This window comes from Thalassophryne amazonica, chromosome 9, assembly GCF_902500255.1.
Source record: "Thalassophryne amazonica chromosome 9, fThaAma1.1, whole genome shotgun sequence".
NCBI classification, from domain to species: domain Eukaryota; kingdom Metazoa; phylum Chordata; class Actinopteri; order Batrachoidiformes; family Batrachoididae; genus Thalassophryne; species Thalassophryne amazonica.
In genome coordinates, this window is record NC_047111.1 from 103,541,390 (window position 1) to 103,607,856 (window position 66,467).

Sequence of the window (66,467 nt, forward strand, 5' to 3'; positions counted from 1 at the left end):
TATATATATATATAATGCCATTCTATTTACATATTTCTATGTTTTGCTATTATATATAATGTCATTATATTTTTATATTTATACATTTTGTATTTATATGTTGTTAACATATATATGGCAAAAAGGGCAGATCTATCCATACGAGTCCATATGGATATATATGGATCATATCTGAGTATGAGAACATGCGACATGTTTAGCCATATGTTCTCCCTGAATTGCTGGCTGTCTGAGTGGTGTCCAAAAAATGAGGTGGGCTTCATAGATAATTGGCAAAGCTTCTGGGGAAAACCTGGTCTTGTTATGAGAGACGGCATCCATCCCACTTTGGCCAATTTTATTAAATCCTCCAAACCGTGACTACCCAGGGTTGGGACCAGGAAGCAGAGTTGTAGTCTTACACACCTCTCTGCAGCTTGTCTCCCCCTGCCATCCCCTCATTACCCCATCCCCGTAGAGACGGTGCCTGCTCCCAGACCACCAATAACCAGTAAAAATCTATTTAAGCATAAAAATTCAAAAAGAAAAAAATAATATAGCACCTTCAACTGCACCACAGACTAAAACAGTTAAATGTGGTTTATTAAATATTAGGTCTCTCTCTTCTAAGTCCCTCTTAGTAAATGATATAATAATTGATCAACATATTGATGATGATGAAAATGATGATGATGAATGATGAATGATGATGATGATGAATGATGAATGATGATGAATGATGATGATGAATGATGAAAACTGTTTATTTCGAACAGAACTGATTTATTCTGCCTTACAGAAACCTGGTTACAGCAGGATGAATATGTTAGTTTAAATGAGTCACACTAACTGCCAGAACGTTCGTAGCATGGGTCGAGGAGGAGGATTAGCAGCAATCTTCCACTCCAGCGTATTAATTAATCAAAGACCCAGACAGAGCTTTAATTCATTTGAAAGCTTGACTCTTAGTCTTGTCCATCCAAATTGGAAGTCCCAAAAACCAATTTTATTTGTTGTTATCTATCGTCCACCTGGTCGTTACTGTGAGTTTCTCTGTGAATTTTCGGACCTTTTGTCTGACTTAGTGCTTAGCTCAGATAAGATAATTATAGTGGGCAATTTTAACATCCACACAGATGCTGAGAATGACAGCCTCAACACTGCATTTAATCTATTGTTAGACTCGATTGGCTTTGCTTAAAATGTAAATGAGTCCACCCACCACTTTAATCATACCTTAGATCTTGTTCTGACTTATGGTATGGAAATTGAAGACTTAACAGTATTCAGCTGGAGAGCTGCGTCAGTCACAGTCAGTCAGAGCTGCGTGTCGTCAGAGCGAGCTGCAAAAAGTTTGTACCTGAGTTTTCAGAGGTGGTGTTTGTAGTTGCCATCTGCCACGCCGGTGTTTGCCAACCCGGACAGTGGGAATACCACCTCAACCGGCAACTTAGCCCAGCGACTGGACAGCAACAACGTCCGAGGCCCAATGTGGTGAATTCACTGAGGCCGCGCGCTGCGTCATTAGAGCCGCGCGTCACGAGTGCCGCTTCCCCGAGGCCTCGTGCAGCCACCGCGGATCCATCAGCGCGGAAACACCGAGGCCGCGCGGCACCAGCGCAGTGCAGATCCATCCCGGTGACAAACAACGCAGGCTGTTAACATCGGCGATCGACAAGCTGCTCATAAGCCGACCATGGGACCTAAGAAGGTTCTGACAGCGGAGGAAGGTGACGATATTAAAAAATCTCTGGACTTTTTATCAGAGGAGATTTCTGTTGTGAAGCAGCAACAGAAATCAATCATGGATCTGGTGGAGGAGGTGAAGGCATTACGGCTCCAGAATGCCGAGAAAGACCGGCATCTGGTGCAGCTGGAAAATAGAGTGGCTGAATTGGAGCAGTACACCAGAATTAACGACGTCATCATCACAGGTCTTCATATCAAACCACGGTCCTACGCACGGGCGGTAACAGATGAGAGCGGAGGGGAGCCCAGTGAACAGGAGGTCAGCTCTGTGGAAAAACAGGTTGCTGATTTCCTCCTATCTAAAGGTATAGAAATGGATTTAAATAACATTGAAGCGTGCCACCCTCTGCCCCGGAGAAATGACGGTGATAAACGAACCGTCATCATGAGATTCATCAACAGAAAACACAAAACAGCACTGTTAAAACAAGGAAGAAAACTGAAAGGGACAAACGTATTCATCAATGAACATCTCAACAAACGGAATGCCGACATCGCCAGGAAAGCACGCTTCTTGAAGAAACAGGGAAAAATCCAGCACACATGGACTTCAAACTGTAAAATATTCATCAAACTGAACGGATCACCAGAACAAGCAAAAGTCATGGCAATAAGGAACATCGAGGAGCTGGACAAATATGAACAATAGTGTTTCTTAAAGCGAGGATCTGGACAGATATGACCAATAAGGTATGAGGACACAAACACATCACAACACCATGACACAGACCAGAGGAACCTATTCATCTACTACCTATTCATCTACATCTGGAGACAAGAAGGATATAACTCAAAGGATTGCTGATCATGGAAAAGTAGAACTGAGAACATTTAAATACACAGACCACAATGTACTGGACTTGGAGCACGATATAGACCCGGACAATAATTTCTTCTCAAATATCAATGACAGTTGTTGCTATTATACAGATGAACAGTTTAATCGGATCATTAAAATGGATAACAAATTATCAATAATGCATTTCAACAGCAGAAGTCTATATGCAAACTTTAACAACATTAAAGAATATTTAAGTCAGTTTAAAAAAATATTTAACATAATTGCTATATCAGAAACATGGATCAATGAAGATAAAGGAATGGATTTTGAACTGGATGGATATGAATTTAATTGTGTAAACAGAAAAAATAAGAGTGGAGGAGGAGTGGCTGTGTATGTGGATAAGAACATGGATTATAAAATAGTAGACAATATGACAACTGTGATTGATAACTTATTAGAATGTATAACTATTGAAATATGTGAAGAAAAAAGCAAAAATGTATTAGTCAGCTGTATATATAGAGCACCAGGATCTAGTATTGAAACATTCACTGACTGTATGGGAAAAATGTTCTCAAAAACTAATCAAAAAACTGTGTTCATTTGTGGTGACTTAAATATTGATCTGCTCAATCCAAATAAGCATAAAATAACAGATGAATTTATCAGTATAATGTACAGTATGAGTTTATATCCAAAAATCACCAGGCCAAGCAGAATTACATCCCATAGTGCCACCTTAATTGATAATATATTCAGCAATGATATTGAGAATAACACTGTGAGTGGATTATTAATCAATGACATTAGTGATCATCTACCAGTTTTCATCGTTTATAATAGAAACCATCGGCGGAATCAGCCAGAGGAGAAAATAAAATACAGGCGAGTGCGGACAGAGGAAAACATGAACACACTAAAGAAGGATTTACAGGAGCAAAACTGGGAAAAGTATACAGTGAAAGTGATGTTGATAGTGCATATGAAACTTTTTTACAAATATTTACATCATTATATGATAAAAATTGTCCAATTAAACAAGACTACAGAAAACAAAAAATCCAAGCTCGACCATGGATGACGAAAGGGTTACGAAATGCATGTAATAAGAAAAATACACTGTATAGAGAATTCATAAAACTAAAGACTAAAGAGGCAGAAAATAGATATAAGAAATACAAAAATAGATTAACTAATATTATACGGGTATGTAGGAAGGAATATTATAGTAACATATTATATAATAACAAAAACAATATTAAAGGAATATGGGATATATTAAATAGCATTATCAAAAATGGTAATAAAAAACAGAGTTACCCTCAGTATTTCATTGATAATAATGTCAAGAAGGAAAATAAGGATGAGGTAGTCAACGGTTTGAATAATTTTTTTGTAAATATTGGACCAAGCTTGGCAGAAAAAATTCCCGATTCCCAACCTGAGGATTGGGATAATAATCTCATAGAAAGAAATCCCTGTTCAATGTTCCTCACAGCAGTGGATGGAAATGAAATTATAGACATTGTGAATAATTGTAAATATAAAACATCTACCGATTTAAATGAAATTGATATGGTGGTGGTAAAACAGGTCATTGAATGGATTGTAGAACCATTAACATACATCTGTAACTTATCATTTCAAACCGGTAAATATCCCAATCAAATGAAAATAGCTAAGGTTGTGCCACTGTATAAGACTGGGGATAGACACCACTTCACAAATTATAGACCTGTTTCTTTGCTTCCACAATTTTCCAAATTATTAGAAAAGTTATTCAATAATAGATTAGACAAATTCATAAATAAACATAAATTACTTACTGATAGTCAATATGGATTCAGAGCACATAGTTCAACATCACTTGCATTAATAGAATCAGTTGAGGAGATTACAAACGCCATAGACCACAAATTACATTCAGTTGGAATATTTATAGACCTTAAAAAGGCTTTTGATACAATTAATCATGACATATTAATCAATAAACTTGAACAGTATGGGATTAGGGGGTTGGTGTTGCACTGGGTGAGAAGCTACTTAAGTAATAGAAAACAGTTTGTGAAGTTGGGGGAATATACATCATCATGCTTGGACAATGCTTGTGGCGTCCCACAGGGGTCAGTATTGGGTCCAAAACTGTTTCTAATTTATATAAATGATATTGTCAATGTTTCCAAAATATTAAAATTAGTATTATTTGCAGATGACACAAGCATTTTTTGTTCAGGGGGGGATTTGCAGGAGTTACTGAGGAGGATCAGTATAGAAATGGGAAAATTGAAAATATGGTTTGACAGAAATAAATTATCATAAAACTTAAGTAAAACAAAATACATGTTATTTGGCTATTGTAATACAGACATACAGGTTCAGTTACAAGTCGAGGGGGTAGATATTGAAAGGGTACATGAAAATAAGTTTCTGGGGGTGATAATAGATGATAAGATAAACTGGAAGACTCATATAAAACATATACAAAGTAAACTGTCAAGAAGCATTTCAGTTCTAAACAAAGCGAAACATATTCTGGACCACAACTCACTCCGCATTCTTTACTGCTCACTGGTTTTACCATATTTACAGTACTGTGCAGAGCTATGGGGTAATACTTATAAAGGTACAACACAATCACTATCAGTAATGCAGAAAAGAGCTATAAGAATTATTCATAATACTGGCTATAGAGATCATACAAATCCACTATTTTTACAATCCAAATTCTTAAAATTCACAGACTTGGTTCATTTTCAAACAGTACAAATTGTGTATAAAGCAATAAACAATTTACTTCCAGCAAATATTAAAAATATGTTTTTTAACAGATCAGGGGATTACAGTCTGAGGGGGAAATTTAATTTAAAGCATCAGTGGGCACGAACAACATTAAAAGGTTTCTGTATTTCTGTCTGTGGGGTGAGGATGTGGAACAGATTGGGAGTGGGGCTCAAGCAATGTCCAAGCATGAACCAGTTCAAACAGCGGTACAAAAATATGGTTTTTTCTGGGTATAGGGAGGAGGAAGGGTAATGAGGGTTAGGGTGTTTTTGTTTTTTGCTTCGGCTTGTAAATATATAGTATTTTGTATGTAAGTAGGTATGTGTAGGTGTATATTTATGTTTGTGTATATATATGTGTATATATGTATATGTGTATATATGTGTATGTATATGTGTATGTATGTTGATGTGTATATGTATGTGTATGTGTATATATATGTATATATATATATATTGATATCGGTTTAGGTGTGTAGGAATTTATGTGTATATGTGGCAAAGGGTATTACTGGTTGTGGGGAAGAAGGGGTAGGGATAAATAAGCTGATGCTTCACCCTACCCCTTTTCGGACATGTTGGGTACACAGTAGGAACATTTTTGTTGTTGTCTTTACTGATCTATCTTGTAATTGTTGTTGTATCAAATGTTCGAAATAAAGTTTTCATTCATTCATAAAGTTTTCATTCATTCATTCCCTGAAAACCCCCTTCTGTCTGATCATTTCTTAATAACATTTACATTTACTCTGATGGACTACCCAGCAGTGGGGAATAAGTTTCATTACAGTAGAAGTCTTTCAGAAAGCGCTGTAACGAGGTTTAAGGATATGATTCCTTCTTTGTTTTGTTCTTCAATGGCATATACCAACACAGTGCAGAGTAGCTACCTAAACTCTGTGAGTGAGATAGATTATCTCATCAATAGTTTTACATCCTCATTGAGGACAACTTTGGATGCTGTAGCTCCTCTGAAAAAGAGAGCCTTAAATCAGAAATGCCTGACTCCGTGGTATAACTCACAAACTCGCAGCTTAAAGCAGATAACCGGTAAGTTGGAGAGGAAATGGCGTCTCACTAATTTAGAAGATCTTCACTTAGCCTGGAAAAAGAGTCTGTTGCTCTATAAAAAAGCCCTCCATAAAGCTAGGACATCTTACTACTCATCACTTATTGAAGAAAATAAGAACAACCCCAGGTTTCTTTTCAGCACTGTAGCCAGGCTGACAAAGAGTCAGAGCTCTATTGAGCCGAGTATTCCTTTAACTTTAACTAGTAACGACTTCATGACTTTCTTTAGTGAGTCCCTTCGGCTGGTCCCTTGTTTGCACTTGGGGTTCGCCACAGCAAATCCAAGGTGGATCTGCATGTTCAACTGGCACAGGTTTTACGCCGGATGCCCTTCCTGATGCAACTCCACATTACATGGAGAAATGTGGCAGGAGTGGGATTTGAACCCGGAACCTTCTGCATTGAAACCAAACGCATTAACCACTTGGCTACCACCCCTGCAACTTCATGACTTTCTTTGCTAATAAAATTTTAACTATTAGAGAAAAAATTACTCATAACCATCCCAAAGACATATCGTTCTCTTTGGCTGCTTTCAGTGATGCCGGTATTTGGTTAGACTCTTTCTCTCAGATTGTTCTGTCTGAGTTATTTTCATTAGTTACTTCCTCCAAACCATCAACATGTCTATTAGACCCCATTCCTACCAGGCTGTTCAAGGAAGCCCTATCATTAATTAATGCTTCGATCTTAAATATGATCAATCTATCTTTATTAGTTGGCTATGTACCACAGGCTTTTAAGGTGGCAGTAATTAAACCATTACTTAAAAAGCCATCACTTGACCCAGCTATCTTAGGTAATTATAGGCCAATCTCCAACCTTCCTTTTCTCTCAAAAATTCTTGAAAGGGTAGTTGTAAAACAGCTAACTGATCATCTGCAGAGGACTGGTCTATTTGAAGAGTTTCAGTCAGGTTTTAGAATTCATCATAGTACAGAAACAGCATTAGTGAAGGTTACAAATGATCTTCTTCTGGCCTCAGACAGTAGACTCATCTCTGTGCTTGTCCTGTTAGACCTCAGTGCTGCTTTTGATACTGTTGACCATAAAATTTTATTACAGAGATTAGAGCATGCCATAGGTATTAAAGGCATTGCGCTGCGGTGGTTTGAATCATATTTATCTAATAGATTACAATTTGTTCATGTAAATGGGGAATCGTCTTCACAGACTAAGGTTAATTATGTAGTTCCACAAGGTTCTGTGCTAGGACCAATTTTATTCACTTTATACATGTATCCCTTAGGCAGTATTATTAGACAGCATTGCTTAAATTTTCATTGTTACGCAGATGATACCCAGCTTTATCTATCCATGAAGCCAGAGGACACACACCAATTAGCTAAACTGCAGGATTGTCTTACAGACATAAAGACATGGATGACCTCTAATTTCCTGCTTTTAAACTCAGATAAAACTGAAGTTATTGTACTTGGCCCCACAAATCTTAGAAACATGGTGTCTAACCAGATCCTTACTCTGGATGGCATTACCCTGACCTCTAGTAATACTGTGAGAAATCTTGGAGTCATTTTTGATCAGGATATGTCCTTCAATGCGCATATTAAGCAAATATGTAGGACCACTTTTTTTGCATTTGCGCAATATCTCTAAAATTAGAAAGGTCTTGTCTCAGAGTGATGCTGAAAAGCTAATTCATGCATTTATTTCCTCTAGGCTGGACTATTGTTGTTCATTATTATCAGGTTGTCCTAAAAGTTCCCTGAAAAGCCTTCAGTTAATTCAAAATGCTGAAGCTAAAGTACTGACAGGGACTAGAAGGAGAGAGCATATTTCACCCATATTGGCCTCTCTTCATTGGCTTCCTGTTAATTCTAGAATAGAATTTAAAATTCTTCTTCTTACTTATAAGGTTTTGAATAATCAGGTCCCATCTTATCTTAGGGACCTCATAGTACCATATCACCCCAATAGAGCGCTTCGCTCTCAGACTGCAGGCTTACTTGTAGTTCCTAGGGTTTTTAAGAGTAGAATGGGAGGCAGAGCCTTCAGCTTTCAGGCTGCTCTCCTGTGGAACCAGCTCCCAATTTGGATCAGGGACACAGACACCCTCTCTACTTTTAAGATTAGGCTTAAAACCTTCCTTTTTGCTAAAGCTTATAGTTAGGGCTGGATCAGGTGACCCTGAACCATCCCTTAGTTATGCTGCTATAGACTTAGAATGCTGGGGGGTGCCCATGATGCACTGAGTGTTTCTTTCTCTTTTTACTCTGTATGCACCACTCTGCATTTAATCATTAGTGATTGATCTCTGCTCCCCTCCACAGCATGTCTTTTTCCTGGTTCTCTCCCTCAGCCCCAACCAGTCCCAGCAGAAGACTGCCCCTCCCTGAGCCTGGTTCTGCTGGAGGTTTCTTCCTGTTAAAAGGGAGTTTTTCCTTCCCACTGTCGCCAAGTGCTTGCTCACAAGGGATCGTTTTGACCGTTGGGGTTTTTCCGTAATTATTGTATGGCTTTGCCTTACAATATAAAGCGTCTTGGGACAACTGTTTGTTGTGATTTGGCGCTATATAAAAAAAATTGATTTGATTTGATCTGAGTCCATAGCTTTACTGTGATTAAACTGTAATTACTTCCACCAAGGACATAATAAAATTATCTGCATTTATTGATTTATTTGTCTGTCTGTCTTTCTTTTAGCAGGATTATGTCAAAACAACTGTACAGATTTTGACAAAATTTTCACCACAGATAGATATTCGGCCCTAAAAGGCTCCACTGAATTTTGGAGGTGATCTGGATACGGATTGCCGGACATCATAAATCACAGACTGCTCTTGTTAATTATTGTATTAATTGTAAGATCCAAAAGGACTCGTTGAGTGGACTAAATTACTAAGTTATAATTATTATTTTTACTTTGATCTGTTATCTGAATCCAAATAAACCCACCAAAATGTTTGATAATGTCTTTATTACGGAACTACCGCATGGATCTGATGAATCATATCTTACCATTATTATATATTTATATATGGTATATAACACGAATACACAGAACATAAACTCTGTATGAAAACTTAAAAATGGACAGGTCTGTGTTGCATGGCCATGCACGTTTTGCCCGTCTTTCTGTTTAAGATATACTCATTAATATACTTAAGGCAAAGTCTTGGACCGAACATCGACATACGTTGATGTAAATATATTTTATCAATTGTATGTGATACACCATAGTTCAAAATTGCTTGGGTGTATGAAGATCTTGAGATGAAGGTATTTTAAATAGACTTACACATTTTGTTAATGATAAACTATTGTAGGGCTTTAATGGCACATACATGTGGGTTCATCAAAGGTATTCAAGAAAATATCATTTCTAAGGATGATCTCAAGAACAGAAATGTATTTTGTATCTATAGATTTATTGAATGATCAATGTAACTTACAACAACAGTAAATAATATGTTCATGTCGCTGACATTAATGAGCGAAGCCCCTCACCATCTCACCATGTCATTTTGGTCCTTCAGACTCAGTAAAATGGTTCTGGGGAGCATTAGCATAACTAAAAACCTTCAGCTTCTGGGGAGCTTTTCCCCCAAGACCCCCCAACCAAGGTCTTATTTTTCTTTATTTGCCTCTTTGCCACACAACTTTGTCCATGTGTGTATTCCAGACTACTTCCAACTGACATGCTGCACAACAAATACATGCTGTCATGTGTTACCTGCTAGCATTAGCGTATGCAGTCACACAAATGACAGTTTTCCACTTGATGCTACACATCAGGGTTAACACTGTCAACCTTGGTGAAAAAATATACTTAATGTTTATTTTATAAATAAATTGAAGTTTTATTATTATTTCAGTATTTCTTGGGATTAAATTGCCCCACATTTTAGTTTATAAAAGTATACCTTAAATGCACATTTGAGTACACAACTACTTTTGTTTTTACAGTGTAAGTGAGCTTATAGATACTACTGTACTATACGCCAGTGACTACACCATTATTGATCAGGAATTGATTTACCCCTCGACCATATATGTTACCTGAAGACACTTGCTTCTTGTAGTTACAAGTATACTTGTCACTATACGCCAAGTATGCATAGATTATTCTGTATGTTTGTCAGTATATACTGGATACACAGATTTTTTTTCTGCATACTTTTCAGTTTCCAACAAGTTTTAAAATTATTTTGGTATACTTGTCAGTATAAACATAAAATACTTATATTTATTATTATTATTTAGTATAATCTCTTAAGTATATATATATATATCTGAGAAGTACATAAGTAAGAGGTGCACTGCTAGAAAACATAAATAAATATTCTTTTGAATGATTTGTTACCTGTCCTCTCCACTTCACTGGCCTGGTTCCTCTGTTTGAGCCAGGAACTGTCAAACCAGGCTGACAGAATGCAGCCTCCTCATAAGGAAAAGTTCCTGTTCTACTAATTCTGCTAGAATATGAGGATGTTTGAATTAGATTTGGGGAAACTCATACCTATTTGCGAGTTAGTGAATTTTTAAAATGTTATTTACGAGGGCTGTCAATAAAGTTACGGTCCTTTTTATTTTTTTCAAAAACTATATGGATTTCATTCATATGTTTTTACGTCAGACATGCTTGAACCCTCGTGCGCATGCGTGAGTTTTTCCACGCCTGTCGGTGACGTCATTCGCCTGTGAGCACTCCTTGTGGGAGGAGTCGTCCAGCCCCTCGTCGGAATTCCTTTGTCTGAGAAGTTGCTGAGAGACTGGCGCGTTGTTTGATCAAAAGTTTTTCTAAACCTGTGAGACACATCGAAGTGGACACGGTTCGAAAAATTAAGCTGGTTTTCAGTGAAAATTTTAACGGCTGATGAGAGATTTTGAGGTGATACTGTCGCTTTAAGGACTTTTCACGGTGCGAGACGTCGCGCTGCGCTCTCAGGCGGCGTCATCAGCCTGTTCAAGCTGAAAACCTCCACATTTCAGGCTCTATTGATCCAGGACGTCGTGAGAGAACAGAGAAGTTTCAGAAGAAGTCGGTTTCAGCATTTTATCCGGATATTCCACTGTTAAAGGAGATTTTTTTTAATGAAAGACGTGCGGACGGGTCCGCGCGTCGGGACGCAGCCGCCGCGGCGCTCCGCCACAGGAAAAACACCTCTGTTGAAAGCCTTAAGGACAAGTTGGAACATGTCCTGCCTGTTAAACAATTTCTCATATACTCACTCCACTGAAAGCCATCAAAAGCCGCCTGGATTTTACAAATGGTTATCAACACAGAGGTGTTTTTCCTGTGCCGCCGCACCGCGTCGGCTGCGTCCCGACGCGCGGATCCGTCCGCACGTCTTTCATTAAAAAAATCTCCTTTAACAGTGGAATATCCGGATAAAATGCTGAAACCGACTTCTTCTGAAACTTCTCTGTTCTCTCACGACGTCCTGGATCAACAGAGCCTGAAATGTGGAGGTTTTCAGCTTGAACAGGCTGATGACGCCGCCTGAGAGCGCTGAGCGACGTCTCGCACCGTGAAAAGTCCTTAAAGCGACAGAATCACCTCAAAATCTCTCATCAGCTGTTAAAATTTTCACTGAAAACCAGCTTAATTTTTCGAACCATGTCCACTTCGATGTGTCTCACAGGTTTAGAAAAAATTTTGATCAAACAACGCGCCAGTCTCTCAGCAACTTCTCAGACAAAGGAATTCCGACAAGGGTCTGGACGACTCCTCCCACAAGGAGTGCTCACAGGCGAATGACGTCACCGACAGGCGTGGAAAAACTCACGCATGCGCACGAGGGTTCAAGCATGTCTGACGTAAAAACATATGAATGAAATCCATATAGTTTTTGAAAAAAATAAAAAGGACTGTTACTTTATTGACAGCCCTCGTATATACCTGGATGACAGTTTAAATAGAGGTGCTTTTACACTCAACAAAAATATAAACGCAACACTTTTGGTTTTGCTCCCATTTTCTATGAGATGAACTCAAAGATCTAAAACTTTTTCCACATACACAATATCACCATTTCCCTCAAATATTGTTCACAAACCAGTCTAAATCTGTAATAGTGAGCACTTCTCCTTTGCTGAGATAATCCATCCCACCTCACAGGTGTGCCATATCAAGATGCTGATTAGACACCATGATTAGTGCACAGGTGTGCCTTAGACTGCCCACAATAAAAGGCCACTCTGAAAGGTGCAGTTTTATCACACAGCACAATGCCACAGATGTCGCAAAATTTGAGGGAGTGTGCAATTGGCATGCTGACAGCAGGAATGTCAACCAGAGCTGTTGCTCGTGTATTGAATGTTCATTTCTCTACCATAAGCCGTCTCCAAAGGCGTTTCAGAGAATTTGGCAGTACATCCAACCAGCCTCACAACTGCAGACCACGTGTAACCACACCAGTCCAGGACCTCCACATCCAGCATGTTCACCTCCAAGATCGTCTGAGCCCAGCCACTCGGACAGCTGCTGAAACAATCGGTTTGCATAACCAAAGAATTTCTGCACAAACTGTCAGAAACCGTCTCAGGGAAGCTCATCTGCATGTTCGTCGTCCTCATCGGGGTCTCGACCTGACTCCAGTTCGTTGTCGCAACCGACTTGAGTGGGCAATTGCTCACATTTGGCACGTTGGAGAGGTGTTCTCTTCACGGATGAATCCCGGTTCACACTGTCCAGGGCAGATGGCAGACAGCGTGTGTGGCGTCGTGTGAGTGAGCGGTTTTCTGATGTCAATGTTGTGGATCGAGTGGCCCATGGTGGCGGTGGGGTTATGGTATGGGCAGGCGTCTGTTATGGACGAAGAACACAGGTGCATTTTATTGATGGCATTTTGAATGCACAGAGATACCGTGACGAGAACATCACCTCATGTTGCAGCAGGATAATGCACGGCCCCATATTGCAAGGATCTGTACACAATTCTTGGAAGCTGAAAATGTCCCGGTTCTTGCATGGCCGGCATACTCACCGGACATGTCACCCATTGAGCATGTATGGGATGCTCTGGACCGGCGTATACGACGGCGTGTACCAGTTCCTGCCAATATCCAGCAACTTCGCACAGCCATTGAAGAGGAGTGGACCAACATTCCACAGGCCACAATTGACAACCTGATCAACTCTATGCAAAGGAGATGTGTTGCACTGCATGAGGCAAATGGTGGTCACACCGGATACTGACTGGTATCCCCCCCAATAAAACAAAACTGCACCTTTCAGAGTGGCCTTTTATTGTGGACAGTCTAAGGCACACCTGTGCACTAATCATGGTGTCTAATCAGCATCTTGGTATGGCACACCTGTGAGGTGGGATGGATTATCTCAGCAAAGGAGAAGTGCTCACTATCACAGATTTAGACTGGTTTGTGAACAATATTTGAGGGAAATGGTGATATTGTGTATGTGGAAAAAGTTTTAGATCTTTGAGTTCATCTCATACAAAATGGGAGCAAAACCAAAAGTGTTGCGTTTATATTTTTGTTGAGTGTATTTGCTTATTTTGTTATTATTTTAAAGGGATTACTTCCCGTTTCACACTGCAGCCCAGATGGTGGCAGTAATGCACCTATATGTTGGTTGCCAACAATCACACAGAAGAAGACATGCAATGGAACCAAATGAAAAAGGGTATTTACGGGGCTGTTAGGGCAGCATAATTATTTATATAATGTGTGTGCGTATTTGTGTAACTGTTTAAAAGAATCTAACTCCAAGTCCGCCGGGTCCTGGTGCTGCCTGTCTTACCGTATGGTTGTAAGATGATGTCACTCAGTCAAGTGTTAATTACTGATTTGTCAACTGCAATTTCATTATGTCCAATAGGTATGAAATTTTATTCATTTACTATACCTGCCAATCAAGGGAAATGGGGGTAGGGGGGGTGCTGGACATGACACCACTGTCACAGGGACACATATAGACAGACAAACTGCCGACAAAAGTAGCTATGACAGACAAACCAGCAGTCAGTTTAGAGTTACCAATCCACCAATCCACCTAACCTGCATGTCTTTGGAAGTTGGAGTAAACCGGATCGATCCCACGCAAACACGGGGGAAACATGCACACTCCACACAGAAAGGCCACAGGTGGGATTCGACCCCATGACCTTCTTGCTGTGAGGCAACAGTGCTAACCACTAAGACACCGTGCTGCCTGGATGTGAAAGTAAAAAAAAAATATATATAAATAAGTCGTCCTAAAAAATACGTACTAATGACAGTAATAATTTTATTGGATTTAATTCTGATCACAATGAAAATACAGTTTACAGTAAAATACAAGTAAAACACAGTATAATCTAATTATTAAAGAGGGAAAAAAACGGTAGCAGGAAGTTAAAAAAAGCAAGTAACAGTAATTACAACTCTCAGAAAGCTTCATGAAATGTCAGCCGCCCAAAATGACTGCCGGTATCCATAGTTACCGGTGGCAATGCTTTTCAGCTCAAACATATGTACTTTCAGAACTGATTATAGCTCTGCTTCTGAGAAATGCACAATTCCTGTTATTTTTGGTATGTTTTCTTACATTTAGACTTTAGCCTGAGTTGAACCGTGATTTTGACAAAGTCAAAACATCGACTTATCAAAAGAACAAACAGCAACAATGAATACCCACAAACACATACACACACAATCAGCTGAATATCAAATATATCCACAGTGACAACCTGTAATTCTAAAAGAGGCTTTTTTAATCTTTGAATCACAGAAACTCTTGGTGTCCTCAGTCTTTGTGTGTACAGTAAAATCTACCGTAGCGTGTCCCAAACCCGCAAAGTTATGGCCCTGAATCAGTCCATAGGAGGCCTAGAAATGACTAAAAGGTGCAGTCTCCTTCAACTCATGGTACCCCTGGTGGTTTGGCTCTGTGAAGAGACAGAGAGGGCAGTTAGCATCCATCTCTTCTTTTTGTCAGGCATCGCTTTATAAAAGACTCTTTTAGAACTCTAGGCTGTTCAGGTTGAAAACGAAAATGCATAATTTATGAACAGAACAACAAGCAGTTTTGAGATTTTTTTTTTTTTTTTTTAAAGTGATGTGATCTGACTGCACCGCGCTGTAAAGCACCAAAACGATTTATTAAAATGTCATTTGGATTTGACCTTGTGCGCTAACCTAACAGGAGGTGTGGAACGGCACATGTGTGATGTTGTGTCACATTACAAGAATGTGACAATACGCGTTGTGAGGTTAAATAAACTGATATGAAGTTAACAAAATAAAAGTGGGCTGTAACTGCGATACTTTGCTGTGAGAATGATGCAATGCTGGCAGTGAAACTAGACAAATTTGCCCTGTAAAAACAACTATAACTGTAATACATCTCACCACTGCAATAGTCAAGTGTCTCCTGCATTACGGACCATAAACTGATGGAATCATATGTCAGTGATTCAACCAAGACTGAACCAATAAAAACCACAATGGATGAAGAGTTTGTGATTTTCATGCTTGTATGATCACAGAGTGGACTCTGCACAACCTTATGGCTTATCTTCCCCCAAACAAGCATGAAAGTCTGCAAAAAAAAAGTGAAACCTTTAGGATTTCTTCTATACACACAAGCTGTTTATTTCCCTTGAATTTTGTTAACATATTTGTTAAAATACTGCATTACAGCGCTATTCCACAGGGCACCATTCTACTATCAACCCCCACGATCCAAAAACAGGATGAAATAATTTAATCCTCCCTGTAGCTGCAGGCTTGCCTCCTCTACCTTTGCGCCCTCAGTCAGACATGATCAAGCTGTTCAACTTTGAACAAAAACCACAAAAAAAACAAACGTTCATCAGGCCTGCCTCTGCTTCGCATTTTTACCCCAGTGGAGCACAATCAAACAACTTTCAAGCCGTAGTCACTACGAATACCCCGTTTAAAGAATTTTGAACACGGTTGAAGCCATTAATATGACACATACCCCAAAGTTACCACGTACCATCAACAATTTTGACAACCGATTTTAAATCTGGCGCCGATGATGGCCGTAACCACTACGTATACCAGGTTTGTTCAAGATTGACAAAGATGGATCAAGAAGTTACTATGATGCTTCAAAACCCGGCCTTATTTGCTATTCAGGATTAAATAGGAAGGAACTGCGCTCTGTGGAATAACCCCATTACTGAGCACTTCATCTTTGCCAGTGTAACAAGGTGAAGTCCAGATTGAAAAGATGTTCCTATGAAATTTCTTCCAGTTCTTTATGTAATTTACTGCCTCTTGCAAAGAACTGAATCAGTATATTCCTCATTTTGAATTTATTGAAAGTCACATTGAAAATCAAGCCTGGATCTTCACAGATGGAGCCCATCTTCTGAAAAGACTACAAACATAGCGACACAATACTTTTATACAATGTGGGCGTTACAGTGGGTGTGGATTAGTCTATAAGTTACTGGCTCAAACAGACAGGGGGAGCACTCCCTGTATCTGAAACTTGAAATGTGTGATGGAAATGAAACTTAACTCTTATTTTTAAACTTTAAACCAGATTTCAAAGACTTCCAATCAGATAACAAAGGCAAATACTTGATCATAACATAAAATAAGGAATTAGCACAGATATTATTTAACATCCTACTCGCTTGGGTTTCCCAGTTGGCTCACCTGGTAGTGCATTGATATTGACATTTAAAGGTCTGGTGTTCAAACCCCACCAAATTAATCTGTCCGGTGTGGAATTACAATATGCTGATTAAGCAGCATGATTACTGCACAGATGTATCTTGGACTGGTTACAATGAAACTAGTGCATTGCCTGTGGGGATCCACGGGCTCTAGATTGAGTAGGGTTTATAAATAGGTAGCTGACATTTTTCAAGGGTGGTAACAAATTATGCAAAGTTTCTGTAATGATTTGGAAATGAGTGTGAGTCCAGAATGTAATTATCAACGTCCACTGTTCACTGCTGTTACGTAATATCTGCAATTTCTGCAAAAATATTAGTCCTGTCAATGTTCCATTTTGGCGGCTTTCATCCTTGACTCAAATTACATAAGCATACCAAACAGCAAATGTCAGCTCTCCCGTTTGTCCGTGTTTGAAGGTACACACACGCATGCATGTACACATACACATACACAGAGGCAACATGGCTTTTAATATATAGATTCCACTTTAATATGTGCAGTTGGACTTGAAGGAAGAAGATCTTGATTTGGTGAAGGTGTTGGTCTGCAGTGGTAACACTTTCAGTTTGTGGGCAACAGCTCTTGCAGACATTCCTGCAGTCAGCATGGGAAATATATGTCATGATTTTGGCCTGATCAGGGTGTTGAGCCCATTTTTCCCCCCTTTCTGTTGTTCTTTTTCTGCCCCAGCTTTGATTTATTTGTTGTTTATTTTCATCTTGGTTTATCCTGTTATGTTTTACGTTATCACTTTTCTTTGTTACTTTTTTATGTTAGCAAATCTCCAGTTCCACTCTAGTTCTGTTCAGCCGGTTTGTGTTTTCATTGTTTATCATTTAGCTTTTATCTGTTTATTTTGGCTGTTCTCATTTCTGTTGTACATTGGTCTCTCGCTATAACGCGGTTCACCTTTCGCGGCCTCGCAGTTTCGCAGATTTTTTTAGTCCAATTTTGCATGCTTTGTTTTTTTGTTTTTTTTTACAGCACATTGTCTTCTGCGTCCTCATCAAGCAGGCCAGTAGCGGCACCGCGAAGGGAGAGCACGAGTATTGTGTTCTGCATGTCTGTTTATAAGAATATTCTCGGCCAGAAGAAAAAAGAGCGCCAACAACTACCCATAACTGTGTTCTTCACTCGGAAAAAGACACCTGCACCGAGGTGTGACTCAGTGGAAAAAGACGCGACAGCGGAGAGGCGCCACAACAAAGAGGTGCGATCAGAGGAACTGTGAAATACTGGTCAGTCACTATTAATAATTTCTTATGTGTCCAACCTTGTAGGTTGATCGTTAAAATTAAATTCATTCGTTCTAAAAGCCATCATAATTATTTATAGGAAAACGTTTTTATTTTTATTTCTCAAACAAATGTTTGGGGCTGAAAACAGGTTGGTCTTATTTTTTTACTAAGGTTTGAACTTTGAGAGTGTTAACACATGAGAGAAAAGTGAGAAAATGTTAATGCCTGTTTGAGAAAAGTGTATAAAGTGTGTAGTGAGGGGTTTCACAGCCTTAAAATGTCTATAATTATTGTAAAAAATAACGCTGACTACTTCGTGGATTTCGCCTATTGCGAGTTATTTTTAGAACGTAACTCCTGCAATAAACGAGGGACCACTGTACTTTTATATCGGGTTTTGCTTTCTGTTTATTAGTCAGTTCCTGTTCAGTTTTGCTTTAGTATTGATTTCCTATTTAATGGACAGTTCTCATGTAGTTTCTTTTGTTCTTATGTTCACACCTGATTCTAGTTCTCAAGATAGTTATATTCTGTCCTTAGATTCTGTGTTAGCTCTGTTCTCAGTTTGCCCTCATGTCCATCTTATTATGTTCACTCCATGCTCTGCACCTGCCATTATGTCTTTGTCCCTCGCTTTGATTCAGTCTGTTTAGTATTTCCATTCACTCACACTCTTGGCACCTGTTCACGCATCTTTGTGTCTTACCTCACTCCACCTTGTGTTGTCCCTCCTCACCTTCTTGCACCATGCATTAGCTTTGTTCACTAGCCACACCCCCTTTCTAGATTGTTCCTCATGTGCACCTTGTTAACTCCTGTCCTATTTAAACACCTCCCAGCCACCATGTCCCTGCCAGTTTCGCCACATCCTAGCTATGTTTCCTGTCCTGTTTTGCCTTGCCATGTTTTTTGAAATCTGCGCTGTGTTTTTGACTACCCCTTCTGCCTCATCCCTGAATACTGCATTTGCTCGTGCCACGAACCCCTGCTTGATTGACTGCGTATTTGCCTAGCCCTATTTGTACCTTTGCTCCATTGCCTGACAACCTGTGTACTGAACTTGAGCCTGAATTAAAGATGACAATTTTTTTTACACCTAAGCCTGGTCTGGGAGTCTGCATGGAGGATCCTCCCTCTTTGGGTGCCTCGCACCTGCCCGGCTTGTCACTATATGACCTCTCAAAACTGCACATGTTAAAGTGGGCTTTTATTGTGACCAGTCCAAGGCACATATGTGCCCTAATCATGCTGTTTAATCAGCATTTTGCTCGGTGCCACAAATCAAATCAAATCAATTTTATTTATATAGCGCCAAATCACAACAAACAGTTGCCCCAAGGCGCTTTATATTGTAAGGCAAAGCCATACAATAATTACGGAAAAACCCCAATGGTCAAAACGACCCCCTGTGAGCAAGCACTTGGCGACAGTGGGAAAGAAAAACTCCCTTTTAACAGGAAGAAACCTCCAGCAGAACCAGGCTCAGGGAGGGGCAGTCTTCTGCTGGGACTGGTTGGGGCTGAGGGAGAGAACCAGGAAAAAGACATGCTGTGGAGGGGAGCAGAGATCAATCACTAATGATTAAATGCAGAGTGGTGCATACAGAGCAAAAAGAGAAAGAAACACTCAGTGCACCATGGGAACCCCCCAGCAGTCTAAGTCTATAGCAGCGTAACTAAGGGATGGTTCGGGGTCACCTGATCCAGCCCTAACTATAAGCTTTAGCAAAAAGGAAAGTTTTAAGCCTAATCTTAAAAGTAGAGGGTGTCTGTCTCCCTGATCTGAATTGGGAGCTGGTTCCACAGGAGAGGAGCCTGAAAGCTGAAGGCTCTGCCTCTCATTCTACTCTTACAAACCCTAGGAACTACAAGTAAGCCTGCAGTCTGAGAGCGAAGCGCTCTATTGGGGTCATATGGTACTATGAGGTCCCTAAGATAAGATGGGACCTGATTATTCAAAACCTTATAAGTAAGAAGAAGAATTTTAAATTCTATTCTAGAATTAACAGGAAGCCAATGAAGAGAGGCCAATATGGGTGAGATATGCTCTCTCCTTCTAGTCCCTGTCAGTACTCTAGCTGCAGCATTTTGAATTAACTGAAGGCTTTTCAGGGAACTTTTAGGACAACCTGATAATAATGAATTACAATAGTCCAGCCTAGAGGAAATAAATGCATGAATTAGTTTTTCAGCATCACTCTGAGACAAGACCTTTCTAATTTTAGAGATATTGCGCAAATGCAAAAAAGCAGTCCCACATATTTGTTTAATATGCACATTGAATGACATATCCTGATCAAAAATGACTCCAAGATTTCTCACAGTATTACTAGAGGTCAGGGTAATGCCATCCAGAGTAAGGATCTGGTTAGACACCATGTTTCTAAGATTTGTGGGGCCAAGTACAATAACTTCAGTTTTATCTGAGTTTAAAAGCAGGAAATTAGAGGTCATCCATGTCTTTATGTCTGTAAGACAATCCTGCAGTTTAGCTAATTGGTGTGTGTCCTCTGGCTTCATGGATAGATAAAGCTGGGTATCATCTGTGCAACAATGAAAATTTAAGCAATGCCGTCTAATAATACTGCCTAAGGGAAACATGTATAAAGTGAATAAAATTGGTCCTAGCACAGACCCTTGTGGAACTCCATAATTAACCTTAGTCTGTGAAGGAAGATTCCCCATTTACATGAACAAACTGTAATCTATTAGATAAATATGATTCAAACCACCGCAGCACAGTGCCTTTAATACCTATGGCATGCTCTAATCTCTGTAATAAATGTTTATGGTCAACAGTATCAAAAGCAGCACTGAGGTCTAACAGAACAAGCACAGAGATGAGTCCTCTGTCTGAGCCCAGAAGAAGATAATTTGTAAGCTTCACTAACGCTGTTTCTGTACTATGATGAATTCTAAAACCTGACTGAAACTCTTCAAATAGACCATTCCTCTGCAGATGATCAGTTAGCTGTTTTACAACTACCCTTTTAAGAATTTTTGAGAGAAAAGGAAGGTTGGAGATTGGCCTATAATTAGCTAAGATAGCTGGGTCAAGTGATGGCTTTTTAAGTAATGGTTTAATTACTGCCACCTTAAAAGCCTGTGGTACATAGCCATCTAATAAAGATAGATTGATCATATTTAAGATCGAAGCATTAAATAATGGTAGGGCTTCCTTGAGCAACCTGGTAGGAATGGGGTCTAATAGACATGTTGATGGTTTGGAGGAAGTAACTAATAACAATAACTCAGACAGAACAATCGGAGAGAAAGAGTCTAACCAAATACCGGCATCACTGAAAGCAGCCAAAGATAACGATACGTCTTTGGGATGGTTATGAGTCATTTTTTCTCTAATAGTTAATATTTTATTAGCAAAGAAAGTCATGAAGTCATTACTAGTTAAAGTTAAAGGAATACTCGGCTCAATAGGGCTCTGACTCTTTGTCAGCCTGGCTACAGTGCTGAAAAGAAACCTGGGGTTGTTCTTATTTTCTTCAATTAGTGATGAGTAGTAAGATGTCCTAGCTTTACAGAGGGCTTTTTTTATAGAGCAACAGACTCTTTTTCCAGGCTAAGTGAAGATCTTCTAAATTAGTGAGATGCCATTTCCTCTCCAACTTAGGGGTTATCTGCTTTAAGCTGCGAGTTTGTGAGTTATACCACAGAGTCAGGCACTTCTGATTTAAAGCTCTCTTTTTCAGAGGAGCTACAGCATCCAAAGTTGTCTTCAATGAGGATGTAAAACTATTGACGAGATACTCTATCTCACTTACAGAGTTTAGGTAGCTACTCTGCACTGTGTTGGTATACGGCATTAGAGAACATAAAGAAGGAATCATATCCTTAAACCTAGTTACAGCGCTTTCTGAAAGACTTCTAGTGTAATGAAACTTATTCCCCACTGCTGGGTAGTCCATCAGAGTAAATGTAAATGTTATTAAGAAATGATCAGACAGAAGGGAGTTTTCAGGGAATACTGTTAAGTCTTCAATTTCCATACCATAAGTCAGAACAAGATCTAAGATATGATTAAAGTGGTGGGTGGACTCATTTACATTTTGAGCAAAGCCAATTGAGTCAGGAGCAAATGATCCTGGCAAAGCCAAAGTGCTCACTAACACAGACTTGAACAAATCTGTGAACAAAATTCAAGAGAAATAAGACTTTTGTGAGCATGGAAAAAAATCTTAGAATTTTTACTTTAATGTGTGAATAATGGGAATGAAAATAAATGCATTTATATCTTTGTTGAGTGTAAAAGAAAAGGCCATGTTATTGTATGGCATCTTGGGTTGTGCACCAACTTTTCATTATCTAAATCTGCAATAATTAAAAAAAAAAAAACTGCATTGAGAACACAATATACCGCCACTAAGGCTACATATTCCCTACCACCAAAATACCCATTTTAACTTGTATTTTGCATCAAACCATGTTTCCTAAAGATATATGTGCTCATAAAATTTCATCGCAATCCCTTCATAGTTTTTGAGTTCAACATTGTTGCATCTCTAACACTCTTCTTGAGTCCAGTTCTAGAATACAGTATGTTCAGACTGACTCAAAATGTTATTGAAGCTCCTTATTATTATTAATAATAATATAATAATAATTTCTTAAATGTTCCTGAATGCTTTAATTTTTTTCTGGATCCAAAATATGTTCCAGATCAAATTCAAAACAAATTCCCTCATTTTCAAGGACATTATCCATCTGCTTACCAAATTTAATCAACATCCTTTCACAATAATTTGAGTTCCATATTACTATGTGTGGCAAATAGTATTCTGGAGATCAGTTTCCGAATATATTCCGGATCACCTCCAAATTTGAAGCACTTATTTCGTAAAACATTATCTATCTGCTCGCCAAGTTTGACTGAAATCTGTTCTTTATTTTTACAGTTATCTTACTGACAAACGCCAGTGAAAACATTACCTGCTTGGCAGAGGTAACAAAATCATCTTCTTACAATATGCTGCCACTTTCTGCTTGGACCAATGAGAGTGCAGTTGAAAAAATTAATTGTAAAACACCCACTGGGCCCAATAGCCACTAGAGAGCACTAGTCCCTGATGTTACATCACTTATCTTCCACTGAAACACGTAACGTCTGATGCCCACTGATTCTAGCAGCATGCAAAGTTATGCAAATAATCTTATCATGGATATTTTGGACACAAAATTAAATTTATCTCTGGTTTCCACATGTATATTCCAAAAATGTATTTAATTACATTCAAACTACGTCAGAAACAATAGTTGTGTATAGAATCAAATCTTGACCTTTGTCTTAGGACCACTCGCTGGGTATTGTTCTAGAGGTCACTTAATAATTTTCTGTACATCCCAAATGATGTAGACAAAAATAGCCGCGAACAGAATGCGTTTAAGTGTGTAGATAAAAGTTACGGTACCAAGATTCAAACTCTCCTCCACCAGAGGTCTCTGCTCACTGCAGTTGACCACTTTCCCCTGAGCCGCTCCAAGGATTGTCATGATATCCACCAGGTTGAGCTTCCCTTCCTCTTTGGCCTCCGCTAACTCCTCCGCCAGCTCCATCGCAGCCTCTTCACGTTCTTGAATCTCTTCTTGGGATAGCATAGCGCTCAACCCCTGCCCGGGAGTGCTGCTGCCCACCTGCGGTGGTGCCAGTGAGCACAACGCCCTCACCTTCCCGAAGGATTTCAGATGGGCTACGTTGGCACGTAAGAAGAGCAGGAGCACGTTAAGGTCATTCAAAGGGCAGGTTAGCTTGCGGCGGTTAATGACGTCCAATGCTGGAAGGACCTCGTAGACAGAGAGGAAGGTGGTGTCCCAGACAAAGAGCCGGATTAGGCTGAAGAGGACGATCGGACCCAACAGGACGTAGATAGCGCCGTTAGCTACACTTATCACCTGGAAGACCAGCTGGCCAATCATTTTACACTGAACCAGCTCAGGCACCCAGTTCTGGTCCCGGAGCATGCCTGTCCGCACGAAGCAGCTGAACTCATCCTGAAGGAAGGCGGACAGGTGGAAGTAGGCCAGGTACAGGCAGGCAGCCGTCATGAAGGTCAGCAGAAGGAAGCCGCGCAGGAAAAGCATGCTAACAAAGAAGTAGGAATTTTGTTTGCACTGCATGTATCTCTCCAGCAGGGGGTACTCAAAGTACCGCTTCTTCTTGGCTCTGCAAAAACAGACAGAAGAACATGAACGGGAATAGAGACACCCACAGCAACAGCAGTGCTATGGGTATCATCGCTCACAAGGACAAAACTACGGGTTAACGTTCCCAAACATCTTCCTCTTTAAAGATTCTAATTGCCTGCATCAAATATTTTCAATCACAATAACCTCTGTAACTGTAGCTTTAGTCACATGACATTTCCCATAAAAATGGGACTTTGCGAAGTATTTCACAATTGGACAGTTTAAAAGTGGGCGGGACTTGGTGAGCCTTGATAACACATTGGTTCGAACAGTGGATTAGCGCCTCGTGTTTGCAAACTGATGACGCAGAAAAACATGATGTCATGAAAAGCAATTTAATGTTGTAGTGTTTGATACGTCATGAAATATAGTAGATTTTCGTGATAGTATTGCAAAAATATTTTGTAATGGTATCATGAAATTTGGAGTGATATAAGGGTGGGGGTTATGGTTAAGGTTATTGTTCGGGTTAAAAATAGTCACAGAAACATGACTGCATTCCGAAAATGTAACATTTCGTGACAGTATCATGGAAAACAAAGTGAGACTGGGCTGCGTCTTTGCACCTCAAACCTCTGGTCTTGAAGCCTCCACCATTTTAGCAAATTGCGACATTTCTGACAACAGCTGTGGTGTTTTATACGGGGTGATCCAAAAAAACAGAACCCATAAAAACTGTAATAAATCCAGCAAATGTCTTGAAATTTGCTGGACTTCCCCCAAAGTTTCAGTTAACTTGGTCACTTTGCATAAAAGTCATGTTCTTTCCAAATTATGCTCCAAATGGTATAATTTATTGGGAAAATAAGCCTCCAGGCAAAATATCTTTTCCTTGGTCTTCTCCAACATGTCTTGGTCAACCAAGGATTTATCACAATTTTTATGGGTTCTATCTTTGTTTGTTTGTTTTTTGTTTGTTTGTTTGGGGGGGGCGGGGTCACTCTATCTGAGATAGCCCCCAAATTATTTCTTTCCCAATTGGGCAGATAAAACCGCCACACTCAATTTCTGTTGTTACATAACAGTGAAAGGAATCATGACGAAAACAGAAGAGTATGACACAGTTTCAGAATTAGAGTGAACAACATCACAAAACATCCACATAAGTGACCAGGTGAGGAAAGCCACCAAGATATCATAGCAGCTCTGAAGCTTGACTGGCTGTGATTGGAGAAACTGTACATAGCAGGTTTTCCCTGTTACTCTCTGTGACATTTTCCTATCGTAAAGGATTTCCATTGGTTATATGAGTGGAACATGGATAAATATGATACGTAGCATTTTCCCTCCATAAAGAGCAGTGAATTACATTTAAAAATATATTAAACATGGCCATTTGTAACTGATGTTTTACCTCTCAAGCTCAGCCTGAAAAGTCAGTGGGTTTTTAGTGTTTTGACGCATATCCAGAATGTTCTGCGCCAGTCGCACCGAGCGGTTGTATGACTTGTCTAACTCATCGATTATAAAGAGCAGGTCAGAGCCCAGCGTAGGTGTCACCAGCTGGCGCCAAATGAGCGCTGGCAGGTACATCAGCACTGCCATGGCAAGCAGAGAGTACGGGAACATCTGGAAGGAGAAACAGAAAGAGACAAAGAGAGAACGAAAGATAAGACGACATGTCAGGAAAAAACACTCAGCAAGGGGTGACGTCTACGAACAACAAATAGTTACGACCGTTAAAGAGGCTGTTTGTTGGTTTTTGTGCAGAATTACTCAAAAACCAGCAAAACAATTTTTACAGTACCTGATGACAAGGTTTGGACTAATCAGGTATCAGAAAACTTTTCAATGGGCTCCACATAAATGGGTGGAGCCAAGTAATGCAAAAAACTGCTACATACGTATCAGAGCAAATGATACCAGCTTTCATGTGAAAAAAAATTGAAATTAATTCCGAAATGGATTTAAGTAAATGTTGGGGTGGATCCAGGTATAAGGGCGGAGCCTAGACATTTTAGCATAATTTGCTTAGATTACAATTGATTGACCAAAATTTTTAGAAACTTGGCCAAAATATTGAATAGGATCTGTAATAGGTGTTGTTACAATTCACAAATGACAAATTGTTGTGAAAGTGTAGGAACACGGACCCACAACAGGGGGCGCAAATGAATGGACAATGGAATAAGCCAAAAATATAACAATTTAATGTTGTGAATGTGCACAACAGAGCAACAGACAACACAATTGAGATCAACAGTCAAATTAGTCACAGTGATGTGTGGGCAGGCTCGAGGATAGAAGACGCCCATCCAGAAAAGAGCCGGATCCCACACGCCTTCCACTTCCACCGGATGTGAAGCAACCCTGGAGCCAACCAAGCGCTAGGTCCCCAGGTGGCCAATGCCTCCGGCTGTCAGATTGGGTACTGCTGGCAGGAAGAACAGACAGGTGATGGTGGGTGTGTGAACACCCAGCAAACAGTTCAGTACAAAGGTGGAACGCACCTCCACCTCTCAATCACAATGATCCAGAATTACGTGCAGAACCTGTTGGTAGACTCAGTAGTCCTTAACCGAGGAGCGGAGTACGCCAACTCCCCAAACACCCGACTACTCCTTAAATACAAACAGGTATGTCTGCAAAAGCAATGTTACACACAGAAGCAAATATGTTACTACTGTTGTTTCCACAGGCTGAGCGGTTTACCTGATCGATAGACGATTTCTCAGCAGTGAGGTGAAGATGCTGCCCAGCTCTTATGGAGATGTGATTGATGAAGATGAGTGACAGCTGGTGTTGTTGATGGGTGACAGCTGCCACTCCCGGTTGCTCCGGCGCCCTCTCTTGCCTGAAGCCCGCACTTCAGGCAGGGCGCCCTCTGGTGGTGGGCCAGCAGTACCTCATCTTCAGCGGCCCACACAACACAAATAGAATTAAGAGAATCTATTTGTTGAAAATGTCGGGTCAGGTCAAAGGGGCGCAGCAGGAAATAACCAAATCCATATTTATAGGATAAGACGGATGGAAAGTGTCTAATTTCTAAATTCAAATCAATATTGAATAATGTTTTTTAGTGGTTGCTAGTAATGATAACACTAAGTGATAAATATAATTAATACAAGTACAGTAATTATATATTATGTTGCATATTAATAGTTTTCCCCAGCTTTGATTTAAATATTAATGAACATCATACCAGAATCTGAGCATTTGTCTATTTGTTATCCCTGCTTCTCCAAGGTCCTTTGACTGATTTCCACCAAGCTTGATGACTATAAAAGCCAGAACAGCAAATCGCTTGTTCTGTCAAAGATCAAAATCATAGAGGTCAAAGGTAAAAAAAAAAAAAAAAAAAAAAAAATCATTTTTGCTTGTTGATTTTTTGTTTGTTTCTTTCTTTCTTTCTTTCTTTCTTCACTTTGATGTCCACCAAACTTGCCACAGATATACAGATGGATTAGAGACTTGCACAGCAAGGTCAATCAATAGGGTCAAGGTCATGTCTGCCTGTCCGCTTGTTGGCCAAACTTGGTATATCAATGAAGGCTGACCCAAAAATTTACCCTTAAAGAATTAATTTTGGCAAAGATCAAGGAATTTGATTTCAACTCCCTTTGGAACAAATGTGGTGCACATTCCAGAACTTCCATGGCAAAATCTTGGTCAAGGTCATTGGGGTCAAATGTTAGATTACCATAGCCCTTACTGGATTCATGTTTTTGGTTTTGCTCCCATTTTGTATGAGATGAACTCAAAGATCTAAAACTTTTTCCACATACACAATATCACCATTTCCCTCAAATATTGTTCACAAACCAGTCTAAATCTGTGATAGTGAGCACTTCTCCTTTGCTGAGATAATCCATCCCACCTCACAGGTGTGCCATATCAAGATGCTGATTAGACACCATGATTAGTGCACAGGTGTGCCTTAGACTGCCCACAATAAAAGGCCACTCTGAAAGGTGCAGTTTTGTTTTATTGGGGGGGGGGATACCAGTCAGTTTCTGGTGTGACCACCATTTGCCTCATGCAGTGCAACACATCTCCTTCGCATCATCCATGAAGAGAACACCTCTCCAACGTGCCAAACGCCAGCGAATGTGAGCATTTGCCCACTCAAGTCGGTTACGACGACGAACTGGAGTCAGGTCGAGACCCCGATGAGGACGACGAGCATGCAGATGAGCTTCCCTGAGACGGTTTCTGACAGTTTGTGCAGAAATTCTTTGGTTATGCAAACCGATTGTTTCAGCAGCTGTCCGAGTGGCTGGTCTCAGACGATCTTGGAGGTAAACATGCTGGATGTGGAGGTCCTGGGCTGGTGTGGTTACACGTGGTCTGCGGTTGTGAGGCTGGTTGGATGTACTGCCAAATTCTCTGAAACGCCTTTGGAGACAGCTTATGGTAGAGAAATGAACATTCAATACACGAGCAACAGCTCTGGTTGACATTCCTGCTGTCAGCATGCCAACTGCATGCTCCCTCAAATCTTGCGACATCTGTGGCATTGTGCTGTGTGATAAAACTGCACCTTTCAGAGTGGCCTTTTATTGTGGACAGTCTAAGGCACACCTGTGCACTAATCATGGTGTCTAATCAGCATCTTGATATGGCACACCTGTGAGGTGGGATGGATTATCTCAGCAAAGGAGAAGTGCTCACTGTCACAGATTTAGACTGGTTTGTGAACAATATTTGAGAGAAATGGTGATATTGTGTATGTGGAAAAAGTTTTAGATCTTTGAGTTCATCTCATACAAAATGGGAGCAAAACCAAAAGTGTTGCGTTTATATTTTTGTTGAGTGTACATTGAGGAAAATAAGTATTTGAACACCCTGTGATTTTGCAAGTTCTCCCACTTAGAAATCATGGAGGGGTCTGAAATTTTCGTCTTAGGTGCATGTCCACTGTGAGAGACATAATCTAAAAAAAAAAAAATCCGGAAATCACAATGATTGATTTTTTTAATAATTTATTTGTATGTTACTGCTGCAAATAAGTATTTGAACACCTGTGAAAATCAATGTTAATATTTGGTACAGTAGCCTTTGTTTGCAATTACAGAGGTCAAACCTTTCCTGTAGTTTTTCACCAGGTTTGCACACACTGCAGCAGGGACTTTGGTCCACTCCTCCATACAGATCTTCTCTAGATCTTTCAGGTTTGGAGGTTTGGCTCCCTCCAAAGATTTTCTATTGAGTTCAGGTCTGGAGACTGGCCAGGCCACTCCAGGACCTTGAAATGCTTCTTACGGAGCATCTCCTTAGTTGCCCTGGCTGTGTGTTTGGGGTCATTGTCATGCTGGAAGACCCAGCCATGACCCATCTTCAATGCTCTTACTGAGGGAAGGAGGTTGTTTGCCAAAATCTCACAATACATGACCCCATCCATCCTCCCTTCAATATAGTGCAGTCGTCCTGTCCCCTTTGCAGAAGAGCACCCCCAGAGTATGATGTTTCCACCCCCATGCTTCACGGTTGGGATGGTTTTCTTGAGACTGTTCTCACCCTCTAAACATGGTAAGTGGAGTTGATTCCAAAAAGCTCTATTCTGGTCCCATCTGACCACATGACCTTCTCCCATGCCTCCTCTGGATCATCCAGATAGTCATTGGTGAACTTCAAACGGGCCTGGACATGTGCTGGCTTGGTCTAGTGGTTAAGGTGTTGGGCTTGAGTCCAGAAGATCATGGGTTCAAATCCCCACCTGACTGGAAAATCACTAAGGGCCCTTGGGCAAGGCCTTTAATCCCCTATTGCTCCCGGTGTGTAGTGAGCACCTTGTATGGCAGACCGAGGGAGATTGACAGTCATCTTGTGTTTCTTCCACTTTCTAATAAATAATCATAACAGTTGTTGTCTTCTACCAAGCTGCTTGCCTGTTGTCCTGTAGTCCATCCCAGCCTTGTGCAGGTCTACAGTTTTGTCCCTGGTGTCCTTAGACAGCTATTTGGTCTTGGCTATGGTGGACAGTTTGGAATGTGATTGACTGTGTGAACAGGTGTCTTTTATACAGGTAAGTTCAAACAGGTGCAATTAATACAGGTAAAGAGTGCAGAATAAGAGGGCTTCTTAAAGAAAAATTAACAGGTCTGTGTGAGCCAGAATTCTTGCTGGTTGGTAGGTGTTCAAATACTTATTTGCAGCAGTAACATACAAATAAATTATTAAAAATCATACATTGTGATTTCCAGATTTTTTTTTAGATTACGTCTCTCACAGTGGACATGCACCTAAGATGAAAATTTCAGACCCCTCCATGATTTCTAAGTGGGAGAACTTGCAAAACCGCAGGGTGTTGTTTTTGCGTGCACCTTTTTCTCACCAGGGTTAGGCTGACCTTGCTTTGACACTGAAGGTAAGAAGACAAACATGTTTCAGGAGAGTTAAGTCTAGCTAGACATAAGTCCAGTTTTATGTGTGAACGCACTTTGTGCACCCAGAGGGAGCGCTCCTCGAAGTTTCCATTCCTGTCGAACTCGTGGTGCATGAGGGAGTCCCAGCAGTACATGTCCACGTAGCTTGCCTGCTTCACCGTGAAGTTACTGGGAGGGAAGCAGCTGATCTGAGGTCCTGCAGAACCAAGAAATATCAAGTTTTTACCTCATTTAATAACACTGGGAATTATTTTATCACAGCCATCACGCTCTGTATCGGAGGTCCAAGTCAGCAGATTTTCACTGCAGAAATCAACCTGGTATTTACAACCCATCCAAACTCAGGCTACGCCAACATATATTTAGTTCACCTTGGAATAACCACTTATAGTTTAACCACTTCAGCAGCCGTCTGTCATTTCCAAAGGGTTCTCCACCCTGAAACAGAGTCCACGAGACGGCCCTGCCTACACAACTTCAGAGCCTCACAAGAGAAACACAGCTTCTATTTTTTACATCCACATCTGGCCAACTTCTGTGAACACAAACACATCTGCATTCAAACACACCCTGACATTCACACACGCCCATTATACCGCACACGTATGTAGGTGTGTAATTAATCAGACCACCCCAAATGTAACCATAACAACATAAATAAAAGTAAGCTGGTTTCGATGTTTCTAGAGGCTTGAGGTTGCATCGTGTATTTTTAAAACTGCATATCTGTTGTGGAAATGTTCTAACACACTGTATATTCTGAAAGTGCTTCCAATGTTATGTTGTATCGTTATTTACACACTATGGAATAAGTAAATTAGTGGAAAGCCATCCTGTAAAATAGTGTGATTAACAGTTCTAAATAACATCTGAAAATTGGCATACAATCTGTAAAATATGTAAATTAAGTGTTTGATTTTATTTTTGTTTTTCAAACAAGGTGCTTTTAAGTTTACAGTTAAATTTTGGTCTTTTGTAACGACACTGAAAACATTTTAAATAAAAACTGCTTTAAAATAATATTATTATCTAAAAAATATTGTCATTTTACAGAAAAAAATCCTGTTTTTATTTATAAACCAATTTATACAAAAGAGATGAAAAATGTATTTGTAAAATCTGTTTGTTTTTTGAAAGCATGTTTGTTAGTGTTAATCTGATTACTCAAAAGAGAATGAACCAACTTCCAGAAAATTTGGTATTTATCTCTGGTTGAAATGGGCTTGAAATTCACAAACTGAGCGAATGTGCAAGAATAAGACTTGTGAGGGAAGCCACCAAGACACATATGGCAACTCGAGCCTGAATTTAATCTCTTCTCTTGAATGAAAATCCTTCTCTGTTTCACTCCACCCGTAGTACAGCAGACAACAGAATATTTACAGAGGAGTCCTACAAATAGTGATTGAATCACCAAATTTCCAACCAAAGTCTACTCCCTAATTGTTTCTTTTGGTTCTGTTTTGGTTATTTTCTAATATTGCTTTATGGCATTTTGTGTTGGGGATGTTTGCTTTTGACATGACTGTAAATTGATATTGATAGCATGACAATGAACACAGAGTGGCTACAGTATGTTATGTATATATTTGACAAAAAATGCTAATAAAAATAAATAACAAAAAAAAAAAAAAGAAGAAGAAGAAGCACCAAATTCAGCACAAATACTCCTTAAGCATTACTCTGGTGAAAAAAACAACTGGCCAGTTGAATTATCAATAGACGGCCAGGTGGGGGTCAATTGAAGAATTACACAGGGGTCAAAATTTAAAAATGCTCCAATCATATTGAAAACTATACCACAATATTAGTCTGAACATAAAGATCCCTAATCTATCAATCAATCAATCAATCAATTTTTTTTATATAGCGCCAAATCACAACAAACAGTTGCCCCAAGGCGCTTTATATTGTAAGGCAAGGCCATACAATAATTATGTAAAACCCCAACGGTCAAAACGACCCCCTGTGAGCAAGCACTTGGCTACAGTGGGAAGGAAAAACTCCCTTTTAACAGGAAGAAACCTCCAGCAGAACCAGGCTCAGGGAGGGGCAGTCTTCTGCTGGGACTGGTTGGGGCTGAGGGAGAGAACCAGGAAAAAGACATGCTGTGGAGGGGAGCAGAGATCGATCACTAATGATTAAATGCAGAGTGGTGCATACAGAGCAAAAAGAGAAAGAAACAGTGCATCATGGGAACCCCCCAGCAGTCTACGTCTATAGCAGCATAACTAAGGGATGGTTCAGGGTCACCTGATCCAGCCCTAACTATAAGCTTTAGCAAAAAGGAAAGTTTTAAGCCTAATCTTAAAAGTAGAGAGGGTGTCTGTCTCCCTGATCTGAATTGGGAGCTGGTTCCACAGGAGAGGAGCCTGAAAGCTGAAGGCTCTGCCTCCCATTCTACTCTTACAAACCCTAGGAACTACAAGTAAGCCTGCAGTCTGAGAGCGAAGCGCTCTATTGGGGTGATATGGTACTACGAGGTCCCTAAGATAAGATGGGACCTGATTATTCAAAACCTTATAAGTAAGAAGAAGAATTTTAAATTCTATTCTAGAATTAACAGGAAGCCAATGAAGAGAGGCCAATATAGGTGAGATATGCTCTCTCCTTCTAGTCCCCGTCAGTACTCTAGCTGCAGCATTTTGAATTAACTGAAGGCTTTTTAGGGAACTTTTAGGACAACCTGATAATAATGAATTACAATAGTCCAGCCTAGAGGAAATAAATGCATGAATTAGTTTTTCAGCATCACTCTGAGACAAGACCTTTCTGATTTTAGAGATATTGCGTAAATGCAAAAAAGCAGTCCTACATATTTGTTTAATATGCGCTTTGAATGACATATCCTGATCAAAAATGACTCCAAGATTTCTCACAGTATTACTAGAGGTCAGGGTAATGCCATCCAGAGTAAGGATCTGGTTAGACACCATGTTTCTAAGATTTGTGGGGCCAAGTACAATAACTTCAGTTTTATCTGAGTTTAAAAGCAGGAAATTAGAGGTCATCCATGTCTTTATGTCTGTAAGACAATCCTGCAGTTTAGCTAATTGGTGTGTGTCCTCTGGCTTCATGGATAGATAAAGCTGGGTATCATCTGCGTAACAATGAAAATTTAAGCAATACCGTCTAATAATACTGCCTAAGGGAAGCATATATAAAGTGAATAAAATTGGTCCTAGCACAGAACCTTGTGGAACTCCATAATTAACTTTAGTCTGTGAAGAAGATTCCCCATTTACATGAACAAATTGTAATCTATTAGACAAGTATGATTCAAACCACCGCAGCGCAGTGCCTTTAATACCTATGGCATGCTCTAATCTCTGTAATAAAATTTTATGGTCAACAGTATCAAAAGCAGCACTGAGGTCTAACAGAACAAGCACAGAGATGAGTCCACTGTCCAAGGCCATAAGAAGATCATTTGTAACCTTCACTAATGCTGTTTCTGTACTATGATGAATTCTAAACCTGACTGAAACTCTTCAAATAGACCATTCCTCTGCAGATGATCAGTTAGCTGTTTTACAACTACCCTTTCAAGAATTTTGAGAGAAAAGGAAGGTTGGAGATTGGCCTATAATTAGCTAAGATAGCTGGGTCAAGTGATGGCTTTTTAAGTAATGGTTTAATTACTGCCACCTTAAAAGCCTGTGGTACATAGCCAACTAACAAAGATAGATTGATCATATTTAAGATCGAAGCATTAAATAATGGTAGGGCTTCCTTGAGCAGCCTGGTAGGAATGGGGTCTAATAACATGTTGATGGTTTGGATGAAGTAACTAATGAAAATAACTCAGACAGAACAATCGGAGAGAAAGAGTCTAACCAAATACCTGCATCACTGAAAGCAGCCAAAGATAACGATACGTCTTTGGGATGGTTATGAGTAATTTTTTCTCTAATAGTTAAAATTTTGTTAGCAAAGAAAGTCATGAAGTCATTACTAGTTAAAGTTAATGGAATACTCAGCTCAATAGAGCTCTGACTCTTTGTCAGCCTGGCTACAGTGCTGAAAAGAAACCTGGGGTTGTTCTTATTTTCTTCAATTAGTGATGAGTAGAAAGATGTCCTAGCTTTACGGAGGGCTTTTTTATAGAGCAACAGACTCTTTTTCCAGGCTAAGTGAAGATCTTCTAAATTAGTGAGACGCCATTTCCTCTCCAACTTACGGGTTATCTGCTTTAAGCTACGAGTTTGTGAGTTATACCACGGAGTCAGACACTTCTGATTTAAAGCTCTCTTTTTCAGAGGAGCTACAGCATCCAAAGTTGTCTTCAATGAGGATGTAAAACTATTGACGAGATACTCTATCTCCCTTACAGAGTTTAGGTAGCTACTCTGCACTGTGTTGTTATATGGCATTAGAGAACATAAAGAAGGAATCATATCCTTAAACCTAGTTACAGCGCTTTCTGAAAGACTTCTAGTGTAATGAAACTTATTCCCTACTGCTGGGTAGTCCATCAGAGTAAATGTAAATGTTATTAAGAAATGATCAGACAGAAGGGAGTTTTCAGGGAATACTGTTAAGTCTTCTATTTCCATACCATAAGTCAGAACAAGATCTAAGATATGATTAAAGTGGTGGGTGGACTCATTTACTTTTTGAGCAAAGCCAATAGAGTCTAATAATAGATTAAATGCAGTGTTGAGGCTGTCATTCTCAGCATCTGTGTGGATGTTAAAATCGCCCACTATAATTATCTTATCTGAGCTAAGCACTAAGTCAGACAAAAGGTCTGAAAATTCACAGAGAAACTCACAGTAACGACCAGGTGGACGATAGATAATAACAAATAAAACTGGTTTTTGGGACTTCCAATTTGGATGGACAAGACTAAGAGACAAGCTTTCAAATGAATTAAAGCTCTGTCTGGGTTTTTGATTAATTAATAAGCTGGAATGGAAGATTGCTGCTAATCCTCCGCCCCGGCCCGTGCTACGAGCATTCTGACAGTTAGTGTGACTCGGGGGTGTTGACTCATTTAAACTAACATATTCATCCTGCTGTAACCAGGTTTCTGTTAGGCAGAATAAATCAATATGTTGATCAATTATTATATCATTTACCAACAGGGACTTAGAAGAGAGAGACCTAATGTTTAATAGACCACATTTAACTGTTTTAGTCTGTGGTGCAGTTGAAGGTACTATATTATTTTTTCTTTTTGAATTTTTATGCTTAAATAGATTTTTGCTGGTTATTGGTAGTCTGGGAGCAGGCACCGTCTCTACGGGGATGGGGTAATGAGGGGATGGCAGGGGGAGAGAAGCTGCAGAGAGGTGTGTAAGACTACAACTCTGCTTCCTGGTCCCAACCCTGGATAGTCACGGTTTGGAGGATTTAAGAAATTGGCCAGATTTCTAGAAATGAGAGCTGCTCCATCCAAAGTGGGATGGATGCCGTCTCTCCTAACAAGACCAGGTTTTCCCCAGAAGCTTTGCCAATTATCTATGAAGCCCACCTCATTTTTTGGACACCACTCAGACAGCCAGCAATTCAAGGAGAACATGCGGCTAAACATGTCACTCCCGGTCCGATTGGGGAGGGGCCCAGAGAGAACTACAGAGTCCGACATTGTTTTTGCAAAGTTACACACCGATTTAATGTTAATTTTAGTGACCTCCGATTGGCGTAACCGGGTGTCATTACTGCCGACGTGAATTACAATCTTACCAAATTTACGCTTAGCCTTAGCCAGCAGTTTCAAATTTCCTTCAATGTCGCCTGCTCTGGCCCCCGGAAGACAATTGACTATGGTTGCTGGTGTCGCTAACTTCACATTTCTCAAAACAGAATCGCCAATAACCAGAGTTTGATCCTCGGCGGGTGTGTCGTCGAGTGGGGAAAAACGGTTAGAGATGTGAACGGGTTGGCGGTGTACACGGGGCTTCTGTTTAGGGCTACGCTTCCTCCTCACAGTCACCCAGTCGGCCTGCTTTCCCGGCTGCTCGGGATCTGCCAGGGGGGAACTAACGGCGGCTAAGCTACCTTGGTCCGCACCGACTACAGGGGCCTGGCTAGCTGTAGAATTTTCCACGGTGCGGAGCCGAGTCTCCAATTCGCCCAGCCTGGCCTCCAAAGCTACGAATAAGCTACACTTATTACAAGTACCGTTACTGCTAAAGGAGGCCGAGGAATAACTAAACATTTCACACCCAGAGCAGAAAAGTGCGGGAGAGACAGGAGAAGCCGCCATGCTAAATCGGCTAAGAGCTAGTAGCTACGCTAAGCTAGCGGATTCCTAAAAACACGCAAAGTGAATAATGTGTAAATAATTTATAGGTGATTCAGCAGAAGGAGTGCTTTAGTTAAGGCACGTAAAGATTACACTGGGAAACAAATCGTAATCTAGATAACTAGATCAATCTAACTGCGCAGAGTAAACAGCTAACAGATACAGAAAAACACCGCTGTGCTCCGGAACAGGAAGTGATACAATACCGCAGTGAGAGCCAACCACCAGTCGATGGTCAATCTATAAGTGGATTCTATGGAGTTATAGGGTAGAAACAGCAAGAATGGTGACAAAGGTCAATTTCAGTTTGTACAGGGGTCAAAAGTTATACCCCTGTCACACATAGCCAGAATCATGCAAAATGGTGCCAGTATTATGAATCGGGGCACATTCGAAAAGTGTCGGATTTCAGTTCCAAAACGTTTTGACAGCCATCTGCGACAGTCCACACAGTTGGTCAAAATCGGCTGGCGGCCGCGAGTGTGATGCACATGTTCAAAGCCCTATGTGCAATCTGATGACCATCTGACCTCGATTAATATATTCCAGTGGCAGAAAAACAGGATCTGAAGCGATTTGAGCACATACGATGAAACCTCGAGATGAACTGGCACGGCAAAGCTTGTCAGTATGACCTGCATGTGCCACATATAATAATGCCCCCCACCCGGAGCACAAAGGAACTGTTGAAATGTATGTGGCATGCTTCATTATAAGAATTACGAATTATTATCATGTACAGTGGAGCAGCTATCAAACCAAAACCACCGTGCGCTACTGTGTGCATGCAGCCGCAAATCTGAACAGGCTGTTATATCCACAATAGACCTTACAGTACAGATATTTGCCCATTCCTCCCCATGGGTGATGTAAATAATGTGCACTAAAGTCTCCATCATAACTGTATATAACACGAGCAGCTGCGCCTCTCTGTGGTGCGCAGTAACGCGTCATTGCACGCGTCAGGCTCGGAACTGGACGGATCTCACACAGTAATAAATGATCACCTTCTAACTCTGTTGGAGATATGACATGGAACTGTTGTGCCAGGCCATGACAGCATTAATAAACATGAATCTCACCTCCAACAGTGGTTCAGGAGTGTTTCACAGTGCAGACATGGACGTGGAGCCGGGACACAGCCTGTGGTTAAAATCCTGTCACCCAAAATAAAAAGTAAATCGCATGTGATAATCCAACCATCACAGTGTCCAGAGTTGTATTGTGCTCCTGAAGTGAGCGAAAAAGAAAAAAGAAATTCACCAGAAATGCTCCATCTGACGCAGAGGACACCATGGCCCAATGTCAGCGAAGCTGTCCAGTGGCACTAAGCTCATGCAGCGTTATGCATGAACACGCACACACACACACACGGCTGAGTGATAATTGCAGCCCCATGCACATGTGCGCTTGAGGAACAAAGAGCTCGCTCCCACTCCGGTCCCGTGTTTGCCATCCAGACGTTTGGACATCGAGCAGTCTGCAGAGCCTTTTATGGCCTTCTGACAGCAGTCTGTGTCATCTACCTGTTGTCGTGCAGGTGTGGACACGGCTGACTACGTCTGTTTTCCTCCCGACTGCATCGGAGTATGGCAATATTTGCCGTGTCGGCATGGTTCCTGCACATTCTTGCTATGTGACGGGAGCTTTAAATTGCTCAAATTTTGGTAAAACATGCTGCAAATTCTTTGTTGAGTTAACAGGATTTTAAAAAGGAATAGTTTGCACCATGTGTCATGCTTAGTTATCACATTACAGAGTAACATGTCACATGTCATCAAATCCAGTGGACATCAACATTGTTTGACCTTTACTTTGCAGACCAAACATTCAACACAGTCAAAACTTCATTTATTCATCCTATTTGCTCAACCAATAATTTGCACCACTTTTTTTACATCAAAATTGGAGTTTAACTTTTGACTGAAATTGACTTTTGTCATCATTATTGCTGTTTTTACCCCATAACATTCAGTCATAGATAGTCCAAACTATACCTTTTTGTGATATTTGTGTTCAGACAAATAAAATGGTATTGTTTCCAATATGATTGGAGCATCTTTTAAAATTTGACTCCTGTGTAATTTTACTATTGCCACAGTAACTTTGAAAAGATACTTTATTTGTTACTTTTAACACTTGACACAGTTACTTCATTAGCAGCTGCGGACAACTTGTTGGCAGCTACTGAATGTAATTAATAAAGTAATTAGTAATCAAACTTGGTTACTCTTAAGATTGAGTAATCAGCAAAGTAACTATTAGTTACTTTGCTGATTACTAGCTACCATTTGTGGGCACAGTTCAGCTACTTTGACAGCAGATAATATCTCGAAGCTAATGTTTTTGCTATTGGATTAGCTTTTCAGATAAGTTTTAAAACCATCATCGGACCAATTTAGTTCCGATAACCTTTAGTCAGATATTGCTGGTAAAGTGAGCAAGGTTTAACGGTCAAAAATGTTTGTAAACCCTAAAATCAAACACTTTAGTCTGTCTGTTGTGTGTTTGCAGCAGAGTGGCTGCCTGTCTCTTGCTGATGACATCATCATTAAGCGCAAAACGTGATTGGCTGGTCGACGCAGGGAGCATTGTGGGTAGTGTAGTTCAGGTTCACTTTGGACGTTACAGTGAGTCGTCCACTCGACACAAAAACAAAACAGACAAATTTTAACATCATTTTATTTTATTTCTTTGTGGCTGTAATTTACTTGCCAAGACTCGGTGGGGGAGAGGAGTTCTCATGGCGCAGCTGTGTGTACAGAGGGAGGGACTTTTCTTCACGTTTAGACAGTTTTGGATTTTAAATAAAGGACGCTTTGTGTGGATTATTTATTCAGATGAATCCCATTAAAACTAACAGGTAAGTATTTTTATTTATTATGTGTATTTTACTCTGCCAATCAATGCATTCATGGATGTATTTCGGTTGTTTAAGCCGCAGGGTTCAAAGTGTGCGAAAAAAGCAGCAGCTTTTAGCTTGTAAATGACGGCCTACCTAATACCGAGATAAACTGTGACTTCTAATACTGTGTTTTACTGCTTTTGAAAGATGATTACAGTGTTTGGGGTTTTATTTTTTAATGTATTAATTTTTCATGTGTTCTTTGTGTTAGTGATCCTTGAATTTACCCAGCAGCCCCTGCAGCCCTTAAAGTGAAACTGGTTTATCAGAAGCCGACAGTGTAATCTGATTGTGGCCTCGTTCAAATCAGTACTAATAGTTATCGGTTATCTGTAATAAATATACATTTTTTTTATCAGTTTAGAGTTTATCTTCATAAAAGATAACTTTTCAGTTATCTGATTAATGGTTATCAAAGATAACCATTAACCATTAGCTGTGCCCACCCCTGCTATTTACCTTATTAGTTACATTACTTATTAGCTACAAGTTGTTGGCGGCTCCTAATAGAGTAACTGCATAAAGCTGCTAATGAAGTAACTGTATAAAGTAACTGTGTAAAGCAACTAAAAAAGTAACTAATAAAGTAACTTTTCAAAGTAACTGTGACAACACTGCAAAGGAGTATTGTGCCAAATTTGGTGCTTCTATCACATCTGCAGGATTGTTTCAGATATTTGCTGTGGAAATAAAGAATGTTGCATTGCAGGTTCTCCAGTCAGAGCCAGAGAAGTTTTTGTCATGGGTGTCTGGGTGGCTTCCCTCAATAGTCTCCTTCTTCTAATCACTCACTATTTGAGAACTGCCTAGTCCACACAGATTGATCATACAGTATCATGCTAAGTGTATTTCTTAATGACTGATGTACACTCAACAAAAATATAAACGCAACACTTTTGGTTTTGCTCCCATTTTGTATGAGATGAACTCAAAGATCTAAAACTTTTTCCACATACACAATATCACCATTTCCCTCAAATATTGTTCACAAACCAGTCTAAATCTGTGATAGTGAGCACTTCTGCTTTGCTGAGATAATCCATCCCACCTCACAGGTGTGCCATATCAAGATGCTGATTAGACACCATGATTAGTGCACAGGTGTGCCTTAGACTGCCCACAATAAAAGGCCGCTCTGAAAGGTGCAGTTTTATCACACAGCACAATGCCACAGATGTCGCAAGATTTGAGGGAGCGTGCAATTGGCATGCTGACAGCAGGAATGTCAACCAGAGCTGTTGCTCGTGTATTGAATGTTCATTTCTCTACCATAAGCCGTCTCCAAAGGTGTTTCAGAGAATTTGGCAGTACATCCAACCAGCCTCACAACCGCAGACCACGTGTAACCACACCAGCCCAGGACCTCCACATCCAGCATGTTCACCTCCAAGATCGTCTGAGACCAGCCACTCGGACAGCTGCTGAAACAATCGGTTTGCATAACCAAAGAATTTCTGCACAAACTGTCAGAAACCGTCTCAGGGAAGCTCATCTGCATGCTCGTCGTCCTCATCGGGGTCTCGACCTGACTCCAGTTCGTCGTCGTAACCGACTTGAGTGGGCAAATGCTCACATTCGCTGGCGTTTTGCACGTTGGAGAGGTGTTCTCTTCACGGATGAATCCCGGTTCACACTGTTCAGGGCAGATGGCAGACAGCGTGTGTGGCGTAGTGTGGGTGAGCGGTTTTCTGATGTCAATGTTGTGGATCGAGTGGCCCATGGTGGCGGTGGGTTTATGGTATGGGCAGGCGTCTGTTATGGACGAAGAACACAGGTGCATTTTATTGATGGCATTTTGAATGCACAGAGATACCGTGACGAGATCCTGAGGCCCATTGTTGTGCCATACATCCAAGAACATCACCTCATGTTGCAGCAGGATAATGCACGGCCCCATGTTGCAAGGATCTGTACACAATTCTTGGAAGCTGAAAATGTCCCAGTTCTTGCATGGCCGGCATACTCACCGGACATGTCACCCATTGAGCATGTATGGGATGCTCTGGACCGGCATATACGACAGCGTGTACCAGTTCCTGCCAATATCCAGCAACTTCCCACAGCCATTGAAGAGGAGTGGACCAACATTCCACAGGTCACAATTGACAACCTGATCAACTCTATGCAAAGGAGATGTGTTGCACTGCATGAGGCAAATGGTGGTCACACCAGATACTGACTGGTATCCCCCCCCAAATAAAACAAAACTGCACCTTTCAGAGTGGCCTTTTATTGTGGGCAGTGGGCAGCCTGTGCACTAATCATGGTGTCTAATCAGCATCTTGATATGGCACACCTGTGAGGTGGGATGGATTATTTCAGCAAAGGAGAAGTGCTCACTATCACAGATTTAGACTGGTTTGTGAACAATATTTGAGGGAAATGGTGATATTGTGTATGTGGAAAAAGTTTTAGATCTTTGAGTTCATCTCATACAAAATGGGAGCAAAACCAAAAGTGTTGCGTTTATATTTTTGTTGAGTGTAATTGAAGTCCCGGACATGGAGATGTTCATCTACTCTGCTGACTTGTTTAAAGAAAACTGGTTTTAAAAGTGATGATGTGCATTAAAAATCATCTTAATTTGATTATAAATTATAGGCTCTGAAAATGAAGAGAATATTTATAAACATGAATGTAATTTCTAAATAGTTAATGCAAAACTGTGTTGCTGTCCAAATACTTGACCGTGTGTAATGAGTGGTCTCGTAGGTAAAGACCCATTATATCTGTCACTTATCATATAGATTAATTATTAGACATTGATATTGCATGAAGGCAAGATAAAATTAACCAGGTAATATAAATAATGAAAAATATGTCTAAAAAGAGGTGAGTGGTTAAAGTGTTTTGGAAGCTACACTGGGCAACAGCATTAAAGTAAATAATTTCTAATTTATTTTTCTGTTTATGTCCTCAGTATTTTCACAAACCCCTAAAATATGTTTCACAGAAACTTCAAACTTTGCAAAACTCTACAACTTTAATCTTTGTAGACATGTCATTTGAATGCACTGTATGAAGGACAGACAGCACCTGTTTGGAGTTTAATGGAACGTTTTCCTGCACGTGGGGATCATGCATGTGATGCAAGTTCTGTGGTTATCTGACGCCTCTGCACGTTTACCCACTCTGCACACATATCTCTCTGAGCTTGTGTGTGGGCATGTGTGATGCCAAGTTGGCTAAATTTAAAAAACAAAACTCATCTTTAGAAAATTTTGGCAAATATTCTTTCCTTCAACTCTCGACTCTGTGAGACATTTGGCAACGCGAGCGAGCCCAAATATCTGATCATTTCTCACTCCCACTCCTCGTGTTCATACTTGATGTCTGTACCGCGGTTCTTGGAGTCGGGGTGCAAATGCAATCAGGCATGTTGTGAAAGTGCCAGCTGAGCAGATAAAATGGCTCCAAACACTGCCGTTGCACACGTGGCTCCATGTAAAGTTCGACACCCCGACTCCGCCCCCGGTTCATCAACACATTGTCTCATTTGACTCGGAGAGAAAAGATCTGCCAGCGCACAAGTTCTCGTGCTAATTACAGCCGGCGCTGCTCTCAATCATCCCCACGTGGTAATTAGCAGCAGGAGCATCCGAGTGATTGCAGACCAGCTTTGGAAGTCAGAGGCGCCCATGTCGCCAGAATGACTTTTTGTGTACGTGTGTTTGTTTGTGTTTTTAAAAACTGAACAGCCACAAATAAAGAGCTGAAATTTAATATAAAACATAATCTTGTTCTAAAAAGGGTTTGTCAATATCAAGAAAAAAAAAACAGAATAACAGTTTTGTATTTTTAATAGTATTGTGTCATCACATCTTTTCTTCTCAGCAGGCTTTAATGCAGTTAACGTCACTATTTGGTGAATAAATGGTTATTTATTTTTCTTTTTGTTTCACAGTGAGGAACACGACGTGTAATTACAGCCGTCGCTCAGATTACAAAGAATTGTCTTGGACAAAGCAGATGAGTGTTGAAAACACTGTATCACTCTTCAAGATGTTAATCTATGAAATAAACTGCATTTGAGCCAAAAAAAAAGTGAATTAAATGTTTATAATGTTTGACCCCAGGTGGCACTGTAGAAAATGTCTCATTTGTTTGGTATTCCTACACCTAGGCATGTACCATGTAAAGTGGGTAGGTGTCAGTGGGTAGGTAAGCCAGAGAGAGAGAGAGAGATAATATCTTGGACCCTATGAAGTTAAAAGGTCAGTGAGGACAAACATAAAAATCTGGTTAATGTTCACGTGGTAGATCCAGTGAAAAAGCTATGAAATAATAAATAAAAATCTATGTTTTGATGATGTAATATTCCATAGATATGTCAACCACCTGCTGGCTTGATTATGAATAAGGAGTAGGTGTGTTTTAAAGTGGTTACTTTCTAGAACTCAAATAACAGCCAGAACTCCACACGAACCCACTAAAAGGATGTCAGGATTTCCCCCGGCCTCAGCTCTGGACTGTTTTTACCTTGTGTCATGTGTTTTATTTCCCACTAGATGGAGAGGCACCCTTAGTTTCTAGTCTCCCCTGATTGTGATGAGTGACTAATTACCTGTGAGACTATTTATACTCTGAGCAACTGTTAGATGATTGCCAGATACTTTTGTGACCTTAGATCCAGAGGCATCCCTGTTTTGCTGTCTCTGCCTTGCTTTCTACATTTGTACCTCGTCAGCTTCCAGCCTTGTTGTAAGTGAAGACAGAGCCTGAAGGACCAAGCCTTACTGCCGACCATAGATGCGTCTCCAGCCATGCATTCATCACACTGAAACTTCCTGCAGCTTATGCTCAGGTAATGCTGGTCTCTTCCTCTAATTTCAACAGTAGAGCAAACTGTCTTTTCCTACTGTTCCAGACGATCCCAGTATGGCTTCCAAGCAGACCTGGACCCAGGTACTAATACCTGCACTGCAACGTCACTTTGGGAGCTCATCGGCTCCCGGTGTGGAGCAGTTGTCGACTAATCGCCAGTTAAGTTCCCCTTGTCTCTGTGAGATAACTTTCTCACTGAGTTCCTGTTGTGACTGTGCTATGATAAAGAACTATTTTAAGATCTGTCTAACAACTGCACAAACTCTGATATCAAACAATTGAGAACTCTGCCCAGCTTTATCAAGTCCTGCTTAACTGGCACTGCACTTCAATATGCTGCACTTGACCGCTGACCTTTGAATACAACTTATGAACAATTGCTTAACAGTGAACCGTTTTTTCTTAAGAAGAGGACTTTATTTTGTGTACTCTGCTACAGCCTGTGTTAAACTTTTTATGAACTGTGACAGTGTGAGACCCCAGCATTACGAGTGCCTTCCACTCACCCTCTGTGTCTTCTTCCTTAGTTCCTTGTCACAGAGCCAAACGTCCCACCTGGTCCTGGTCTCAGAATCCTTTCTTATACATTCCTTCAAGACTGGCTCAGGAAACTGCAGCTCCCTAATTTCACCGCTAGAGGATGGGCCGCTCTCCATACTGCAGGCACCCCAGCACAGCATTTTCATTTATTTATTACAAATAAATCAGATTTTTCCTTTGTACTCCTCTCCATGTCCAGCTCCCTGCATTTGGGTCCATAGTCTGAAACGGGTCGGTTCCATTCAAACCCCTAACCATAATGCCGCATTCACACCGGGCGCAATCAGACGCCACAAATTCGTGGGGGTCGCGTGGCGACGGATGCGCCACCATTGCCCGGTGTGTTGCTCTGCTTTCGCTGCAAAAATTTGCCCCAGTGCGTCATCAAATAGGAGGAGCATCCATTCCGCTCGCCGGCTCCGGTTGTCAATCAAGTTAACTTGACGGACCTTGATCACACGGAGCGAGTTGTTGTGGAAAGCTGACAAATGTCATGAGATGTTCCCAATTCGGGGAGTATCATTATTTGATGCAGGAGCTACGTCTGGATGACGGCCGCTTTCAGAGGTCCTTCTGCCTCTGCAGGACCCAGTTTGAGGACCTCCTGTCCCGTTCACGCGCGCACATGTAAACAATTTAAAAAAAAAACTCCGCTGCTTGCTGTGGGGCTGCTCCTCACTCTTCCCCAAAAACTCTGTCACTGTTAGAAACCAGTCACCATTTGCTTTATTATACATCTGTGAAGTTAATAAATAAAATAATCTCCACGGACGATTTGCTCGCGCGCGCACGTAAAATAAAAAAAAAAAGAAACTCTACTGCCCCTGCTGTGGGGCTGCTCGCACTTCCCCAAAAAAACTCTGTCATAATTGTGAAATAAAGGACAAAAGGGACATAAGTCCTGCTCACAGGCTGGCTACCAGAGACAGGACACATCCTCAGTCAAACTCCAGACATCTCCACGTCACTACATATTCAGTTCCTGATTGGTCATCGTGGCGAGACAAGACAAAAAAGTTCAGATTTTTTAACTTGGGGAGGAAGGCAATGCGACGTGACACGACACAATATCGCGCCACAAATGCGCCAATCGCTCAAAATCGCTTCACACGCGTTGCTTCATTCGCGACAACACGTTGTGCTGCATGGCTTGGTGCCAAAACATATCCTTCCATAGGGATTACATGGCAACCTGTCGCTGCTGTTGTTCGCGTCGCCCCCAGTGTGAACACGGCATAACAAAGGATTCTGCATTGAATTAGTGTAGCAATCATTCAAATGGTGATGCAAGCACAACATTTGGCACAAATACACCTTAGACATTAGTCTTTGGAAAAAAAAACAGACAGGCCAATAGGCTGCCAAGTAATGGTCAGTTGCAGAATTGCACAGAGGTCAAAATTTAAAAATGCTCTAGTCATATTGACAACTATACCACATTATTTGTCCGAACAAAAAGATGTACTTCGGACTATCTGTGACTGTTATAGGGCAAAAACATTAAGAATGCTGACAAAGGTCAGTTTCAGTTTGTACAGTAGTCAAAAGTTAAAGTTGCTCCCATTTTGGTAAAAAGTGGTGCAAATTATTGGTTGAACTAATATGATTAATAAATGGAATAGTTTGACCGTGACAAAAGCTTGGTCTCCAAAGTAATGGTCAAAGAATGTCGACGACGTCCATTGGATTCTATGAGCTGTGACATATATTACCCTTTAACATGATAACTAAGCATGACACAAGGTGTAAACTATTTATTTTTAAAACCTTAAAACCTCAGTGCACCACTTTGACTCTACCTGGTGGCCAATTAAACATTCAAGTGGCTAGTCCGTTTTTTGAAAAGAGCAATGTCTAAAAGGAGAATTTGTGCTAAATTTGGTGCTTGCATCAACACTTGAAGGATTCCTCTGTAAATATTGTGTTATCTGTTGCACTACATGGCTGTGACAGAAGACGACAGTAAGGAAGATGTTCAAGCGCAGTAAATCGTTTCTGTGAGAGAGAGACTTCTGTCTCTATCTCACTCAACAAATGTGTGGTTTCTCAGTTATGTGTAGGTTGGAATGCGTTTGTCAGTTTCTTTCTTTTCCAGATGCAGAGGTTTGATGACCACCAAGGTGACCGATGCTTGCATTAGAAAAATGTATAATTATGTTGTGAACTTGTACAAGGTGGCTTTACCCAGAGGAAAAAAAGCATAAAATAAGTCTATATTTTTACATCAACTTTCATTTTCATAGTGGGATATTTGTATCAAAACCTCATAACCCCTCTTATTTTATCAGTTAATAGCAATTAAACTGCAATACAATAATAAATATGCTTATTTTACAAACACTTTAGAATGGAGTGACTACAGGCTTTAATTAAGGCTGCAATAAAACGCGGAATAAATGTGGTAACATGGTTTTACAAGCTTACCCAGAGAGATCTCACGGGCGAAGGCCATGCAGATCAGCAGCAATGGTAGGCCGACCGACACGTACTTGATGACCTTGTCCAGAGGAAGCTCCAGCTCCAGGTGGCTGATCCGGTTTATTCCGGGGCCATCCTGCAGCAGGGCATCAGATAGCATGGCCTTGGCCGCCGCCTTGGCGATGGACATTTTGAACACCTACCCAGCGATAAGACAGTTTCCCAGAAGGTCTGCTCCGTGTTGTAAAGCTGCTTAAGTATCCAGGGAGGTCCTCTGTAAATGAGAGGTTGGATCTGGGCTGGACCCGACCGAGCTGGGTCTGCCACTAATTACAGAGAGGACATCTGGGCTCGTGTAGACGCCCACCTGGCACCGAGTAGCAGCAGGCCTCCAGGACTGAACACCAGCTCGTTTATTTCTGAGTTTGTCCAAGATGTGAAGTACGATGGCTGCGGCCAGCTTCAAACACGTTAACCATCACTCGTGGCTTTTCCTGCCTCTATCATTCCAGGACTATTTTTTACTGCACGTAGCCTCAGTGCTACTGCAAGCTAACACACCAGAGAACACTGAGGGTTTGTTTCTTAACTTTTTTGTGTGTTTCAGGGCAGGAATCTGAGAGATTTTTATGTATTCTTCAGTTCTTTTATTTATCTTTTCTCTGTCTTTATGTATGTGGAACTAAAACACAGAATGTCCATGTATCTTTAAATTTGGAGGGTGGGGGGAGGGGAGCAATGATTTTTGCTGACTCATTGAGTTAGCATGTAAGGTTGCAGGGATTTAGAAATGGATTGGACACATTGTCTTGTTTTGCTTTTATGGTATTGTAGTTCTTTAAGGCCCCTTCACACATAGTGCGAATTTGGTCAAAATGCGCATGAAGCAGGAATCATATGCAAATCGGGTAATTTCGTAGCTGCTTCCAACGCCTCATAGACCTGTTGTTACAACTATTTGTGCACACCAGCAGCTGACAGATAGAGTGTGCGCTGTGTGAGCCCATCGAACCCTCTCGCGGCAGGTGTCGGCCAAATTCCAGGTGACAAGCAGTGTAGTTTTCTCTGGACCCCTCCCCAATCGGACCGGGAGTGACATGTTTAGCCGCATGTTCTCCTTGAATTGCTGGCTGTCTGAGTGGTGTCCAAAAAATGAGGTGGGCTTCATAGATAATTGGCAAAGCTTCTGGGGAAAACCTGGTCTTGTTAGGAGAGACGGCATCCATCCCACTTTGGATGGAGCAGCTCTCATTTCTAGAAATCTGGCCAATTTTCTTAAATCCTCCAAACCGTGACTATCCAGGGTTGGGACCAGGAAGCAGAGTTGTAGTCTTACACACCTCTCTGCAGCTTCTCTCCCCCTGCCATCCCCTCATTACCCCATCCCCGTAGAGACGGTGCCTGCTCCCAGACTACCAATAACCAGCAAAATCTATTTAAGCATAAAAATTCAAAAAGAAAAAATAATATAGCACCTTCAACTGCACCACAGACTAAAACAGTTAAATGTGGTCTATTAAACATTAGGTCTCTCTATTCTAAGTCCCTGTTGGTAAATGATATAATAATTGATCAACATATTGATTTATTCTGCCTAACAGAAACCTGGTTACAGCAGGATGAATATGTTAGTTTAAATGAGGCAACACCCCCGAGTCACACTAACTGTCAGAATGCTCGTAGCACGGGCCGGGGTGGAGGATTAGCAGCAATCTTCCATTCCAACTTATTAATTAATCCAAAACCCAGACAGAGCTTTAATTCATTTGAAAGCTTGTCTCTTAGTCTTGTCCATCCAAATTGGAAGTCCCAAAAACCAGTTTTATTTGTTATTATCTATCGTCCACCTGGTCGTTACTGTGAGTTTCTCTGTGAATTTTCAGACCTTTTGTCTGACTTAGTGCTTAGCTCAGATAAGATAATTATAGTGGGCGATTTTAACATCCACACAGATGCTGAGAATGACAGCCTCAACACTGCATTTAATCTATTATTAGACTCTATTGGCTTTGCTCAAAAGTAAATGAGTCCACCCACCACTTAATCATATCTTAGATCTTGTTCTGACTTATGGTATGGAAATAGAAGACTTAACAGTATTCCCTGAAAACTCCCTTCTGTCTGATCATTTCTTAATAACATTTACATTTACTCTGATGGACTACCCAGCAGTGGGGAATAAGTTTCATTACACTAGAAGTCTTTCAGAAAGCGCTGTAACTAGGTTTAAGGATATGATTCCTTCTTTATGTTCTCTAATGCCATATACCAACACAGTGCAGAGTAGCTACCTAAACTCTGTAAGGGAGATAGAGTATCTCGTCAATAGTTTTACATCCTCATTGAAGACAACTTTGGATGCTGTAGCTCCTCTGAAAAAGAGAGCTTTAAATCAGAAGTGTCTGACTCCGTGGTATAACTCACAAACTCGTAGCTTAAAGCAGATAACCCGTAAGTTGGAGAGGAAATGGCGTCTCACTAATTTAGAAGATCTTCACTTAGCCTGGAAAAAGAGTCTGTTGCTCTATAAAAAAGCCCTCCGTAAAGCTAGGACATCTTTCTACTCATCACTAATTGAAGAAAATAAGAACAACCCCAGGTTTCTTTTCAGCACTGTAGCCAGGCTGACAAAGAGTCAGAGCTCTATTGAGCTGAGTATTCCATTAACTTAACTAGTAATGACTTCATGACTTTCTTTGCTAACAAATTTTAACTATTAGAGAAAAAATTACTCATAACCATCCCAAAGACGTATCGTTATCTTTGCCTGCTTTCAGTGATGCCGGGTATTTGGTTAGACTCTTTCTCTCCGATTGTTCTGTCTGAGTTATTCTCATTAGTTACTTCATCCAAACCATCAACATGTTTATTAGACCCCATTCCTACCAGGCTGCTCAAGGAAGCCCTACCATTATTTAATGCTTCGATCTTAAATATGATCAATCTATCTTTGTTAGTTGGCTATGTACCACAGGCTTTTAAGGTGGCAGTAATTAAACCATACTTAAAAAGCCATCACTTGACCCAGCTATCTTAGCTAATTATAGGCCAATCTCCAACCTTCCTTTTCTCTCAAAAATTCTTGAAAGGGTAGTTGTAAAACAGCTAACTGATCATCTGCAGAGGAATGGTCTATTTGAAGAGTTTCAGTCAGGTTTTAGAATTCATCATAGTACAGAAACAGCATTAGTGAAGGTTACAAATTATCTTCTTATGGCCTCGGACAGTGGACTCATCTCTGTGCTTGTTCTGTTAGACCTCAGTGCTGCTTTTGATACTGTTGACCATAAAATTTTATTACAGAGATTAGAGCATGCCATAGGTATTAAAGGCACTGCGCTGCGGTGGTTTGAATCATATTGTCTATAGATTACAATTTGTTCATGTAAATGGGGAATCTTCTTCACAGACTAAAGTTAATTATGGAGTTCCACAAGGTTCTGTGCTAGGACCAATTTTATTCACTTTATACATGCTTCCCTTAGGCAGTATTATTAGACGGTATTGCTTAAATTTTCATTGTTACGCAGATGATACCCAGCTTTATCTATGCCATGAAGCCAGAGGACCACACACCAATTAGCTAAACTGCAGGATTGTCTTACAGACATAAAGACATGGATGACCTCTAATTTCCTGCTTTTAAAACTCAGATAAAACTGAAGTTATTGTACTTGGCCCCACAAATCTTAGAAACATGGTGTCTAAACCAGATCCTTACTCTGGATGGCATTACCCTGACCTCTAGTAATACTGTGAGAAATCTTGGAGTCATTTTGATCAGGATATGTCATTCAAAGCGCATATTAAACAAATATGTAGGACTGCTTTTTTGCATTTACGCAATATCTCTAAAATCAGAAAGGTCTTGTCTCAGAGTGATGCTGAAAAACTAATTCATGCATTTATTTCCTCTAGGCTGGACTATTGTAATTCATTATTATCAGGTTGTCCTAAAAGTTCCTAAAAAGCCTTCAGTTAATTCAAAATGCTGCAGCTAGAGTACTGACGGGGACTAGAAGGAGAGAGCATATCTCACCCATATTGGCCTCTCTTCATTGGCTTCCTGTTAATTCTAGAATAGAATTTAAAATTCTTCTTCTTACTTATAAGGTTTTGAATAATCAGGTCCATCTTATCTTAGGGACCTCGTAGTACCATATCACCCCAATAGAGTCGCTTTGCTCTCAGACTGCAGGCTTACTTGTAGTTCCTAGGGTTTGTAAGAGTAGAATGGGAGGCAGAGCCTTCAGCTTTCAGGCTCCTCTCCTGTGGAACCAGCTCCCAATTCAGATCAGGGAGACAGACACCCTCTCTACTTTTAAGATTAGGCTTAAAACTTTCCTTTTTGCTAAAGCTTATAGTTAGGGCTGGATCAGGTGACCCTGAACCATCCCTTAGTTATGCTGCTATAGACGTAGACTGCTGGGGGGTTCCCATGATGCACTGTTTCTTTCTCTCTTTTTGCTCTGTATGCACCACTCTGCATTTAATCATTAGTGATCGATCTCTGCTCCCCTCCACAGCATGTCTTTTTCCTGGTTCTCTCCCTCAGCCCCAACCAGTCCCAGCAGAAGACTGCCCCTCCCTGAGCCTGGTTCTGCTGGAGGTTTCTTCCTGTTAAAAGGGAGTTTTTCCTTCTCACTGTAGCCAAGTGCTTGCTCACAGGGGGTCGTTTTGACCGTTGGGGTTTTACATAATTATTGTATGGCCTTGCCTTACAATATAAAGCACCTTGGGGCAACTGTTTGTTGTGATTTGGCGCTATATAAAAAAATTGATTGATTGATTGATTGAAGCATGAACATCTAACACCGCTCGCATGGGCACTTAGAAACATGTGTGGCCATTCGCACTCTTGGCACAAAAACAGTCTGCAGACAATCAGTCATACAGGCAGTGAAATTTGTCTAAGTGGCCCCACGAGTGTGGCTTTGGTGTGTGCGCTAAAAACTGACAGGAGGTGTAGCCGCCCACTGAAGCAGCTGTGGAGATCTGTCATTCTGGACATGCCAGCTGGATAATACTGTGTTTGGATAGACATGGACTAACAACTGACAACTGTGACGCACGTGTGTCTGTTTGTGTCATCAAGAGGACATAAATAAAAACATATATCACTATGGCGACGGCTGCATTGAGCGAGTGTGCACGGCACACACATGGACAGGCTGCTCTTAGGTTGAAACGGACCATCAGATCATAACATGCAGCAAACGATCTGACTGCCACATCACCCACGTGAGCTCTGTTCCACATGCAGTGTCCTGCAGCACGCCGTGCACAAGACACGCGTGTCGGCAGGACATGTGCCAACAGGACACGTGCCAGCAGATGTGGACATGAAGGAGATGAGCGAACTGCTTCTCATTCATGTCATTTCATGACGTGATGATGCGTCAGTGACCATGGGTCATCTACAGAGGAATAGACAGATCATATTTGTCTTGCCCACTTGATGAGAGGGATTTAATACAATGCGATATTTTTATATGGTGTGTCGTTTTTATTTTTTTTTAAATACATCCATGTGCTTCCTGATATGAGGCAGTTTCCAGCGCCTTTCACAGGACAGCGATGGTATCTCACTGGTAAAGTTTCCGACTGGCAATCAGAGCTTTTGGAAGAGCTTTTTGGATTTGAATCCCTTGGGTGACATTTTTATTTTTTTTTTTTGTATTTTCAGCAGCCGTGATGTGGTTATACATCGCACAGCTGCTGGCAAAAGCTGCTGGGAAAAGCTGCTGTGTTCCGGCATGCACTGAACCATCGCAGCATGTATTTCTTATTTTTTATTTATTGCTTTCTTCACAGTAGCTGCACGATGTGGTTACACATTGTGCAGCTGGTGGCACTGTGTTCCTGTGTGCACAAACCGTCGCACCAGCATCGTGCACACCTGCCCATTGGGGCGATGTTTCGTGGTGCACATAATTTGAACTGGTTCACACTGGTTCACTGTATTTGACCAAACTTCGCACTATGTGTGTCGGGACCCTTATCATCATGCATTGTTGAATGTTCTATGTGAATGTCAGCAACAATAAGGTCCTTTGTAGGATCTGTAACACAATCAAATTTCGCCATGAAAGAACTAGAGGGAGAGATTTTCCAACTGTGCCACCGTGTGGAGCCATCCACCATCACAGGATGGAACAAGAAATGCTGGCAAAGTAAACAAACAGAAGCCAGTGACTCGACAGTCATACATTTGATGAATTTAACATCACCAAATCGTGAAAATGAATGTTTGCAGGGGTGGTGGCCAAGTGATTAATGCGTTTGGTTTCATTGCAGAAGGTTCCGGGTTCAAATCCCACCCCTGCCACATTTCTCCATGTAATGTGGAGTTGCATCAGGAAGGGCATCCAGCGTAAAACCTGTGCCAATTCAACATGCAGATCCACCTTGGATTTGCTGTGGTGACCCCGAGTGCAAACAAGGGAGCAGCCAAAGGGACTTACTTTACTTACTTTACAAATAATGAATGTTTATGAGTTCAATGGTACGAATATTTCATAAGGTGAAAGATGGAACGTACCATTCAACGAGGCAAATATTTGTTCCATTGAAAGAATGAAAAACATTTTTTGTTTTACACAACGGCTAAAATAGATCCTTGTCATTTAATATTTTATTAATTTATAAACAACAGAAACAGGACTTATATTCTGGTGTTCATGCAGTCCATGATGCCATTGTTGTGCCAAATTCAGTACAGACTCCCGTCTGCTTTCCTCACTCCAGTGAAAAATTGCATCAGAAATTTGTCCAGCTTTTCATCCTAACTTCATCCTTGTCATCCTAACAGATCTTCATGCCTCCAGATGACTTACGGCGTGGTGGATTTGTTTTTGTGTTAGAAGAATTAGCACCGTCAATGAGCTCGTTCAAACCGTCGTCCGTTAGCAAAACAAACTCTGCCATGTTTAGCTAAATGCCGCCCCCAGCAGTGTGTGCACGGTGGTCGGGGCCTGCAATAGTACAATTCATACAGCACCAAAATTGCACGCTAAAAAGAACTATTGCACGGTAAATAAAACACAATGGCAAATGGTACAAATAATCCATTTCACGTGACATCTAAACCAACAATCAAATGATCCACTCAGCCGTTATATAATACTTACTAAAATGCTTTCAAGGGTAGGCGCTGAGTGTGGGAGGTTCCCGGTTCCATTCTCCACGTTATGTGGAGTTGGTCAGGAAGGGCATCTGGCATAAAACTTTTGCCAACTCAGCATGCAGTCTACCTTGGATCTGCTGTGGCATCCCTGAGTGAAACAAGGGAGAAGCTGAAGGGACTTACTTACTTTTACTAAAATGTTTTTGAAAAAAGTTCTCTTACCTTAAACTGGCAGCTGAGGGACACAGAATGTCCTTGAAAAACTTTAAGCTGTAGTCACTAACCGGTGCTATGTTCAGTCTAAGCTCAATGGCATTCAGTGAATTACAACAATGTAGTGCTTAAAAGTCCATCCCATCATGCAAAATTTTGTAAATTCATTCATCAGTCTTGCATATGTCATGAATTAAGAGGTAAATATTGTAAATAAACAAAATGTAAAAGATTAAAAATAATCCAAAGTCATCATGCTGGTATAGTTTGTCTTTATTTATGGGGGAAAAAAAAGTTTTTTCCACAATCTCTACTGTTATAAAAAAGTAACATACACAATGATGACCATATGGTCATGTTCACTACAAATAAGAGTGACAAGCAGATGGCATTTGTTACTATGTGGGCATTTCTGAGGTGTGGGCAGCTCGTGGTAACTTGGCCGTTGATGTCTAAGGATGGAAAAACCCGAAAGTGTCACTATGAGTTTTTACAATGGAGCCAGAGTTCGTTTGATTTGTCTCAGTCCAACATCTTTCACAGTGATGTTCCTGTAACGCTCGTTAGCATGCTAACATCTCTATGCAATGTCTTTCAAATTACTTCATGTGTATTATCTGGTTACAAAAACAATGTTTTTAGATTTATAAGTGTTTATTTCACGCTAAAATTTCCAAAGTATATCAAATGCCAAAAATATTGGATTTATACAGAAATAGGGGAAGCTGGGGCACAGTGGATCAGAAATGTTGTTTTGTGGCATCATAAAACGTTATGCATAGGTTTAGGTCATTCTTTTGTGGATTTAATACAGCAAGTTATTGTTTATAAGGCTGTGTTATTTATGTCTCCCCAAGTGTAATTTACAGGTATTTAAAATTGATTTTAAAAATTTTCATTCACTGTGCCCTGGACACAGATTCACAGGGCACAGTGAATCAACTTTGAATATAATGAAAAAAGACATGATAAAGATTTCTTCAAAATTATTAAATATATGCTTATGCATATACAAACTTTGATCTAGCAAACCAGCTATGTAATGTTCACCAGAAATGCTCCATCTGACGCAGAGGACACCATGGCCCAATGTCAGCGAAGCTGTCCAGTGGCACTAAGCTCATGCAGCGTTATGCATGAACACGCACCACACACCACACACGGCTGAGTGATAATTGCAGCCCCATGCACATGTGCGCTTGAGGAACAAAGAGCTCGCTCCCACTCCGGTCCCGTTTTTTGCCATCCAGACGTTTGGACATCGAGCAGTCTGCCAGAGGCCTTTTATGGCTTCTGACAGCAGTCTGTGTCATCTACCTGTTGTCGTGCAGGTGTGGACACGGCTGACTACGTCTGTTTTCCTCCCGACTGCATCGGAGTATGGCAATAATTTGCCGTGTCGGCATGGTTCCTGCACATTCTTGCTATGTGACGGGAGCTTTAAATTGCTCAAATTTTGGTAAACATGCTGCAAATTCTTTGTTGAGTTAACAGGATTTTAAAAAGGAATAGTTTGCACCATGTGTCATGCCTTAGTTATCACATTACAGAGTAACATGTCACATGTCATCAAATCCAGTGGACATCAACATTGTTTGACCTTTACTTTGCAGACAAACATTCAACACAGTCAAAAATTCATTTATTCATCCTATTTGCTCAACCAATAATTTGCACCACTTTTTTTTACATCAAAATTGGAGTTTAACTTTTGACTGAAATTGACTTTTGTCATCATTATTGCTGTTTTTACCCCAGAACATTCAGTCATAGATGTCAAACTATACCTTTTTGTGATATTTTGTTCAGACAAGTAAAATGGTATTGTTTCCAATATGATTGGAGCATCTTTTAAAATTTGACTCCTGTGTAATTTTACTATTGCCACAGTAACTTTGAAAAGATAACTTTATTTGTTACTTTTAACACTGACACAGTTACTTCATTAGCAGCTGCGGACAACTTGTTGGCAGCTACTGAATGTAATTAATAAAGTAATTAGTAATCAACTTGGTTACTCTTAAGATTGAGTAATCAGCAAAGTAACTATGTTACTTTGCTGTTACTAGCTACCATTTGTGGGCACAGTTCAGCTACTTTGACAGCAGATATATCCGAAGCTAATGTTTTTGCTATTGGATTAGCTTTTCAGATAAGTTTTAAAACCATCATCGGACCAATTTAGTTCCGAATCACCTTTAGTCAGATATTGCTGGTAAAGTAGCAAGGTTTAACGGTCAAAAATGTTTGTAAACCCTAAAATCAAACACTTTAGGTCTGTCTGTTGTGTGTTTGCAGCAGAGTGGCTGCCTGTCTCTTGCTGATGACATCATCATTAAGCGCAAAACGTGATTGCTGGTCGACGCAGGGAGCATTGTGGGTAGTGTAGTTCAGGTTCACTTTGGACGTACAGTGAGTCGTCCACTCGACACAAAACAAAACAGACAAATTTTTAACATCATTTTATTTTATTTCTTTGTGGCTGTAATTTACTTGCCAAGACTCGGTGGGGGAGAGGAGTTCTCATGGCGCAGCTGTGTGTACAGAGGGAGGGGACTTTTTCTTCACGTTAGACAGTTTTGGATTTTAAAATAAAGGACGCTTTGTGTGGATTATTTATTCAGATGAATCCCATTAAAAACTAACAGGTAAGTATTTTTATTTATTATGTGTATTTTACCTCTGCCAATCAATGCATTCATGGATGTATTTCGGTTGTTTAAGCCGCAGGGTTCAAAGTGGTGCGAAAAAAGCAGCAGCTTTTAGCTTGTAAATGACGGCCTACCTAATACGAGATAAACTGTGACTTCTAATACTGTGTTTTACTGCTTTTGAAAGATGATTACAGTGTTTGGGGTTTTATTTTTTAATGTATAATTTTTCATGTGTTCTTTGTGTTAGTGATCCTTGAATTTACCCAGCAGCCCCTGCAGCCCTTTAAAGTGAAACTGGTTTATCAGAAGCCGACAGTGTAATCTGATTGTGGCCTCGTTCAAATCAGTACTAATAGTTATCGGTTATCTGTAATAAATATACATTTTTTTTATCAGTTTAGAGTTTATCTTCATAAAAGATAACTTTTCAGTTATCTGATTAATGGTTAATGGTATCAAAGATAACCATTAACCATTAGCTGTGCCCACCCCTGCTATTTACCTTATTAGTTACATTACTTTATGCTACAAGTTGTTGGCGGCTCCTAATAGAGTAACTGCATAAAGCTGCTAATGAAGTAACTGTATAAAGTAACTGTGTAAGCAACTAAAAAAGTAACTAATAAAGTAACTTTTCAAAGTAACTGTGACAACACTGCAAAGGAGTATTGTGCCAAATTTGGTGCTTCTATCACATCTGCAGGATTGTTTCAGATATTTGCTGTGGAAATAAAGAATGTTGCATTGCAGGTTCTCCAGTCAGAGCCAGAGAAGTTTTTGTCATGGGTGTCCTGGGTGGCTTCCCTCAATAGTCTCCTTCTTCTAATCACTCACTATTTGAGAACTGCCTAGTCCACACAGATTGATCATACAGTATCATGCTAAGTGTATTCTTAATGACTGATGTACACTCAACAAAAATATAAACGCAACACTTTTGGTTTTGCTCCCATTTTGTATGAGATGAACTCAAAGATCTAAAACTTTTTCCACATACACAATATCACCATTTCCCTCAAATATTGTTCACAAACCAGTCTAAATCTGTGATAGTGAGCACTTCTGCTTTGCTGAGATAATCCATCCCACCTCACAGGTGTGCCATATCAAGATGCTGATTAGACACCATGATTAGTGCACAGGTGTGCCTTAGACTGCCCACAATAAAGGCCGCTCTGAAAGGTGCAGTTTTATCAACAGCACAATGCCCAGATGTCGCAAGATTTGAGGGAGCGTGCAATTGGCATGCTGACAGCAGGAATGTCAACCAGAGCTGTTTGCTCGTGTATTGAATGTTCATTTCTCTACCATAAGCCGTCTCCAAGGTGTTTCAGGAGAATTGGCAGTACATCCAACCAGCCTCACAACCGCAGACCAAGTGTAACCACACCAGCCCAGGACCTCCACATCCAGCATGTTCACCTCCAAGATCGTCTGAGACCAGCCACTCGGACAGCTGCTGAAACAATCGGTTTGCATAACCAAAGAATTTCTGCACAAACTGTCAGAAACCGTCTCAGGGAAGCTCATCTGCATGCTCGTCGTCCTCATCGGGGTCTCGACCTGACTCCAGTTCGTCGTCGTAACCGACTTGAGTGGGCAAATGCTCACATTCGCTGGCGTTTTGCACGTTGGAGAGGTGTTCTCTTCACGGATGAATCCCGGTTCACACTGTTCAGGGCAGATGGCAGACAGCGTGTGTGGCGTAGTGTGGTTGAGCGGTTTTCTGATGTCAATGTTGTGGATCGAGTGGCCCATGGTGGCGGTGGGGTTATGGTATGGGCAGGCGTCTGTTATGGACGAAGAACACAGGTGCATTTTATTGATGGCATTTTGAATGCACAGAGATACCGTGACGAGATCCTGAGGCCCATTGTTGTGCCATACATCCAAGAACATCACCTCATGTTGCAGCAGGATAATGCACGGCCCCATGTTGCAAGGATCTGTACACAATTCTTGGAAGCTGAAAATGTCCCAGTTCTTGCATGGCCGGCATACTCACCGGACATGTCACCCATTGAGCATGTATGGGAGCTCTGGACCGGCATATACGACAGCGTGTACCAGTTCCTGCCAATATCCAGCAACTTCCCACAGCCATTGAAGAGGAGGGACCAACATTCCACAGGTCACAATTGACAACCTGATCAACTCTATGCAAAGGAGATGTGTGCACTGCATGAGGCAAATGGTGGTCACACCAGATACTGACTGGTATCCCCCCCCAAATAAAACAAAACTGCACCTTTCAGAGTGGCCTTTTATTGTGGGCAGTGGGCAGCCTGTGCACTAATCATGGTGTCTAATCAGCATCTTGATATGGCACACCTGTGAGGTGGGATGGATTATTTCAGCAAAGGAGAAGTGCTCACTATCACAGATTTAGACTGGTTTGTGAACATATTTGAGGGAAATGGTGATATTGTGTATGTGGAAAAAGTTTTAGATCTTTGAGTTCATCTCATACAAAATGGGAGCAAAACCAAAAGTGTTGCGTTTATATTTTTGTTGAGTGTAATTGAAGTCCCGGACATGGAGATGTTCATCTACTCTGCTGACTTGTTTAAAGAAAACTGGTTTTAAAAGTGATGATGTGCATTAAAAATCATCTTAATTTGATTATAAATTATAGGCTCTGAAAATGAAGAGAATATTTATAAACATGAATGTAATTTCTAAATAGTTAATGCAAAACTGTGTTGCTGTCCAAATACTTGACCGTGTGTAATGAGTGGTCTCGTAGGTAAAGACCCATTATATCTGTCACTTATCATATAGATTAATTATTAGACATTGATATTGCATGAAGGCAAGATAAAATTAACCAGGTAATATAAATAATGAAAAATATGTCTAAAAAGAGGTGAGTGGTTAAAGTGTTTTGGAAGCTACACTGGGCAACAGCATTAAAGTAAATAATTTCTAATTTATTTTTCTGTTTATGTCCTCAGTATTTTCACAAACCCCTAAAATATGTTTCACAGAAACTTCAAACTTTGCAAAACTCTACAACTTTAATCTTTGTAGACATGTCATTTGAATGCACTGTATGAAGGACAGACAGCACCTGTTGGAGTTTAATGGAACGTTTTCCTGCACGTGGGGATCATGCATGTGATGCAAGTTCTGTGGTTATCTGACGCCTCTGCACGTTTACCCACTCTGCACACATATCTCTCTGAGCTTGTGTGTGGGCATGTGTGATGCCAAGTTGGCTAAATTTAAAAAACAAAACTCATCTTTAGAAAATTTTGGCAAATATTCTTTCCTTCAACTCTCGACTCTGTGAGACGTTTGGCAACGCGAGCGAGCCCAAATATCTGATCATTTCTCACTCCCACTCCTCGTGTTCATACTTGATGTCTGTACCGCGGTTCTTGGAGTCGGGGTGCAAATGCAATCAGGCATGTTGTGAAAGTGCCAGCTGAGCAGATAAAATGGCTCCAAACACTGCCGTTGCACACGTGGCTCCATGTAAAGTTCGACACCCCGACTCCGCCCCCGGTTCATCAACACATTGTCTCATTTGACTCGGAGAGAAAAGATCTGCCAGCGCACAAGTTCTCGTGCTAATTACAGCCGGCGCTGCTCTCAATCATCCCCACGTGGTAATTAGCAGCAGGAGCATCCGAGTGATTGCAGACCAGCTTTGGAAGTCAGAGGCGCCCATGTCGCCAGAATGACTTTTTGTGTACGTGTGTTTGTTTGTGTTTTTAAAAACTGAACAGCCACAAATAAAGAGCTGAAATTTAATATAAAACATAATCTTGTTCTAAAAAGGGTTTGTCAATATCAAGAAAAAAAAAACAGAATAACAGTTTTGTATTTTTAATAGTATTGTGTCATCACATCTTTTCTTCTCAGCAGGCTTTAATGCAGTTAACGTCACTATTTGGTGAATAAATGGTTATTTATTTTTCTTTTTGTTTCACAGTGAGGAACACGACGTGTAATTACAGCCGTCGCTCAGATTACAAAGAATTGTCTTGGACAAAGCAGATGAGTGTTGAAAACACTGTATCACTCTTCAAGATGTTAATCTATGAAATAAACTGCATTTGAGCCAAAAAAAAAAGTGAATTAAATGTTTATAATGTTTGACCCCAGGTGGCACTGTAGAAAATGTCTCATTTGTTTGGTATTCCTACACCTAGGCATGTACCATGTAAAGTGGGTAGGTGTCAGTGGGTAGGTAAGCCAGAGAGAGAGAGAGAGATAATATCTTGGACCCTATGAAGTTAAAAGGTCAGTGAGGACAAACATAAAAATCTGGTTAATGTTCACGTGGTAGATCCAGTGAAAAAGCTATGAAATAATAAATAAAAATCTATGTTTTGATGATGTAATATTCCATAGATATGTCAACCACCTGCTGGCTTGATTATGAATAAGGAGTAGGTGGTTTTAAAGTGGTTACTTTCTAGAACTCAAATAACAGCCAGAACTCCACACGAACCCACTAAAAGGATGTCAGGATTTCCCCCGGCCTCAGCTCTGGACTGTTTTTACCTTGTGTCATGTGTTTTATTTCCCACTAGATGGAGAGGCACCCTTAGTTTCTAGTCTCCCCTGATTGTGATGAGTGACTAATTACCTGTGAGACTATTTATACTCTGAGCAACTGTTAGATGATTGCCAGATACTTTTGTGACCTTAGATCCAGAGGCATCCCTGTTTTGCTGTCTCTGCCTTGCTTTCTACATTTGTACCTCGTCAGCTTCCAGCCTTGTTGTAAGTGAAGACAGAGCCTGAAGGACCAAGCCTTACTGCCGACCATAGATGCGTCTCCAGCCATGCATTCATCACACTGAAACTTCCTGCAGCTTATGCTCAGGTAATGCTGGTCTCTTCCTCTAATTTCAACAGTAGAGCAAACTGTCTTTTCCTACTGTTCCAGACGATCCCAGTATGGCTTCCAAGCAGACCTGGACCCAGGTACTAATACCTGCACTGCAACGTCACTTTGGGAGCTCATCGGCTCCCGGTGTGGAGCAGTTGTCGACTAATCGCCAGTTAAGTTCCCCTTGTCTCTGTGAGATAACTTTCTCACTGAGTTCCTGTTGTGACTGTGCTATGATAAAGAACTATTTTAAGATCTGTCTAACAACTGCACAAACTCTGATATCAAACAATTGAGAACTCTGCCCAGCTTTATCAAGTCCTGCTTAACTGGCACTGCACTTCAATATGCTGCACTTGACCGCTGACCTTTGAATACAACTTATGAACAATTGCTTAACAGTGAACCGTTTTTTCTTAAGAAGAGGACTTTATTTTGTGTACTCTGCTACAGCCTGTGTTAAACTTTTTATGAACTGTGACAGTGTGAGACCCCAGCATTACGAGTGCCTTCCACTCACCCTCTGTGTCTTCTTCCTTAGTTCCTTGTCACAGAGCCAAACGTCCCACCTGGTCCTGGTCTCAGAATCCTTTCTTATACATTCCTTCAAGACTGGCTCAGGAAACTGCAGCTCCCTAATTTCACCGCTAGAGGATGGGCCGCTCTCCATACTGCAGGCACCCCAGCACAGCATTTTCATTTATTTATTACAAATAAATCAGATTTTTCCTTTGTACTCCTCTCCATGTCCAGCTCCCTGCATTTGGGTCCATAGTCTGAAACGGGTCGGTTCCATCAAACCCCTAACCATAATGCCGCATTCACACCGGGCGCAATCAGACGCCACAAATTCGTGGGGGTCGCGTGGCGACGGATGCGCCACATTGCCCGGTGTGTTGCTCTTGCTTTCGCTGCAAAAATTTGCCCAGTGCGTCATCAAATAGGAGGAGCATCCATTCCGCTCGCCGGCTCCGGTTGTCAATCAAGTTAACTTGACGACCTTGATCACACGGAGCGAGTTGTTGTGGAAGCTGACAAATGTCATGAGATGTTCCCAATTCGGGGAGTATCATTATTTGATTGCAGGAGCTACGTCTGGATGACGGCCGCTTCAGAGGTCCTTCTGCCTCTGCAGGACCAGTTTGAGGACCTCCTGTCCCGTTCACGCGCGCACATGTAAACAATGTAAAAAAAAAACTCCGATGCTTGCTGTGGGCTGCTCCTCACTCTTCCCCAAAAACTCTGTCACTGTTAGAAACCAGTCACCATTTGCTTTATTATACATCTGTGAAGTTAATAAATAAATAATCTCACGGACGATTTGCTCGCGCGCGCACGTAAAATAAAAAAAAAAGAAACTCTACTGCCCCTGCTGTGGGGCTGCTCGCACTTCCCCAAAAAACTCTGTCATAATTGTGAAATAAAGGACAAAAGGGACATAAGTCCTGCTCACAGGCTGGCTACCAGAGACAGGACACATCCTCATTCAAACTCCAGACATCTCCACGTCACTACATATTCAGTTCCTGATTGGTCATCGTGGCGAGACAAGACAAAAAAGTTCAGATTTTTTAACTTGGGGAGGAAGGCAATGCGACGTGACACGACACAATATCGCGCCACAAATGCGCCAATCGCTCAAAATCGCTTCACACGCGTTGCTTCATCGCGACACACGTTGTGCTGCATGGCTTGGTGCCAAACATATCCTTCCATAGGGATTACATGGCAACCTGCGCTGCTGTTGTTCGCGTCGCCCCCAGTGGTGAACACGGCATAACAAAGATTCTGCATTGAATTAGTGTAGCAATCATTCAAATGGTGATGCAAGCACAACATTTGGCACAAATACACCTTAGACATTAGTCTTTGGAAAAAAACAGACAGGCCAATAGGCTGCCAAGGTAATGGTCAGTTGCAGAATTGCACAGAGGTCAAAATTTAAAAATGCTCTAGTCATATTGACAACTATACCACATTATTTGTCCGAACAAAAAGATGTACTTCGGACTATCTGTGACTGTTATAGGGCAAAAACATTAAGAATGCTGACAAGGTCAGTTTCAGTTGTACAGTAGTCAAAAGTTAAGTTGCTCCCATTTTGGTAAAAAGTGGTGCAATTATTGGTTGAACTAATATGATTAATAAATGGAATAGTTTTGACCGTGACAAAAGCTTGGTCTCCAAAGTAATGGTCAAAGAATGTCGACGACGTCCATTGGATTCTATGAAGCTGTGACATATATTACCCTTTAACATGATAAACTAAGCATGACACAAGGTGGTAAACTATTTATTTTAAAACCTTAAAACCTCAGTGCACCACTTTGACTCTACCTGGTGGCCAATTAAACATTCAAGTGGCTAGTCCGTTTTTTTGAAAAGAGCAATGTCTAAAAGGAGAATTTGTGCTAAATTTGGTGCTTGCATCAAACACTGAAGGATTCCTCTGTAAATATTGTGTTATCTGTTGCACTACATGGCTGTGACAGAAGACGACAGTAAGGAAGATGTTCAAAGCGCAGTAAATCGTTTCTGTGAGAGAGAGACTTCTGTCTCTATCTCACTCAACAAATGTTGTGGTTTTCAGTTATGTGTAGGTTGGAATGCGTTTGTCAGTTTCTTTCTTTTCCAGATGCAGAGGTTTGATGACCACCAAGGTGACCGATGCTTGCATTAGAAAATGTATAATTATGTTGTGAACTTGTACAAGGTGGCTTTACCCAGAGGAAAAAAAGCATAAATAAGTCTATATTTTTACATCAACTTTCATTTTCATAGTGGGATATTTGTATCAAACCTCATAACCCCTCTTATTTATCAGTTAATAGCAATTAAACTGCAATACAATAATAAATATGCTTATTTTACAACACTTTAGAATGGAGTGACTACAGGCTTTAATTAAGGCTGCAATAAAAACGCGGAATAAATGTGGTACATGGTTTTACAAGCTTACCCAGAGAGATCTCACGGGCGAAGGCCATGCAGATCAGCAGCAATGGTAGGCCGACCGACACGTACTTGATGACCTTGTCCAGAGGAAGCTCCAGCTCCAGGTGGCTGATCCGGTTTATTTCCGGGGGCCATCCTGCAGCAGGGCATCAGATAGCATGGCCTTGGCCGCCGCCTTGGCGATGGACATTTTGAACACCTACCCAGCGATAAGACAGTTTCCCAGAAAGGTCTGCTCCGTGTTGTAAAGCTGCTTAAGTATCCAGGGAGGTCCTCTGTAAATGAGAGGTTGGATCTGGGCTGGACCCGACCGAGCTGGGTCTGCCACTAATTACAGAGAGGACATCTGGGCTCGTGTAGACGCCCACCTGGCACCGGAGTAGCAGCAGGCCTCCAGGACTGAACACCAGCTCGTTTATTTCTGAGTTGTCCAAGATGTGAAGTACGATGGCTGCGGCCAGCTTCAAACACGTTAACCATCACTCGTGGCTTTTCCTGCCTCTATCATTCCAGGACTATTTTTTACTGCACGTAGCCTCAGTGCTACTGCAAGCTAACACACCAGAGAACACTGAGGGTTTGTTTCTTAACTTTTTTGTGTGTTTCAGGGCAGGAATCTGAGAGATTTTTATGTATTCTTCAGTTCTTTTATTTATCTTTTCTCTGTCTTTATGTATGTGGAACTAAAACACAGAATGTCCATGTATCTTTAAATTTGGAGGGTGGGGGGAGGGGAGCATGATTTTTGCTGACTCATTGAGTTAGCATGTAAGGTTGCAGGGATTTAGAAATGGATTGGACACATTGTCTTGTTTTGCTTTTATGGTATTGTAGTTCTTTAAGGCCCCTTCACACATAGTGCGAATTTGGTCAAAATGCGCATGAAGCAGGAATCATATGCAAATCGGGTAATTTCGTAGCTGCTTCCAACGCCTCATAGACCTGTTGTTACAACTATTTGTGCACACCAGCAGCTGACAGATAGAGTGTGCGCT

The 66,467-nt window shown here is 40.8% G+C and overlaps 1 protein-coding gene across 2 annotated transcripts; it reads right to left on the bottom strand.

Moving 5' to 3' along the window:
• Nucleotides 1-14,555: 14,555 nt before the first annotated feature.
• Nucleotides 14,556-48,185, bottom strand: panx3 (pannexin 3). Of its 2 annotated transcripts, XM_034178875.1 has the most exons (5): nucleotides 47,688-48,185; nucleotides 30,798-30,940; nucleotides 25,773-25,987; nucleotides 23,644-24,395; nucleotides 14,556-15,215 (listed from the first exon to the last, which is right to left on the bottom strand). In XM_034178875.1, the coding sequence occupies exons 1-5, from the start codon at nucleotides 47,869-47,871 to the stop codon at nucleotides 15,157-15,159; spliced, it is 1,353 nt and encodes a 450-aa protein (XP_034034766.1). In that variant the 5' UTR covers nucleotides 47,872-48,185; the 3' UTR covers nucleotides 14,556-15,156. The 2 variants fall into 2 exon arrangements, with proteins under 2 accessions (XP_034034766.1, XP_034034765.1); XM_034178874.1 differs by lacking the exon at nucleotides 14,556-15,215 and having other exon boundaries at nucleotides 23,499-24,395.
• Nucleotides 48,186-66,467: the final 18,282 nt, after the last annotated feature.

What these genes read in the sequence shown, in the direction of transcription:
- panx3 (XM_034178874.1), bottom strand. Translation starts at nt 47,871, where the DNA reads ATGTCCATCGCCAAGGCGGCGGCCAAGGCCATGCTATCTGATGCCCTG. An exon ending in CGCCCGTGAGATCTCTCTGG is followed by an intron (nt 30,941 to 47,687) that starts GTAAGCTTGTAA and finishes TTGGTTCTGCAG; the next exon opens with GACCTCAGATCAGCTGCTTC. An exon ending in GCTCCCTCTGGGTGCACAAA is followed by an intron (nt 25,988 to 30,797) that starts GTGCGTTCACAC and finishes TTCTCCTTCCAG; the next exon opens with ATGTTCCCGTACTCTCTGCT.